This window comes from Nannobrachium achirus (genome assembly GCF_963921795.1).
Source record: "Nannobrachium achirus genome assembly, chromosome: 7".
In the NCBI taxonomy this organism is placed as follows: domain Eukaryota; kingdom Metazoa; phylum Chordata; class Actinopteri; order Myctophiformes; family Myctophidae; genus Nannobrachium; species Nannobrachium achirus.
In genome coordinates, this window is record NC_137816.1 from 68,439,986 (window position 1) to 68,512,074 (window position 72,089).

General features: G+C 41.9%; 1 protein-coding gene across 7 annotated transcripts; it reads left to right on the forward strand.

Moving 5' to 3' along the window:
* The first annotated feature begins 8,941 nt into the window (after positions 1-8,941).
* On the forward strand, positions 8,942-53,863 carry cttn (cortactin). 7 transcript variants are annotated; one of them, XR_013962215.1, is made up of 16 exons: positions 8,942-9,028; positions 16,016-16,104; positions 18,428-18,501; positions 19,689-19,818; positions 22,652-22,762; positions 23,822-23,876; positions 24,803-24,913; positions 28,150-28,260; positions 29,516-29,626; positions 37,010-37,065; positions 40,213-40,282; positions 42,654-42,994; positions 44,157-44,265; positions 45,576-45,647; positions 46,587-52,469; positions 52,620-53,863. XR_013962215.1 is itself a non-coding variant. In XM_080730724.1 (15 exons), the coding sequence occupies exons 2-15, from the start codon at positions 16,021-16,023 to the stop codon at positions 46,721-46,723; spliced, it is 1,572 nt and encodes a 523-aa protein (XP_080586850.1). In that variant the 5' UTR covers positions 8,942-9,028; positions 16,016-16,020; the 3' UTR covers positions 46,724-53,863. The 7 variants fall into 7 exon arrangements, 1 of the variants encoding a protein (XP_080586850.1); XR_013962216.1 differs by having other exon boundaries at positions 46,587-51,969; positions 52,170-53,863; XR_013962217.1 differs by having other exon boundaries at positions 46,587-51,819; positions 51,870-53,863.
* The last annotated feature ends 18,226 nt before the right edge of the window (positions 53,864-72,089 follow it).

Genomic DNA, 72,089 nt, shown 5'->3' on the forward strand with positions numbered 1-72,089 from the left:
CAAAGTTTTTAGGCCATTTATCCCCCCACCCTACTTCAGAGGCTATGACTACGTATGATAACAGCATTCTAAGGTTGGCAAGAAATATTACCTGTAATAGTAGCCATGTTCTGCATAGAGAATATAGAAATATTACTGTACCTGTAAATAGAGAATATAGAAATATTACCTGTAATAGTAGCCATGTGTTGCATAGAGAATATAGAAATATTACCTCTAATAGTAGCCATGTGTTGCATAGAGAATATAGGCAATTTAAGGCAAATACAATAAGGTCAGACTAAAAAGGTCCTTTGTACATCAGTCGACTTTGAGGCTTAATCAGGAGTTTAGGTAGGCAGCCTACCTAAACTAGGCAAAGAGCAATGTCCACCACCTAGCCTACCGTAGGCTAGGTGGTGGACATTGCTCTCGTCTATATTATCCTTATGTATATAAACCTGTCTTGTTTTTGTTCCCTTGTGTCAAATGTGTGTATATATGTTTCGCATACATGGCTGCTGTGTCGCAAGACAAATTTCAGTGTGAACTGACAATAAAGTACTACAGTATATCAATATATCATATCAATGTACAGTATGTGTGAATGTACAGTTTAGGCATTTAGCAGACGCTTTTTATCCAAAGCGACTTACAATAAGTAGGTAATACATCACTATAATAAACAAGATAATATTTCAGTACATTAACAACAATATAACAAATGCATAGGAATATCAATCTAGAAAAATAACATAGGTAGACCACGCACTTAATCAGCAAAACAAAACTTCTAAAACCCTAAAACCTAAAAATGCTATCTAGCTTGATGTATGTCATTGAGGGAAGGGGGAGTGTTGCAGTAGTGCTATGGGTTTAGGTGGAGTCTGAAGAGGTGAGTCTTCAGTCCGCGGCGAAAGCTAGGGAGTGAGTCTGTAGTTCTAAGTGGCAAGTGCGACAGGGAGTTTATTCCACAGTTTGGGGGCCAGGAGGGCAAATTGTCTAGGACGAGTGGATTTTTGTCCTGGGGTTTTTAGCGATGGTTCTGTCAGCATCCCTGTGTTGGCTGATCTGAGTGAATGGGTGGGGATGTAGGGTTTGATCAGGTTTTGGAGGTATGGAGGAGCCATACCTTTGGCTGCTTTGAAGGTCAGCATCAGTGTTGTTTTGTATTCAGTGCGGGCCGCAACCGGGAGCCAGTGGAGGCTGCGGAGAAGGGGGGAGACGTGAGAATTTTGGCTGGTTGTGCCACGGCATTTTGGATCAGTTGGAGAGGATTAAGTGCACATTCCGGGGGAGCCAGTGAGGAGAGTTACAATAGTCAAGTTTTGATATGACAGATGTCTGGATGAGGAGCTGGGCTGACTCCTGGGTGAGGAAAGGTCTGATTTTACGGATGCTATAGAGTGTGAACCTACAGGACCGGGTGACTGATGCAATGTGTGCCTTGAATGATAGCTGGCTGTCCAGGACCACACCAAGGTTTCTAGCAGTTGGAACCAAAGTCACCAATGCATTGTCTATGGAAATAGTGAGATCTTGCATGGGGCAAGACTTAGCTGGGAAGAAGAGTAGCTCCGTCTTGTCCGGGTTCAGCTTGAGGTGGTGGGCTGACATCCACTGTGAGATGTCGGCCAGACATGCAGCGATGCGTTCTTCCACCTGGGTGGCAGAAGGGGGGAAGGACAAAAACAGTTGAGTGTCATAATGTAAAGTGCCTTGGATAAAGACGCTATATAAATGCACCATGAAAAACCTTTAATTCTCCTTTATTTAACCCATTAAGACCTGCAACGCATCTGTGTCTCGTTAGACTTGAGCCACTTAAACCATTATTTAATGTTTTAGCATTACAAAAAAGGTACAAAATGCCTCAGATCACGAAGACAGCATCCGATTGCCGTGAAACTTTGTACACATATTCCCACTATAGGCCAAGGCTGCAATGCCACCTTTTTAATCATGTCACAATGGCGTTAAACAAGACAAGACAAATTCACAGCTAGAACTCTTGAACTGTAGTGTAGGTCATACAATCAACATTTTTGAAGTTCAGTCACGCCAGAGAGACTCTGACTCAGAGTAGACCCGCTGCTCCTACACATGGAAAGGAGTCAGCTTAGGTGGTTCAGGCATGTATGGATGCCCTCTTCTAGGAAGGTCCTCGATGCACGTCCCACTGGGAGGATGGCATGGGCATGGGCGTCATTTGGGTATGGCAGGGGTATGCAGCTGCCATACCCTGGGTTCAGGGGGAAAATAAAAGTTACTTTTAAATATACATCCATGAATGTCTCTTTGTCTATCTGTGCTGGTTATTATGCAGTAAAATAACTACAAATGCAAAATCTAACAATGGTCACTTTACTTTTTCATCCTCCACACTTGTATTCTCCCCATTTTGACAGCATGGTATATTCCCAGGTTCCGCAGGTCAGCTGCACAGGTGCAATGCATTATTGTTAATTGTGGCACGTTTACTAACATGCCAAGTTTAGCTGCACTTGAACAACCGTTCCAGGCTGCCATATCCAGCCCAAGAAACTGTAGAAACGGGGGGAAACAAATAAAATGTACTTCTTAAAATAAATGTATCATGCATGTTGCTAAGGTATGGTGTCTTGCACACGCGCCATACCTTAGCTGTTTCTGAACTGACGCCACTGCATGGCAGACCAAAGACCACACTGGCCTGGGAACACCTGGGGCTCCCCGAGGGGGAAGTGTATAACGTTGCTCAGGATAAGGAACACCTGGGGCTCCCCGAGGGGGTAGTGTATAACGTTGCTCAGGATAAGGAACACCTGGGGCTCCCCGAGGGGGTAGTGTATAACGTTGCTCAGGATAAGGAACACCTGGGGCTCCCCGAGGGGGAAGTGTATAACGTTGCTCAGGATAAGGAACACCTGGGGCTCCCCGAGGGGGAAGTGTATAACGTTGCTCAGGATAAGGAACACCTGGGGCTCCCCGAGGGGGAAGTGTATAACGTTGCTCAGGATAAGGAACACCTGGGGCTCCCCGAGGGGGAAGTGTATAACGTTGCTCAGGATAAGGAACACCTGGGGCTCCCCGAGGGGGAAGTGTATAACGTTGCTCAGGATAAGGAACACCTGGGGCTCCCCGAGGGGGAAGTGTATAACGTTGCTCAGGATAAGGAACTCTCAAAATCTCAGTTGGAACTGTTACCCCCGCAACCTGATTCCAGATAAGCGGTTGAAGATGGATGGATGGAGTCCCAAATGTATTTCAGCCTCCTAGTGCTGCCATAACAGTCCCATAAGACAGTCAGGGCAGAGATTCTGTCCTGACCATCGGCCTAGCACAGAGAAAGATTGACAGCTCACCTTAAAAATAAAATAAAACACTTTTACCAGTGACCCGAATAAATTAATACATTTAACAACTAGCCTATAGCAATAATTACTGTCACAATATAGAGCTATTTCTTTTTTATGTTTATTCCGATACTATGTAGTATGCTGACAAATGTGTCTATGGACATTTTGACCAGATGCTGTCCTATTTCATATCAGTATAAAGATAATTAGAAGTAGATATCGCGTTCAGGGTTCCAAATGTGTGTTTATTTAATAATTTGATTGCTATCATATTTGATTATTTATTATAGGATTTTGGGTCGGCTAGTGGGAGTGCCAGGTAGTGTTACCTATCATAACGTGTTCCCCGTCAGAATGTGTCCTATCATAATGTGTTACCTATCATAAAGCGTTACCTATCATAATGTGTTCCCCGTCAGAATGTGTCCTATGTGTTACCTGTCACTGGCTGTCAGAATGTGTTCCCTGTCATAATGTGTTACCTAATGTGTTGTTCCCTGTCAGAATGTGTTACCTGTCAGAATGTGTTCCCTGTCATAATGTGTTACCTAATGTGTTGTTCCCTATCAGAATGTGTTCCCTGTCAGAATGTGTTATTGATCATAAAGTGTTCCCTATCAGAATGTGTTGTTCCCTGTCATAATGGTCATTAATGTGTTCCCTGTCAGAATGTGTTCCCTATCAGAATGTGTTCCCTATCAGAATGTGTTCCCTGTCATAATGTGTTCCCTGTCATAATGTGTTCCCTATCAGAATGTGTTCCCTATCAGAATGTGTTCCCTATCAGAATGTGTTCCCTGTCAGAATGTGTTCCCTATCAGAATGTGTTCCCTGTCAGAATGTGTTCCCTATCAGAATGTGTTCCCTATCAGAATGTGTTCCCTATCAGAATGTGTTCCCTATCAGAATGTGTTCCCTATCATAATGTGTTCCCTATCAGAATGTGTTCCCTGTCAGAATGTGTTCCCTATCAGAATGTGTTCCCTGTCATAATGTGTTACCTAATGTGTTGTTCCCTGTCAGAATGTGTTATTGATCATAAAGTGTTCCCTATCAGAATGTGTTGTTCCCTGTCATAATGTGTTCCCTGTCAGAATGTGTTCCCTATCAGAATGTGTTCCCTGTCAGAATGTGTTCCCTATCAGAATGTGTTCCCTGTCAGAATGTGTTCCCTATCAGAATGTGTTCCCTGTCATAATGTGTTCCCTATCAGAATGTGTTCCCTATCAGAATGTGTTCCCTGTCATAATGTGTTCCCTGTCATAATGTGTTCCCTATCATAATGTGTTCCCTGTCATAATGTGTTCCCTATCATAATGTGTTCCCTATCATAATGTGTTCCCTGTCATAATGTGTTCCCTATCATAATGTGTTCCCTATCATAATGTGTTCCCTGTCATAATGTGTTCCCTGTCATAATGTGTTCCCTGTCATAATGTGTTCCCTGTCATAATGTGTTCCCTGTCATAATGTGTTCCCTATCAGAATGTGTTCCCTATCAGAATGTGTTCCCTGTCATAATGTGTTCCCTATCATAATGTGTTCCCTGTCATAATGTGTTCCCTATCATAATGTGTTCCCTGTCATAATGTGTTCCCTATCATAATGTGTTCCCTATCATAATGTGTTCCCTGTCATAATGTGTTCCCTATCATAATGTGTTCCCTATCATAATGTGTTCCCTGTCATAATGTGTTCCCTGTCATAATGTGTTCCCTGTCATAATGTGTTCCCTGTCATAATGTGTTCCCTATCAGAATGTGTTCCCTGTCATAATGTGTTCCCTATCATAATGTGTTCCCTGTCATAATGTGTTCCCTATCATAATGTGTTCCCTGTCATAATGTGTTCCCTATCATAATGTGTTCCCTATCATAATGTGTTCCCTGTCATAATGTGTTCCCTATCATAATGTGTTCCCTATCATAATGTGTTCCCTGTCATAATGTGTTCCCTGTCATAATGTGTTCCCTGTCATAATGTGTTCCCTGTCATAATGTGTTCCCTGTCATAATGTGTTCCCTATCAGAATGTGTTCCCTATCAGAATGTGTTCCCTATCAGAATGTGTTCCCTGTCATAATGTGTTCCCTGTCATAATGTGTTCCCTATCAGAATGTGTTCCCTGTCATAATGTGTTCCCTATCAGAATGTGTTCCCTATCAGAATGTGTTCCCTATCAGAATGTGTTCCCTGTCATAATGTGTTCCCTGTCATAATGTGTTCCCTATCAGAATGTGTTCCCTGTCATAATGTGTTCCCTATCATAATGTGTTCCCTGTCATAATGTGTTCCCTATCAGAATGTGTTCCCTGTCAGAATGTGTTCCCTATCAGAATGTGTTCCCTGTCATAATGTGTTCCCTATCAGAATGTGTTCCCTGTCATAATGTGTTCCCTATCATAATGTGTTCCCTGTCATAATGTGTTCCCTATCATAATGTGTTCCCTGTCATAATGTGTTCCCTGTCATAATGTGTTCCCTATCATAATGTGTTCCCTATCATAATGTGTTCCCTGTCATAATGTGTTCCCTATCATAATGTGTTCCCTGTCATAATGTGTTCCCTGTCATAATGTGTTCCCTATCATAATGTGTTCCCTGTCATAATGTGTTCCCTGTCATAATGTGTTCCCTATCATAATGTGTTCCCTATCATAATGTGTTCCCTGTCAGAATGTGTTCCCTGTCATAATGTGTTCCCTGTCAGAATGTGTTCCCTGTCATAATGTGTTCCCTGTCATAATGTGTTCCCTATCAGAATGTGTTCCCTATCAGAATGTGTTCCCTATCATAATGTGTTCCCTGTCATAATGTGTTCCCTATCAGAATGTGTTCCCTATCAGAATGTGTTCCCTATCATAATGTGTTCCCTGTCATAATGTGTTCCCTATCATAATGTGTTCCCTGTCATAATGTGTTCCCTATCAGAATGTGTTCCCTGTCATAATGTGTTCCCTGTCATAATGTGTTCCCTGTCATAATGTGTTCCCTGTCATAATGTGTTCCCTATCAGAATGTGTTCCCTATCAGAATGTGTTCCCTGTCATAATGTGTTCCCTGTCATAATGTGTTCCCTGTCATAATGTGTTCCCTGTCATAATGTGTTCCCTATCAGAATGTGTTCCCTATCAGAATGTGTTCCCTATCATAATGTGTTCCCTATCAGAATGTGTTCCCTGTCATAATGTGTTCCCTATCAGAATGTGTTCCCTATCATAATGTGTTCCCTATCAGAATGTGTTCCCTATCATAATGTGTTCCCTATCAGAATGTGTTCCCTGTCATAATGTGTTCCCTGTCATAATGTGTTCCCTGTCATAATGTGTTCCCTGTCATAATGTGTTCCCTGTCAGAATGTGTTCCCTGTCATAATGTGTTCCCTATCAGAATGTGTTCCCTGTCATAATGTGTTCCCTATCAGAATGTGTTCCCTGTCATAATGTGTTCCCTGTCATAATGTGTTCCCTATCAGAATGTGTTCCCTGTCATAATGTGTTCCCTATCAGAATGTGTTCCCTATCAGAATGTGTTCCCTGTCATAATGTGTTCCCTGTCAGAATGTGTTCCCTATCAGAATGTGTTCCCTATCAGAATGTGTTCCCTGTCATAATGTGTTCCCTGTCATAATGTGTTCCCTGTCATAATGTGTTCCCTGTCATAATGTGTTCCCTGTCATAATGTGTTCCCTGTCATAATGTGTTCCCTGTCATAATGTGTTCCCTGTCATAATGTGTTCCCTGTCATAATGTGTTCCCTGTCATAATGTGTTCCCTGTCATAATGTGTTCCCTATCAGAATGTGTTCCCTGTCATAATGTGTTCCCTATCAGAATGTGTTCCCTATCAGAATGTGTTCCCTGTCATAATGTGTTCCCTGTCATAATGTGTTCCCTGTCAGAATGTGTTCCCTATCAGAATGTGTTCCCTGTCATAATGTGTTCCCTATCATAATGTGTTCCCTGTCAGAATGTGTTCCCTGTCATAATGTGTTCCCTGTCATAATGTGTTCCCTGTCAGAATGTGTTCCCTGTCAGAATGTGTTCCCTGTCAGAATGTGTTACCTGTCAGAATGTGTTACCTGTCAGAATGTGTTCCCTGTCATAATGTGTTCCCTGTCATAATGTGTTCCCTGTCAGAATGGGTTAACTATCAGAATGTGTTACCTATCAGAATGTGTTCCCTATCATAAAGTGTTACCTATCATACAGCATTACCTATCAGAATGTGTTCCCTATCATAAAGTGTTACCTATCATAAAGTGTTACCTATCATACAGCATTACCTATCATAAAGTGTTACCTATCATACAGCATTACCTATCAGAATGTGTTCCCTATCATAAAGTGTTACCTATCATAAAGTGTTACCTATCATACAGCATTACCTATCATAAAGTGTTACCTATCATACAGCATTACCTATCAGAATGTGTTCCCTATCATACAGCTATCAGAATGTGTGCTATCATAATGTGTTACCTATCATAATGTGTTCCCTGCCAGACTCATAGGTCATAATGTTCACAACAAGGAAGTCAGCCATGGTTTTAAACCATGCAGATTTAACACAGCTACTGTTTTGCATATTTATCAATTAATGTTTAAATATTGCTAAAATGGCAGTTTTATCAATTTCTAACAATTTGCTTCATATTCATGGGTTGCATTTGTAGTTCTACACCAGCCATTTTGAGGACCAACACAGGTGTTTTGATTAACGTAGAACATTGGTTCTATACCAATCAGACAAATTGAACACCTGTGTTGGTCCTAAATATGGCCGATTTAGGACTACAAATGCAACCCATGAATATGAAGCAAAAAAAAGAAGCAAAAAAAAAAAAGAAGGTAAACAATATAAATGTAATATTCTTTTTTTGACAGGGACATAATTTGTCAGACTTGTTGGCCCATATTATGCATAATATTGGAGCATGACACACACACACACACACACACACACACACACACACACACACACACACACACACACACACACACACACACACACACACACTCCCTGTCAGACCTGTTATACCATATATAATGCATAATAATAAAACAGGAGGATGGGGGAACACTTTACGACAGGGAAACCCAACCTGTCAGACCCGTTGACCAGCGTAACCCTAACCTCGCCCACCAGGCTTTCTGAGAAAAAGCCTGGTGTTCGTTCACAACAGGCCGTTTGGTTTCCGCCTAATGCGCGGAAACCTCTAGAAGAAGCGGCGTCGCTTTGATTTGGTTCCCTCCGTTTGTTTCCCCAATCTCTATTAAAATGCTCGAGTAGCCGAGTGTAGTCTTTCCAGTCGCTACGAGTTGGACTAAAATATGCATATACCAAACGATTTTTTTCAAAAGCAAAACAACTCCGCATCAAGGAGTTTATTAGGTAGGCCCTAAAAGTGTGTCCTTGAGCGCAGGGGAATATTTTGGGTTAAAACTGAATCCGGTTTGATCTTTCCGGCTAATTTGTAGTCCTTTTTACTACAACATGACGTTTTGTGGTTTCCGCTCCAGACCGGTTACAAACACGAAAAGTGAAGTGATCCCAGACTAGCGTAACCCAATGGGAAGGGGAGCACATTATGACGGGGTAACATCTGTGGCCACAACACACCGGAAGCAACGTTCCTGTAGGAAGCAGCATCTCTTTTTGCTCTGGACATTATTTTAACCTCAACCTTCTGGACTCTGTCTTTCTGTCAACGGTAAGAATATAAGAATAAATCATTATTATACTGTTATTAATTCATAACTATTAGAAATGAAACATAGCAACCCGCAGTGAGTCTGTATGTTATTCCAAACAGGGAGAGAAAGAATGGGGAAAAAAGGCTGCTAGCTTTAATGTGACGGTCTTATATCACTACCGTCATGGATGAGATTCAATCTGGTGTGGAGCACTTTAGACGTAAATCTACAAAAACGTTCACATTTCAAGAATAAAGTGCTTATTGAAGGCTCACAGATGTAATAATATGTTACGTTCAAGCAGAATTACCTGTATCTTCTTTTAGTGTTTAATAGAAGCATTTTAATCTGATCAGTCGTAATTTTCTTTGAATGTTTGAATGTATCAGAGTGCAGTACACCTCCCCAACCGATGGGGGTCGCGTAGTTGAAAGTCTATTGAGAATGGCCGCTGATCGGATTAAAATGCTTTTTATTTAACAACACGGAAGATAGGGGTAATTCTGCTTAAGCGTACAACATTGTGACATCCTTGAGCCTTCAGTAAGAACTTTATTTTTAAAAATGTGAACGTTTGTTTAGCCGTACGTTGTGAATTGTATAAACTGCCGCACAGCAGGTTGAGGTGGATCCACGACGGGACCGTCTTGTTTCAGGGCTAGGGAAAAAAGCTGCTAGCTTCCAGAGCTAGCTAAACCAGGAGCAGGAAATACCAGGAAAAACTCCTTATAAAGGATTTATTTTAATGTTTCCTCCTGCGCTATTTAATAAAGAACATTAAACATGTGAAGACCTCCTAATATGTGTATAATAATATGTATAATACATCTATAATGATGCTAAAACACATGGAATTATCTGAGGGTTTTCCACTGCAGAATTCAGACAGGTTTTTACTGTTTAATTCCTGCCATACTTCAAACAAGCATAGTTTAATCATCATGATAATGATTTATTAGTTATTAATCAGTCAGTGTTTGTTCTAGCTTTAACTGAGGACATTTTATTTTATTTTATTTAACCAACACGGAAATGAAGTGATGTTCTGGGATTCTGGGCGTGGATGCAATCTGCACTTATGTTAATATGGGCTGTAAAGTAACTAAGTACATTTACTCAAGTACTGTACTTAAGAACGATTTTGAGGTGTTACTTGAGTATTTCCAATACTTTTACTTCTACTCCACTGCATCTCGGATGCAAATATTGTACTTTTACTCCACTACATTTATTTGAAAACTTTTAGTTACTTTGCAGATATAACTTATAATATTATAAAACATACATGAACCACTTTAGCCCTATCCACCACTGGCTGTGACAGACAGACAGACAGACAGACAGACAGACAGACAGACAGACAGACAGACAGACAGACAGACAGACACCTTATATGTTTAATTCTATACAAACATCTTGGACAAAAGAAAACTAATTGTTGATGATTACAACAGTGTTTATCAATTATTCAAGGACCGCCTAATCTGAGTGTTCCATTTCACAATTCAAAGGAGCTTCATTGGCATGAGAAAACATACGTTTACATTGCCAAAGCAAGTGTCATAACATAATAAAAACAGTTGAAAATGGGGAACATATACAGTTGGAGGGGGTACAGCAGTATTGTGTAAACAGAGCTATGTGGCATTGTGTCATTTTATACATACACATACATTTATACACATACAGGGTATAAAGCTTTTGGAACAAATAGCAGCATTTATTTTCTCTGATTTAAACAGTATTCAGAAACAAATGCATTTAAAGGTATCAGCTCTGTTTATACTGTATGTGCAGTAGGTCTAGATGTTTCATACTGTATGTACAGTAGGTCTAGATGTTTCATACTGTATGTACAGTAGGTCTAGATGTTTCATACTGTATGTGCAGTAGGTCTAGATGTTTCATACTGTATGTGCAGCAGGTCTAGATGTTTCATACTGTATGTGCAGTAGGTCTAGATGTTTCATACTGTATGTGCAGTAGGTCTAGATGTTTCATACTGTATGTGCAGTAGGTCTAGATGTTTCATACTGTATGTGCAGTAGGTCTAGATGTTTCATACTGTATGTGCAGTAGGTCTAGATGTTTCATACTGTATGTGCAGTAGGTCTAGATGTTTCATACTGTATGTGCAGTAGGTCTAGATGTTTCATACTGTATGTGCAGCAGGTCTAGATGTTTCATACTGTATGTGCAGTAGGTCTAGATGTTTCATACTGTATGTGCAGTAGGTCTAGATGTTTCATACTGTATGTGCAGTAGGTCTAGATGTTTCATACTGTATGTGCAGTAGGTCTAGATGTTTCATACTGTATGTGCAGTAGGTCTAGATGTTTCATACTGTATGTACAGTAGGTCTAGATGTTTCATACTGTATGTGCAGCAGGTCTAGATGTTTCATACTGTATGTGCAGTAGGTCTAGATGTTTCATACTGTATGTGCAGTAGGTCTAGATGTTTCATACTGTATGTGCAGCAGGTCTAGATGTTTCATACTGTATGTGCAGTAGGTCTAGATGTTTCATACTGTATGTGCAGCAGGTCTAGATGTTTCATACTGTATGTGCAGTAGGTCTAGATGTTTCATACTGTATGTGCAGTAGGTCTAGATGTTTCATACTGTATGTGCAGTAGGTCTAGATGTTTCATACTGTATGTGCAGTAGGTCTAGATGTTTCATACTGTATGTGCAGTAGGTCTAGATGTTTCATACTGTATGTACAGTAGGTCTAGATGTTTCATACTGTATGTACAGTAGGTCTAGATGTTTCATACTGTATGTGCAGTAGGTCTAGATGTTTCATACTGTATGTGCAGTAGGTCTAGATGTTTCATACTGTATGTGCAGTAGGTCTAGATGTTTCATACTGTATGTGCAGTAGGTCTAGATGTTTCATACTGTATGTGCAGTAGGTCTAGATGTTTCATACTGTATGTGCAGTAGGTCTAGATGTTTCATACTGTATGTGCAGCAGGTCTAGATGTTTCATACTGTATGTGCAGCAGGTCTAGATGTTTCATACTGTATGTGCAGCAGGTCTAGATGTTTCATACTGTATGTGCAGTAGGTCTAGATGTTTCATACTGTATGTGCAGTAGGTCTAGATGTTTCATACTGTATGTGCAGCAGGTCTAGATGTTTCATACTGTATGTGCAGCAGGTCTAGATGTTTCATACTGTATGTGCAGTAGGTCTAGATGTTTCATACTGTATGTGCAGCAGGTCTAGATGTTTCATACTGTATGTGCAGTAGGTCTAGATGTTTCATACTGTATGTGCAGTAGGTCTAGATGTTTCATACTGTATGTGCAGCAGGTCTAGATGTTTCATACTGTATGTGCAGCAGGTCTAGATGTTTCATACTGTATGTGCAGCAGGTCTAGATGTTTCATACTGTATGTGCAGCAGGTCTAGATGTTTCATACTGTATGTGCAGTAGGTCTAGATGTTTCATACTGTATGTGCAGTAGGTCTAGATGTTTCATACTGTATGTGCAGTAGGTCTAGATGTTTCATACTGTATGTGCAGTAGGTCTAGATGTTTCATACTGTATGTGCAGTAGGTCTAGATGTTTCATACTGTATGTACAGTAGGTCTAGATGTTTCATACTGTATGTACAGTAGGTCTAGATGTTTCATACTGTATGTGCAGTAGGTCTAGATGTTTCATACTGTATGTGCAGTAGGTCTAGATGTTTCATACTGTATGTACAGTAGGTCTAGATGTTTCATACTGTATGTGCAGTAGGTCTAGATGTTTCATACTGTATGTGCAGTAGGTCTAGATGTTTCATACTGTATGTACAGTAGGTCTAGATGTTTCATACTGTATGTGCAGTAGGTCTAGATGTTTCATACTGTATGTGCAGCAGGTCTAGATGTTTCATACTGTATGTGCAGCAGGTCTAGATGTTTCATACTGTATGTGCAGCAGGTCTAGATGTTTCATACTGTATGTGCAGCAGGTCTAGATGTTTCATACTGTATGTGCAGCAGGTCTAGATGTTTCATACTGTATGTGCAGCAGGTCTAGATGTTTCATACTGTATGTGCAGCAGGTCTAGATGTTTCATACTGTATGTGCAGCAGGTCTAGATGTTTCATACTGTATGTGCAGTAGCTCTAGATGTTTCATACTGTATGTGCAGTAGCTCTAGATGTTTCATACTGTATGTGCAGTAGCTCTAGATGTTTCATACTGTATGTGCAGTAGCTCTAGATGTTTCATACTGTATGTACAGTAGGTCTAGATGTTTCATACTGTATGTGCAGTAGCTCTAGATGTTTCATACTGTATGTGCAGCAGGTCTAGATGTTTCATACTGTATGTGCAGTAGGTCTAGATGTTTCATACTGTATGTGCAGTAGGTCTAGATGTTTCATACTGTATGTGCAGTAGGTCTAGATGTTTCATACTGTATGTGCAGTAGGTCTAGATGTTTCATACTGTATGTGCAGTAGGTCTAGATGTTTCATACTGTATGTGCAGTAGCTCTAGATGTCAATCCATGGTTTATAGTCCTTAGGGTGGTTGTGTTCCATTTGTACACTCTCAGAGTTACAGAGTTGTGAGGGTCCCAGTGTGGGATCCAGATGGCCCAGGGACCCCAGAGGGTCCATTTGGTTCCATCATGTGAAACCAAGGGACCCCGGTTAGTCTCAGAAGCTGTGGAATACACTGTATTTATAAGGATCAGATGGGTGTGGCTGGGATGTGACTGACACTCTGCTCCTGTCCTGTCCTGTCCTGGGACTCTCTCTTTCCCAGGTGTTTGGCCCTGGTGGAAGTGGTTTAGAGGTTAGGTTTAGGCTTAGTGTTTGAGAGGTTAAAGGAGTTCACCCCTAAAATGATTTTTTTTCTTACTATCGATTACTAACCCCACAGAGACGTATTTTTGTGTCGCATTCCTAAGACAAAAATGTGATAACAATAAATTTACCCCCATTCATTCCGGATGGGGACCCGTTTCGAAACGGGTCACCATCCAGAATCAATGGGGGTAAATTTACTCGAATCAAATTTTTGTCTTAGGAATGTGACAAAAACCAAAACATATTATTGAACTCTACTCTCCATGGCATGAGTAATCAATAGAAAAAAAGTCATTTTGGGGGTGAACTACTCCTTTAAGGCTACAGTAGGTACAGTGTTTGTGAGGTTAAGGTTAGGATTAAGCATAGTGTTCGTGAGGGGGTCCACCTTATGTACCCCAGGTTCTATGTTCCCCACTTCCCCCTCAAAAGGGTTCTATGTTCCCCAGGTTCTATGTTCCCCACTTCCCCCTCAAAAGGGTTCTATGTTCCCCAGGTTCTATGTTCCCCACTTCCCCCTCAAAAGGGTTCTATGTTCCCCAGGTTCTATGTTCCCCACCCACCCTCTCCCAAAAAAAGGTTCTGTGTTCCCCGCCCACCCAAAAAAAGGTATAGCCTACATATGTTCCCAACTCATATGCAGGAAATGGTGGGACAGCTGGGCACTCGTGGTCAATCTTAATTTAGGTGCCCACTCGTCTAAATGCACACATGTCCCTAGTGCCCAGATGTCCCTAGTACCCAGATGTCCAGGTGCACACATGTCCCTAGTACCCAGATGTCCCTAGTGCCCAGATGTCCAGGTGCCCACTCGTCCAGATGCCCAGACATAACAAAAATATGGTGCCCAGATGTCCCTAATGCCCCCCTGTCCCACTAGCATTCATATTTTCTCCTCATGATGTTCTGCTGTGTGTATTTAGAGTTGTTATTAATAATTTGAAATGAATGTTTCCTGCATTTTTGGATGAGCAGGGAACATAGAACCTTTTTTGTGGGGGTAAGTGGGGAACATTGAACCTGGGGAACATAGGTACGGTCCCAGGTTTAAGGCTAGGTTCAGTGTTTGTGAGTAAGGGTTAAGGTTAGGTTTAGTGTTATGTTCAGTGTGTGTGAGGTGAACTGTACAGTTTGAAGTCCAGGATCAAATGAATGAATGAAGCCACGTCTGTGACTCTACTGTTGTTGTAATGTGTTTTAATGGAGACCAGATGTCTCTCATCCGTCCTCTCTCTCTCTCTCTCTCTCTCTCTCTCTCTCTCTCTCTCTCTCTCTCTCTCTCTCTCTCTCTCTCTCTGTCTCTCTCTCTCAGTGCTGAGTCAGGGCTGAGGGATCAGATCGGTACAGTCGTGTTGTTTCTTGTTCCACAGCAGAGCTGAAGCTCATGGAAACGCTCCAAAATAAAGAGCTTCCACTTACTGTACAGTGCAGTGCAGTGTACACATCAGAGCACTGCAGTCTGCTGATAGTATATTTACCAGGAGGTCAGCCTTAGATGTTCCCTCAGAAAAGGTTAGGAGTTTAAACCTGTGGTTCCAAAACGTTTTAGACTGTGGCGCAAAAGAGAAACCAGACAATCGCCCAAGACCCAAACTAGTGAAAATGGCAGATCTACAAGCAGAATTAGTCATAATCGTTAACATGTTGAAAAATGTTCATAACATTTTCGAAACTAGTGGAAATAGCAGATCTACAAGCTCACAACGCGCTGCATTGCATTCCAACGTGTTGTGAGCTTGTAGATCAGCTATTTCCACACCTCCACCTTTTCAGCTAAGTCATCAAATATGTTGGTAATTTCTTTGTATATTATTGAGGTTATGTGTCATATCTGCCATGTGCAACTTCAAAGCCTAAAAGCCAAACAGAAATGTAATTGTCAACGACAAAAACAATTAAATTAAATCGTTAATCACAATTATTTGAGTGACATAACATGTTACAACATGTCATAATAGTCCTAGGTGTTCCTGAGCATTCCTCACACATCGATGGCTTCGCTACTATTTATGTGTGTGTGTGTGTGTGTGTGTGTGTGTGTGTGTGTGTGTGTGTGTGTGTGTGTGTGTGTGTGTGTGTGTGTGTGTGTGTGTGTGTGTGTGTGTGTGTGTGTGTGTGTGTGTGTGTGTGTGTGTGTGTGTGTGTGTGTGTGTGCGCGTGCGTGCGTGCGTGCGTGCTTGTTCTCAGGTACCATGTGGAAGGCAGCAGCAGGACAGTCTGTCTCGGTGGCGGTGGACGATGGAGGAGACGACTGGGAGACGGACCCTGACTTTGAGGTACGTGTCTGATGTCTGTCCATCATGATGTCTGTCCATCATGTCTGTCCATCATGATGTCTGTCCATCATGATGTCTGTGATCACACCTCAGACATCATGAGCCATATTTCCGCCCGTGCCTTAACCCTTATCCCTAAACTACTTTGCCTTTTCTTACTATTAAAAATGTTTTTCAAAGTGGTTTTCAAAGTTTAGGGATAACGTATGGATGAACATAGAGCCTCATGTCTCCTTCCTCCATCACAACGTGTCTCTTGTTCACCACTGATGATCTTGTGTCTTTGTTGTTTTTAATATGTTATGATTTCAGCTGCCAGGGTGCTTTTACTACTGTGTGTCTGTTGTTACTATCTTACCATCTTACTTACTATCAAAACCTCCACCGACATCAATTCTCACATGGCCCTCTTCTAGCGCCACCATGAGGCCGATTCTTGCAAAACACATTTTTTGGACATTGCTCCTACAATTGTTGCCCTAAAATCACGCAAATCGGTACACAGTATGTCTACACTCATCTCATCAACATGGATCTGTCCCATATAGCGCCACCGTCAGGCAGAATTTTTCTAACACATTTTTGGACACTGCTCCTACACATTTTGGCCTAAAATCACGCTGCGACCTGACGGTCGCTTATCTCCCGATTAGGGAGTCTTACTGGTGTTCTAGTCTGAAGACTCACCTCAGCCTGTACTCCTTACCCTGGCACTGTACCTAGCCTTGATGACTTAACAAAGGCTAAAATGACATTTAGAGAGCATGTTATGTAGACAGGTGACAGGTTCATTAGTTACTGTAAGTCGCTCTGCATTAAGAGTGTTTGCTAAATGCCTACATTGTGAATTGCTGCGACCTGACACAGTTACTATCAATACCTCCACCGGCTGTCAGTCAGTCTGTCACATGTCACATCATACTTTTCCCCTTCTCACATCTCCACCACCGTTGCCCCTATCCATGCCAAACTTTGCACACACACTCCTTGACTGCCAATCCACAACCTCCACCCCTCATTTCTCACATGGCCCTCTTCTAGCGCCACCATGAGGCAGATTCTTGCAAAAAAAAAAAAAAAAAAAAAATGAACACTGCCCCTACAGATTTTGCACACATTATCTCTAAAGTCATATCATCAACATGGATCTGTCCCATTTCCCATATTCCCTCCCGATTGGCTACGATTGCCTTCTAAAGTGTGTGTATGCGAGGTGACGGTCGCTTATCTCCCGATTAGGGAGTCTTACTGGTAAATGGTTTTGTCCTGTGATGTCCACGGAACTTGTGAAATCTCCTGCGTCTTGGCCAGAGTTTACCTGCAAAAGAGAGACTGTGTCTTTGATTGATTGATTGTTTTATTAGACAAAAATGGAGAACAGTACAAGTATAGTCAATACAATAACAAATGTAGTACAGTACAAGTACAGTTAAACACCCTGCCTAAAAGGAACATCCCAAATAAGTATTTTTTACATAAAAAGTAGGAATTGAATTCCAAAAAGGTAGCACATCCAAAAATGAAAATCAGGAGGACAAAGTACTCACATGTCCACTTATTTATTGGCACACACCAAAACGGAACGCTAGAAGTATGTTTTTTACGTCAGAAGTCCTACTCAAGTCAATGTGTTTTTACTGGTGAATGTCTTGGTGAACAAGGCTATACGTGGTGTGGTATATCCTGGTCTATAGAGGGTATGCGCATGTATAAAGTGAGTGGCAAAGTGAGTTTAACGTTGTTTAATTCAATCAGATAGGACTTTTCTGTTTGGATGTATGGGCTGTCATGGCCAGACAATAGTTTTTTGACATTCAGGAGGTGTTCCCACATAACTTCCGGGTATGATGATAATGTCACTCGCATTTGATTGATTGATTGATTGATTGATTGATTGATTGAAGAATTTATTAGAAGTTTGCAATAGAAAAAAGTACAGTTTCATGACGGTACAAATCACTGGTACAAGGTCAACAAAAAGGAGATCCTAGAAAGCCAAGGCTTATTTCCACAGGAACCACACTTTAAGTAACTCATATAACATTGAAAGACAGACAGATAGAACATAATGCTTTTTCTGCCTTTGTATTTGATGTTATGCTTTTTCTGCTTTTGAAATTGATATTATCCTAGTCTAGATAAAGTACTAACATCAAATACAAAGGCAGAAATGTATTTTCAAGTCACGGGTAGCAGCCGCCTGAAGGTGACTTTTCATACCGATTTTGAAGGAGGCTAAGGATTTGCTCTCCTTTAAGGCTTGTGGAGATTCCCTCTATCGTTGTCCATTTTTCATGGTTCTTGTATCTCCTGGTTCCTGCAGAATGATATAACAGAGAAGGAGCAGCGATGGGGGGCTAAGACGGTGGCCGGCTCCGGACATCAGGAGCACATCAAGTGAGTAAACCAGGGCTAGGCAACCTTAGGCACGGTGCCAACATTGGCACAGGAGAGGGTGATCACTGGCACACTGGCAGAAGAGAGAGAGAGAGGATTCTAAAATCAAATATTGTTTTAAAACGTGGTCAATTAAATGAAGTCACCTAATTTGCAGCAAATTACATCTTGCATATAATTCTACATTCATTAAGATTCTGAACTTTGACATGGGGAGGGAGTCGGGGAGATGGGTGGGTTATTGCTAATTGAGTCTAATGATCATTATAACAATGTCCTCCTGACAATCAAAATATGTCTGAATATTTGATGGGGTGTCATTAAATGTATGTTGACAATGACGCGACAAACTGACTATCTAGAAAATAAAAACATGACGCTTCATTTCAACAAGGTTGCTGACCCCTGGAGTAAACTGTTCTGGAACTCTGAATCATCCTTATAGTGAAACCACAGGTGTAAAGAAATGGGTGAAATTAGTTTGTGTGGAAAAAAAACCTAAATGTTTTTTTTTTTGGATGGCATAGCCTCTTTAACCCATTCAGAACGGGTACACATTATTGTGTATCATTATTTTATGCTTTAACTATTGAAAAATAGCAGATATACAAGCTCACAGCACGGCACCGAGTGCCGCGCTGCAAGCTTGTAGATCTGCTATTTTTGAAAAATCTTGAAAATTAGAATTTTGACCTGATTCTATAAGTGTCTTTTGAATCCTTCTAAGGTTTTTTGGAAAACCCTATGTTTCCATGTCAGCAATCTGGTCAGCCATCGTCAAAGAAAAGGTCCTTTTCACTTAACTGGAGCTCAGTTAGTCTGTTCTTGAGAGACTACTATGTCAGTGGTTCTCAAACCTTTTCATGTGAAGGACCCCCAAAATCATATTTATTTGGCCACGGACCCACATCTCAAAATATACAGTTCCAGGGACCCCCCAGAAGCAAAATTTGAGTTACAAACGTTCGCTTTGAAAAATACATATATTCAAAGATTTGCACACATTTTCAAGCTTGCAGCGCGGCACTCGGTGCCGTGCTGTGAGCTTGTATATCTGCTATTTTTCACCGGTTAAAGCGTTCAATAATTCTAGGCCCTAAATGGGTGTCCATCCTCTCTGCTCCTGTCCACTGTGTCCTCCTGTGTCCTCTGTCTCACTGTGTCCACTGTGTCTCTCTGTCCCCCAGCATCCACCAGCTGCGTGAGAATGTGTCCACGGAGCACACGTCCCAGAAGCAGGCAGAGATGGACACCCAGCCCAAGGCCTCGCACGGATACGGGGGCAAGTTTGGAGTTCAGCAGGACCGCATGGACAAGGTGGGACCTCAGCCTAACATTAACACTACACCACAATACTTATTATAGAACCAGGGGTGTTGTTGGCTGGATTATTCATGAAGCTTTCCCGGAAGAGAAAGATCCCATGATTGGCCGTTAGTTGCGCTGTTTTCCCCCCGCGAGGTACCAAAAAGATTTATTCTCCACTGGACCCCAATCATTTTCCTCTTTGATTTCTAACCTTAATAAACATCGTCATAAATACTTTATGGTTCCTGTCGCTAGTGAAAAACTGCCTTTCAATCACCATGATATGCGTTTTGTGCAATTATGGTCCCATTTATGTTCAAATTGATGGTAAAGTTGCGGGGGGCGTGGCCAACTAAACTGATACCAGCCGGCTGTGTTCTTCTTCGTGTGCTGTATTTCGGGAGGCTCGTGCCAACGTTTTGAGGAGAATAAACTTACTCTGATAGATAAACAATGAGAAGATCATACGCGAGCACACAACAATTATAGGTGCTCACGGGGAATTCCTGGGGACCACCGACTCCTGGTGCTCCAGAACGGATGCAAAAGTGGTGGCGCCCCCAGTGGAGGACCCCCTGCCACTGCAACGCACATAAAATGCCGTAACTCGGGCTAGGAGCGTCCGGGAGAGCCGGGGCCGGTACCTATTCGTCCGCCAAGGCAACGCGGAGACCCCACCCCTCATTTCTCACATGGCCCTATTCTAGCGCCACCTTCAGGCCGATTTTTAAAACACATTTTTGGACACTGCTCCTACAGTTTTTGCCCTAAAATCACGAATATCACTACACAGCATGTCTACACTCATGTCATCAACATGGATCAGGAAGATTTGGGAAAAACTAATTTTTGCCCTATTTGTGGAGATAAGCCACCTACGGTCGCTTATCTCCCGATTAGGGAGTCTTACTGGTTAATATAAAATATTATAGAATGTAATGCCCAAAATCTCTCTGTAAAGCGCCTTAAAGGCGCTGTATAAATGCACTATTTACCATTTACATTCTGCTAGACAAGTCCATAGAGAGACAATTTTCAATTCAAAGGAGCTTTATTGGCATGAGAAAACATACATTTACATTGCCAAAGCAAGTGTCAAAACATAATAAAAACAGTTGAAAAGGGGGAACATATATACAGTTGAGGGGGTTCCGCATTGTGTAAACAGAGCTATGTCACATTGTTGATGTTTCTGCTGCTGACGTGATGTTTGTCTGTTATGTGTCTCTGTGTGAAGCATGAGTCATTCTAACATCCATCCATCTCTCTCTCTCTCTCTCTCTCTCCCTCTCTTTCTCTCTCTCAGCTGTCATTCATTGCAGCATGAATGTGTTGACCAAGCATTGTTTTATCTCCCATTGTATTGACCTGTCTGTCTGTCTGTCTGTCTGTCTGTGTGATGAGTCAAAGTCAGCATCTGCTAGTTTATGAAACGCTGCATAAGATGTTGATTTACTTTGTGCAGGCACATGCGTGAGAGTGTGTGTGTGTCCTCCCTATCCCCATCAGTGTGGGGGTCTTGCTCTAGGTATTGGGGTCTTTGGTCCATTACACTCTACACCCTCTCTAAAGGTGTCCAGCTCAGTGATTCAGTCCTGGACTCGTGTCAATCCTGTTTAGTCCTGAGAATGTCTGACCTCTCATGGCACTACGCAGGGCAGGGGAGTCCTTTTCCCTGAGTCATCCTATTATGACCACATACCTCCACCTTCTCCCTGAGTCATCCTATTATGACCACATACCTCCACCTTCTCCCTCAGTCATCCTATTATGACCACATACCTCCACCTTCTCCCTGAGTCATCCTATTATGACCACATACCTCCACCTTCTCCCTGAGTCATCCTATTATGACCACATACCTCCACCTTTTCCCTCAGTCATCCTATTATGACCACATACCTCCACCTTCTCCCTGAGTCATCCTATTATGACCACATACCTCCACCTTCTCCCTGAGTCATCCTATTATGACCACATACCTCCACCTTCTCCCTCAGTCATCCTATTATGACCACATACCTCCACCTTCTCCCTGAGTCATCCTATTATGACCACATACCTCCACCTTCTCCCTGAGTCATCCTATTATGACCACATACCTCCACCTTTTCCCTCAGTCATCCTATTATGACCACATACCTCCACCTTTTCCCTCAGTCATCCTATTATGACCACATACCTCCACCTTCTCCCTGAGTCATCCTATTATGACCACATACCTCCACCTTCTCCCTGAGTCATCCTATTATGACCACATACCTCCACCTTCTCCCTGAGTCATCCTATTATGACCACATACCTCCACCTTCTCCCTCAGTCATCCTATTATGACCACATACCTCCACCTTCTCCCTGAGTCATCCTATTATGACCACATACCTCCACCTTCTCCCTGAGTCATCCTATTATGACCACATACCTCCACCTTTTCCCTCAGTCATCCTATTATGACCACATACCTCCACCTTCTCCCTCAGTCATCCTATTATGACCACATACCTCCACCTTTTCCCTCAGTCATCCTATTATGACCACATACCTCCACCTTTTCCCTCAGTCATCCTATTATGACCAAATACAGTACCTCCATCTTCTAAGGGCCCTATTTTCATCCATGCTGAAGCCTAAACCCGTAAACGTCTTTGCCTGTTGTTTTTCTTTTCTTTTTTTTACTATTTTGAAAAAAAAAACATTGGCATCAAAAACATCAAAACTCTGGCCCTAAGTGTCCAGCCCTCCCTCTCTCTCTCTCCTGTGCCAGTCTGTATACTGAATGTTCCTCTCTCTCCCATGCCCACTGTGCCAGTCTGTATAATGTCTCTCTGTGTCTCCATACCAGTCTGCAGTGGGTCATGACTACCAGATGAAGCTGTCTAAACATTGCTCCCAGACTGACACCTCCAAGGGCTTCGGGGGGAAGTTTGGAGTTCAGGCCGACCGCGTGGACCAGGTACGATCTGTCTGTTAGACTGATGAGTTAACCCATTTAGGGCATAGAATTATTGAATGCTTTAACCGGTGAAAAATAGCAGATATACAAGCTCACAGCGCGGCACCGAGTGCCCCGCTGCGAGCTTGTAGATCTGCTATTTTTGAAAAAGTCGTGAAAATGTGTGCATATCTTTGAATATATGTATTTTTCAAAGTGAACGTTTGTAACTCAAATTTTGCTTCTGGGGGGTCCCTGGAACTAAATATTTTGAGATGGGGTTCCGTGGCCAAATACATATCATTTTGGGGGTCCTTCAAATGAAAAGGTTTGAGAACCACTGACATAGTAGTCTCTCAAGAACAGACTAACTGAGCTCCAGTTAAGTGAAAAGGACCTTTTCTTTGACGATGGCTGGCCAGATTGCTGACATAGAAACATAGGTTTTTCAAAAAACCTTGGCTTAGAAGGATTCAAAAGACACTTATAGAATCGGGTCAAAATTCTAATGTTCAATTTTTTTTCAAAAATAGATCTACAAGCTCACAGCGCGGCACTCGGTGCCGCGCTGTGAGCTTGTATATCTGCTATTTTTCAATAGTTAAAGCATAACATAATGATACACAATATAGTGTACCAGTTCTGAATGGGTTAAAGGATCTCAAATTGTACCAGTGAACTGTCATGACACTGTACCTTTTCCTATGCAAACTAATAGTCTTCAGTCAATCAAAACACCTTTTCACTTGAATGAACCCCATAACTCTGAGTCCATTTGGTTTCATTTGGAATGTAACCGTACAGACCTGTAAGGTTCCATGTCTACACTGTTGACTGTTTGAATGAATACAATGACAATAGTGGTGGTTATATTTTCTTAAATGTGTAAACTTGACTCTTATTAGGACACTTACAGGTACATTTTCCTTTTTGGTTGTAAAATCTTTTACACATCTGTAGAGTCATATAAGAATCAGGATAGCCTGCTGTAACTGTCCATCTGTGGATGTGATGTTCATATTGTTCTGTCTCTCTATGTGAATGTGATGTTCATATTGATCTCTCTCTGTGTGATTCCAGTCTGCTGTTGGCTTCGAGTACGCTGGGAAGACAGAGAAACACGCCTCACAGAAAGGTGACGTCACATCCATGAATTATTATTCCTGCTCCATATGACCAGTTATTAGCCTGTATTACTAGTTAATAACCTATATGACCAGTTATTAGCCTGTATTACTAGTTAATAACCTATATGACCAGTTATTAGCCTGTATTACTAGTTAATAACCTATATGACCAGTTATTAGCCTGTATTACTAGTTAATAACCTATATGACTAGTTATTAGCCTGTATTACTAGTTAATAACCTATATGACCAGTTATTAGCCTGTATTACTAGTTAATAACCTATATGACTAGTTATTAGCCTGTATTACTAGTAGTTATTAGCCTCTATATGACCAGTTATTTGCCTCCATGTCACTAAGCATTAGCTCAATGGTTTTCTTTATCAGGGGTGCTTTTATATACCACTTATATCTGCTATTTTTTTAACACTCCGGATGCTGACGACGCGTGCACACGTTACACTCTTTGATGTCTCTGTGCCGTCGACGCGTCTGATAGGGTTTTATATTAAACCGTAGCTTGATGACTGGGGCAGCCGCGGCTGAAGAGAAACACTCCAATTCCCACAATGCAACGGGAGATAACATGATCAGGACGTCTGGTTTCCTTATTGCAGGCCAGTGTTATGAGATTCACAAAAGTGCATTTATCTCGTAATCTAACTCAAAAGCACTGATGACCAGCGAATGTCATGTTTCTGTTCTGAATGAAAGAAAATACACAAACTCACAAAGTGTGCCTGTAAGGATTTGATGAGTGGTTGACTTGTAGATCTGTGATCACTGTTTGGTCTGCCTCTGTCTGTGGCCTGGTGCCTTCCAGCCTATCACAGCCTGGATGATTAATTACACCGAAAGTAGCCGATCTACAAGCTCAGGGTGCTCAAAGTCAAAATGAGTCTTTTAGTAACGGTGGTTTATGTTGCTGTGCAGACTACTCCACAGGGTTCGGGGGTCGCTACGGGGTGCAGGCCGACCGCGTGGACCAGAGTGCCATGGGCTTCGACTACCAGGGCAAGACGGAGAAACACGACTCACAGAAAGGTTTGTAGTCTTCTTCCTCTCCTCCTCTCCTCTCCTCTCCTCTCCTCTCCTCTCCTCTCCTCTCCTCTCCTCTCCTCTCCTCTCCTCTCCACCCCACCTCCCTGTCAACCAGGACAGAACACACGCTTGCCACACTTTTCTACACTGCTCCCCGTAGCCCCCCCCCCCCCCCCCCCCCCCCCCCCCCCTTTAGTCCATGGGCCATACGAGATGTCGCTCTCGGAAAGGTGGCAAAAGGTTATCATGCATTTTATAAAAGCTCTATATCTGTAGATTATATTTTGGTATGATAACCCTTTCTGAGACACAGCTAAATTGGTGTTATCAGCTGCTAGAGTTGGTGTCTCATTAACTTTACTATACTGGGAAAATAATCTGCTTCTGGGTCAAACCATTTTTTTTTTCATGATTCTGAATCCATTGCAAGCATGTGTTTTGCCCGAAAAACATTCCTTGGGCTAAAAACGGACCCCACAAAACTATGGGGAGCAGTGTAGAAAGAAGTGAATAGGTGTGTGTGTGTGTGGCGCTCACACACACACACACACACACACACACACACACACACACACACACACACACACACACACACACACTAAAGAATGTCCTGGGAGCGTCTGAGCTTGCAGCTCCTTGCAGGTCCAGACTCATCAGGTCTGCATTAGTTTACAGTCTCAGCCGTTTGGCTGCTTTCACAACCAGGCTGCAACAAACAGACATAATGCTTCTTCATCAGCGATACTCAGGGCTTTGTTTGAACTGGATCTCTCATCAGCTGCTTTGCATTGATGTGGTGTGATTATTGTCTGTGTAAATCCTATAGGCTGTTGTCAGTGTGGGATGAATAGCTTTGTATATGTTTTGGATTAGTGCCTACCATATAGTAAGGGTATTTTATAAGATATTTGACCAATCTGCGAACTAAATCGTTACCAAGAAATGTCTTCACCAATGTGTTTCTAAAGGTGTGTAATAATATGTACTAAAAGGTTGAAATTCAACTCCCGGGGGAAACCTCATAAAAAAAACTGATTTGTGTTTGTGTCCCATTAATTTACTATACAGGAAAAAAATACAAAAAAAAAAATGCTTTAAGTATCATGTGAGGGGTCAAACTAGGGCTTTTTCATGATACTGAATCCATTGCAAGCATTTGTTTTGCATGAAAAACATTCCTTGGGCTAAAAACGGACCCACAAAACGATGGTTTATTGATGAATCATCACTTGTCACCGTTTTGTAGGGGCCATTTGTAGCCCATGGAATGTTTTTCGTGCAAAACAAATGTTTGCAATGGATTCAGCATCATGAAAAACCCATAGTTTGACCCCTCACATGCTACTTAAAGCATGTTTATTTTTTATATTCTTTTCCTGTATAGTAAATGAATGTGACACAAACACGAACCATTTTTTGTATGAGGTTTCCCCCAGGAGTTGAATTTCAACCTTTTAGTACATATTATTACACACCTTTAGAAACACATTGGTGAAGACATTTATTGGTTTTACTTCGCAGATTTTCTTATGTTCCCCTTACTAAACATACCCTACAGCAGGGATACTCAAACCTCTATGCCAGTGGGCCACATTACAAAAATGTCAAGGGGCCGCGGGCCAGTTGACAAATGATATTACTTGAAAACGTCTCTCTTTTATTTGCTTTATTTCCACATAACATAAGACAAGTGAATAATGTGCATTATTTTATGGCTTGGAAATCCATTTATATTCTGTCAATGATACAATTTGTATTTTGTACTACCGTAATCAAAGTAATTTGATACATTTTCTCTCTTTAATAATTCTGTGCAATTAGCATATTCCACACAAACACTAAAACATACTAATGTACATGTGTCTGCTATGTGTCTGTGTTGTCGTCGATCTGTCTGCCTGGCTGCAATCGAGGTAAATTTGCTTTCAAGATGTTTTGTCCATTACAGTATCTCTGGAATGGAAGGTCCAATCTGCTCAGTTTATAGCTTGTTGGAATGCGTGACCTAGAGAACATTAAGTTGGTGGGCCAGTCAAAATTGTGCCGGCCCACGGGCCGGAGTTGAGTATCACTGGCCTACAGTACGGGCAGCGGTGGATCAGGGGTAGAGTGGCCGGTAGAGTGGTCAGATGGAGAACCGTGAGGTTCCTGGCCTTGCATAGTTTCCTCCTCCATCACATTCACCCAATCTATGTAAAGCTCCTTGGAATAAAGTGATATATACTATAAATCCGTTTACCATTTACTACAAGACTTGGACATAGATTTCAAATAGACTTTCATCAAGACTAAAACGTCTACTGCTATGACTCACTACTGAACACAGTTTGTCCCAGAAGAATCCTTTTTAGAGGTCAACTCCTATCAGGGGAAATTAGAAGAAGAAAAAAACACTTTGAGCAGAAACAGAAGCAGCTTATTGGCCACAGCTGCCGTCTAGAGCAGACCACGTACACATGGATGCAATGTGTACATCAGCACGTGTGTGTGATCATTGGATGTTGTCTCAATAACAAGCAGGTGGTCAGACTGGTCACACGTCAAGACCACCTGCCTTACCTTACCCATCAAAAATGGCTAAAGTGTCTAAACAAAGAAAAGCAGATGCAGAATGCCGGGTTTTCAACCATTTTTTTTACTGCCAAGTATTTATTTGCTGAAGTCCGGAGGTAAAGCCATGTGTCTAGTTTGCGGGGTGCACCGGCTCTCCACAACATTTTCTGTTGTTCATGTGGCCCCATGGGAAAAGAAATTGCTCACCCCTGGTCTAGAGAAAGTGTCTGTGACAGTGAAATGGTTTACACATAGTGCTGCTGTGTAAGGCTGACATGTGCTTGATGTGAAAGTGTTTTAGTTCAGTCCTCTCTGCAACATTCTGTTGTTTTCTCCTTGTGCTGACTCGCTGAGACCAGGCCGGTGCACACACACACACACACATCAAAGGGGGCTTGAGCCCCTGCCCTTAGGGGCGGCAGTGGCTCAGGGGTAGAGATTCCGTCATTAGAACACAAAGGGTTCCCAGTTCGATCCCGAGTTAGTGTGGAAGAGTCCTTGAGCAAGACACTGAACCCCTAACTGCTCCTGATGAGCAGGTTGGTGCCAAGCATGGTTTCCTCTGCTATCGGTGTGTGAATGTAATGAATGTGTGTGTGAATGGGTGAATGTTATGCACTAGTCTATGTAAAGCATTGCGTTGGAATAAAGCACTATTATTCATGTATATTCATTGTCATCATCAGATTACACCAAGGGTTTCGGTGGGAAGTTCGGGGTGGAGACGGACAAAGTGGACAAGAGCGCCATGGGCTTCGAGTACCAGGGCAAGACGGACAAGCACGAGTCTCAGAAAGGTTGGTATCACATGACACACGCACTGGGCATGGAGCCATAAAAAAGAGAATACCCTTGCAATAATGATTGCTTGATTTTACTTCATTGTGAAATCAAATTATCCTTTGTCATTTACACCATATCTCTGCACCAAAACCTGCCCATTTACAAGCCTGTTGTGAGCACACACAGGGGCGTCACAACGGGTAGGAAAGTGGGACTGAGTTACCGGGGCCCAAGGTGTAGGGGCCCTAATAACTTTATCTATTGAAAAATAGCAGATATACAAGCTCACAGCGCGGCACCGAGTGCCGCGCTGCGAGCTTGTAGATCTGCTATTTTTGAAAAGTTGTGAAAATGTGTGAAAATCTTTGAATATTATGTATTTTTTAAGCAAACATTTCTAACTCAAATTCTGCTTCTGGGGGTCCCTGGAACTAAATATTTTGAGATCGGGGTCCGTGGCCAAATACATATCATCTTGGGGGTCCTTGACATAGGTTTCTTGCACACATTTTCACGTTTTTTCAAAAATAGCAGATATACAAGCTTGCAGCGCGGCACTCGGTGCATATCTGCTATTTTTCAATAGTTAACATTCTTGGGGGGCCCGCAGTGAATCCCTTTACCCAGGGCCCAGAATTTGGTGTGACGCACACACACACACATAGCTGAGATGCTGTGCCTGTAGCTTCTTGTTCAGAACACCACACATGCTTTCTTCTCTGATTGGCTAAGCTGTACCTTGTAGATCACATCTATAACACACACATGTGTTAAAGATGCAGTATTAGATTCATAATTTTCCGTATGTAAAGTTTAATCTGATGGCCTTCCTGCCCTGCCATTTGACCTTGTGTGCCCTCAAAGATCTATCGTACCAAAGGTCAAGTGACCCTAAATGACCCAAGGCAGACAGACACTCTTATCAGGATAGAATGAACACAGAGGTCTGGGTTTGTCTGTTTGGCTCCGGTTGATCATCAGATAATGTGAAATGATGTGGCAGCCAGCCATGACCCATGACGCTTTTAAAATAAAAGATAATGCCTCTCCATTTATGAGTGTTATATTCCTGTGTGTGTGTGTGTGTGTGTGTGTGTGTGTGTGTGTGTGTGTGTGTGTGTGTGTGTGTGTGTGTGTGTGTGTGTGTGTGTGTGTGTGTGTGTGTGTGTGTGTGTGTGTGTGTGTGTGTGTGTGTGTGTGTGTGTGTGTGTGTGTGTGTGTGTGTGTGTGTGTGTGTGTGTGTGTGTGTGTGTGTGTGTGTGTGTACAGACTACGTGAAGGGTTTCGGGGGTAAGTTTGGCGTGCAGACGGACAGACAGGATAAGTCTGCTCTGGGATGGGACCACCAGGAGAAACTACAGCTGCACGAGTCCCAGAAAGGTACGACGTCAACACACATCCATGTAACACAACATGCACATATCACAAAGACCTAACTGTACACGGAAAACTAGCTTTGGTCCAGAGAGTCAGCTGCACTGACACTCTGACAGACCCTTTGATAAAGGACTAGACCGGGATTTCTCAGCCCCTACCAGCGCTCAACTTGAGTCAAAATAAACTAAAGTACTTCACAAATCACAGTTTAGGCATAGTTTACAGTTTAGGCATTTAGCAGACGCTTTTAATCCAAAGCGACTTGCAATAAGCAGATAAAAACATCACAGTAATAAACAAGATAATATGTCAGTACATCAACAGCAATATAACAAATGCAAATTGATATCTATCTAGAAAAAACACAATATAATCAAAAAACCTAAAAAACAATGCTAACTAGCTTCATGTATGGTCATTGATTTTTCAGTAGTGCTAAGGGTTTAGGTGGAGTCACCAAACCAAAGGTAGTTTTGCGTTGTTGAAAGTCTATTCTCCGCGGTGGGGAACCTCTCAGCACCAAACCCACCCATTTCTTTCATGAAATAAAACGCATCCAACTCGACCGACCGACGCTTATTTCCGGGTTGTGAACCGTTGTGTCTGCGGTGGCCGCTGGGTGGCTCGAGGTGGGTGCGTTTTATTTCATGACAACAATAATGTATTTTACAGAGTGGGTGGGGTGCTGAGGGGTTCACCACCGTGGAGAATAGACTTTCAACAACGCAAAACGACCTTTGGTTTGGTGAGTAGTGAAGTAGTTTAGTTTATTTTGACTCAAGTTGAGCGCTCGTAGGGGCTGAGAAATCGCGGTCTAGTCGTTTAGCGACAGGTCTCTCTGGACCAGAGCTAACGGAAAACCATCCTATTGACGGGGCGGTGAAGCAGATTGTTTAGTGCAGTGGTCTTCAACAGGGGGTCCGGGAACCCTAGCGGGTCCTCAGAGTTACTACAGGAGGGGGGGGCACCAAATCCTTGTGTGATAGGATAGTTATTTTGAACAACTTGAACCCTCGCATCCCTATTCTGAGGAGAACTTTAGCCAAAAATAGCAGATCTACAAGCTCTCAACGCCTCGCAGTGCGAGGCGTTGAGAGCTTGTAGATCGGTCCCTGAATTCATGACACCAGGGCTCCTCACGTTGTGAGCAGCTCATGAGCTGCACAAATGTCAATTAGTAGTTTGGCAACCTGAGAAGAGGCGTGAATGGAAGTAGACTGGAAACAAATCACGGATTTTAAATATTTAATCCATACATGCATAATACATAATGGCCTCTATTATGTTCTGTTGAAGTGCTATGCAGCCTAACCATGCAGCTGTTGGGTCACCCCTGATATTGCTTTTAATTACTTATTTTTAATTGCTTGTAACTGGGTCATCAGTGGCCTAACATGTAGGCCAAGTCAGAATGGAAGAGAAATGAATTCACGCATAAAAATAAACTGTTAGCATGTTTCATAGCACATAGACGAAGTAGGCCTTTATAAAATGTATCTTTCATTAGACTACAGACCCACATTTAATGATTTATTTTATACCTCTGGGACCATAATCTACACTGAAAGATTCTTAGTGGACAAATGGAACCAAATGGACCCTTAAAGGTCAGTTTAGTTGTCCACTCCCAGAGTTACAGACCCGTAAGGGTCCATTTGGTTCCATTTGTCCACTCTCAGAGTTACAGACCTGTAAGGGTCTTAGCCGATCTACAAGCTCACAACGCGTTGTGAGCTGTACAAGCCATATAATATTCCCGACATTGTCATACTAAAGTGACTTCTTTCCGCGACACAAATAAGGAGAAAATAAACTTTATTATCGCCCTCTCTTTGTCCCAGCAACCTGGGATCTATAACCAGTAAACAGAACGTTTGGATCTATAACCAGTAAACAGAACGTTTGGATCTAGAACCAGTAAACAGAACGTTTGGATCTATAACCAGTAAACAGAACGTTTGGATCTAGAACCAGTAAACAGAACGTTTGGATCTAGAACCAGTAAACAGAACGTTTGGATCTAGAACCAGTAAACAGAACGTTTGGATCTAGAACCAGTAAACAGAACGTTTGGATCTAGAACCAGTAAACAGAACGTTTGGATCTAGAACCAGTAAACAAAACGTTTGGATCTAGAACCAGTAAACAGAACGTTTGGATCTAGAACCAGTAAACAGAACGTTTGGATCTAGAACCAGTAAACAGAACGTTTGGATCTAGAACGTGCGCAAGATTTGTTGTCAAGACGCCGGTGCCCACTTAAGGGCCATTTATAGTTACGTATGGTTGATTTTGTGTACGTTTTGGGTGAGGAACTACGTACGGTAACTCTGTTGCCATGCATAGTAGACATGCACGTTATTTATGTGCCGACCCGCTCTCCGCTCCAATTCTGCTCCCGTTTGCGTCCGCGCGCCACATGAAGGTGGTTCTCACACGTGTAAAAACCGAAGCATTTAGCCAAAATATGTAGAACCACAGATCTTTGACCCGCCGTGATGTTTGGTACAGTATAAATACGTGGTAACAGTCTGGACTGGATCTGCTGTCTGTCGGCAACATTATCGCCGTAAATGGGTACAAGTTTAACCACATGGATGCGGACCCGGAGAAGGCTAATTATAACAAAACACACGTACACACCCGCTCATATATTGAACATAATTCCCAAGTAATAAATGAGCCGCATCATCATCTCTTCTTGTGTGTGCCTCGCTGTCTGTGCTCAGCTGATGACTGTTGATGCGTGATGAGTGAGGAGTCGAGGCGTCCTCTTCAAGTGGTTGTGTAACGACCTTTTTTCCGTTTCTTGATCAAATATATTTATTATTGGGACACACAGTTTGTGAACCGCTGTTAGAGCAGAGTTAAAGTAATTTTAATCACTACTGCGCCTATGTTTTATAACGGTGGCCATGGGTACTTCTTGCTACAGATATACATCTTGTACGTTCAGTCCGTCCAGTTGGGTGCTGTCCGTAAGCGTCCGTATACGGATCTAAATCATCCGGAGTACGGAGGCTTGGGAGACAGACCGGATCAACCGGACGGAATTTGTCTCACCCTCCGTTGCTTATGTATTCCTGTGGTTCTTATGTACTACTATGCATGGTACTTTAGGAGGCTGTTTGTAGGATTTGTGGACCATCTTGCACTGTAGTGGATCCAACCAGGCTGCCCTATCTGGTGTATTAAATGTCTTTGGTTTCACTTCCTCCTATGGCTCTGATGTGGTCACAGTGTGGCTGGTAGTTGGAGGTTGATAACTTCCTCATTGTGGTGGAGGAACACATTACTGTAGCACATGGCTTTACTGCTGCTAACAATGAATGCAGCCTTCTCATGTACAGACACTTCAAATGGAACTTATACTGTGTTAAAAAAAAATATCTTTCATTTCTAGCTTACCAGCACTGGTAACTAAGCCTTGCAAACTTGTAGATCTGCTGTTTTCACAGAATGTGTGTTGTCCCATAACAGGGACTCACAGTTCAAGTGGTAATGTTGTGGCAGCTAACAAACATGTAGTGTTGTTTGTAGAACCCCCCCCCCCCCCCCCCCCCCTCATGTCAATAAAGACATGCCATCTCTGGTTTACTTTAGTGATGGGCAATCCCGTTCATTTCAGTGAACGGATCATTTCGTTCACGGTAATGATCCGTTCAAATGATCCATTCAAATAATTTGTTCAAATGATTCGTTCATAGCGCGATCGTCCCGTGAAAAACACAATCGCGGGAGGGGGCTATTAGTGGGAGGGGCGGGGGTGTGAACGAAAGTGTGAACGACCCGTTTCAGGGATTTGAACGAATCGTTCACGAGTCATGCTAATGATTCGATTCTTATGAACGAATCACTCATGAACGACACATCACTAGTTTACTTCCCATATCTGAAGAAGGCGGAGGCTTTTATTTCATGAGGCAGGAATCAGGTTGCAGTGTTATTATTCATTCCAGTGAGAGAGTGAAGGTGAACACAGCTTCTGATCCATTCTGTAGCTCTAGGCTCACTGAACAGAATACTGGACCTCATCCTCACAAAGACACACAATACTCCCAAGATGGTCAGACAAATCAATAGAACACGTACTTCATTATCGACCCCAGCAACACACTCTTGCGGGATCCTGCACCAGTAAACTTTGGACGCTTGCGAGATCAAACGGCGTCCACTTTACTGTAGGAGACCATCTGTAGGGTTTGAAGACCATTTCACCTCTAGTGGCTCCTATTGGGATGTTGTATCTTCATACATTTGTCTCAGATAAAAATAAGAAATGGACTTTCTATGTGTAGAATGTTGTTCAGGTTTCTATGTCTTGTTTCTCTGTGTCTTGAGTCCTAGCAGGAATACCAGCTGTGTGTCTGTCTGTATCTGTGTCTCTGTTATACAGTGTATGTGTGTCCGTCTCTATGTATATCCATGTGTATCTATGTATCTCTGTGTGTCTCGGTGTGTCTCTATGGCTCTGTGTCTCTCTGTATGTCTCTATGTGTGTCTCTATGTTTCAGACTATAAGCGTGGGTTTGGACCTCAGTACGGGTCAGATGGTGACAAACAGGACCGCTGTGCTCTGGGCTATGAACACATGGAGAACCTGTCTCAGCATGGCTCTCAGAAAGGCACTGAACCCCCCCTTAAACCCCCCTAAACCTCCCTAAACCTAGCCCCCCGCCCCCTCCCCAAACACATGGAGAAGCTCACAGAAAGTTAATTCAGTTGTATATCGCAATACGTATCGAACCGCAATATATCGTGATACAATTTTATCGTGACCCAAGTGTTCTGATACGTATGGCATCGTCAAGTTCTTGCCAATACCCATCCCTAATTAACTGAAACGTTCTACAATTACAATATCATGTGATAAATTGCATGGTGTCAGAATGGCATAGAATGTCATACTTGGTCGATACCAATATACCAGCATTTTAGGCTGTATGGACAGCTGATCCCCATACTGGCATGGAAGAAACTCTACCTGCTATGTTTCACACTCGCACGCACACCCACCTGTTATGTTGCTAACATTTAAATTTTATAATCAGGGTTCCCACGGTCATGAAATTCCTGGAAATATTTTGAAATTAGAAAAATATTTTTCCAGTACTGGAAACGTTTTGGAATTGATCAAGGGTCCTGGAAGGTCCTGGGAAAAATAGCTATGCATTGTCTTTGGTTATTGATTTTGTTAATACCTCTGAAATGACAAATTAAACTTTGGCCAAATCGTCAAATATTAGAGGCAGAAATTGTGAAAATAGCAGATCTACATGCAAGGCGTTGTGAGCATGTAGATCTGCTATTTTCACAATAAAACCGTGTTATACAAAATTCCTCAACTCTTAGTGCTCATCAGGGTGGGGGATGGGGGGGGTCCCCAGTTCAAATATGATTTCGGGGGTCACGGCCTGAAAAGGTTGAGAACCACTGGCATACACTACCTGTCTTTGGGCATTGCGCATAGGAGTAAGCGACTCGTTATTGAGATTAATTATTGTTATATAGTCCTGGAAATCGGGTTAAATATTCTGGAAAGAATTTGGAAAAGTTTTGAAAATAAATTGGTAAACATGTATGGGAACCCTGTATAATAAACACACACATGGCTGACCCACCCTCCCTCCCAACCACAGACCTGGCCTGCAGAGCTGTTGTGATCCCAATGATCGCTGAATGCCAACATTCTCCTCTCCTCAGCCCTCCTGCTGTTTTCTATTGTCTTGTCTTGTCTTGTCTTGTCATGTCTTGTCTTGTCCTTATGTTGTCCTGTGTTTTTGTGCTTGTTGCGTCACCTCTGCTCCAACCACAGAATCACTGTCTGAAGGGCTGTCACAATTATTACATAATCGTCTAATCGTGATAATTTGACATTATCGCAATTATTTTGTCATAATCGTCATAATCGTGAATGTTGAAAAATTTTCCGAAATAGTGGAAATAGCAGATCTACAAGCTCACAACGCGTCGCATCGCGACGCGTTGTGAGCTTGTAGATCTGCTATTTCCACTATCAAAGTTATTTTTTGATAGTAGTAGTTTTTGATAGTAGACAGTAAGTTGTCAAATATGTCAGTAATTTCTTTGTATATTTAGGTTATGTGTCATATCTACCATGTACAACTTCAAAGCCTAAAAGGCAAACAGAAATGTAATTATCAACGACAAAAACACAATTAAATCGTTAATCGCCAATTATTTGAGTGACAATTAATGGTCATGTAAAATGTCATATTGTGACAGCCCTACCTGCAGAGCTGAAACAGGCTCTGATCCCAGAAGGTTCACCACCCTGTCTCAGATCTGATCCCAGAAGGTTCACCACCCTGTCTCAGATCTGATCCCAGAAGGTTCACCACCCTGTCTCAGATCTGATCCCAGAAGGTTCACCACCCTGTCTCAGATCCATTCAGCTCTGGAATCACTGCCGTCCAGTTGAAACCTTCTGTCCAATTTAGTTCTCCTTTCTTTAATTATTATTATTTAAAAGAGTGCAAATAGGCGATCAAGGTGCGACACGTTGTGAGCTTGTGCATCTGCTATTTTCACAGCTTTTGCGTGACCCTCTTGTATGATGAAAATGTACACCCTTCGTTAATTTATGACATAACAAGTTGAAACATAGAGATACGGTATGAGGTTTCTGCACGCCATCGATGAAATACCAGAGCATGGTTTTGATCCACAGAACAGACTTTCTGTTTGATCTGTTTGGATCATAAAGGAGTTAAGATAGCCGTGGACTGAGCTACAACACCATGACCTTTTATTCATTCAGAACGGGTACACAGTATTGTGTATCATTATTTTATGCTTTAACTATTGAAAAATAGCAGATATACAAGCTCGCAGCGAGCTTGTAGATCTGCTATTTTTGAAATCTTTTGAGTCTTTTGAATCCTTCTAAGGTTTTTTGAAAAACCCATGTTTCTATGTCAGCAATCTGGCCAGCCATCGTCAAAGAAAAGGTCCTTTTCTCTTAAATGGAGCTCAGTTAGTCTCTTCTTGGGGGACTACTATGTCAGGGTTCTCAAACCTTTTCATGTGAAGGACCCCCAAAATGATATTTATTTGGTCACGGACCCCCATCTCAAAATATTTAGTTCCAGGGACCCCCCAGAAGCAAAATTTGAGTTACAAGCGTTCGCTTTCAAAATACATATATTCAAAGATTTGCACACATTTTCACAACTTTTTCACAAATAGCAGATCTACAAGCTCGCAGTGCGGCACTCGGTGCCACGCTGTGAGCTTGTATATCTGCTATTTTTCACTGGTTAAAGCATTCAATAATTCTAGGCCTAAATGGGTTAAATCACCTGATCTATTTATTTATATTCACACATTATTAATATTATGTATTTTTGTATTTATATTTCCCAGATTATTCACACGGATTTGGAGGGAAGTTTGGGGTCCAGAAGGACAGGATGGATAAGGTAAGGGGTGTGTGTGTATGGGCGTGCGCACACAAACTGACGTGTACATGCATGTGTGTAGTGTATAGTAGGGCATTCACCAAATATTCGAATATTCGAATATCAAGGTCACTATTCAGCTTTGTTCACCGAAGTCGCATATTCGCTTATTTTATTTTTTTATTTTTATTGTTTTCTCTTTAAAAAAAAATATATAGTTTAGTTTATAAAGCCTGGCTAGATAGGAAGTCATAAGAATGAGTTGTCAGTGCCCCTGGTGGATGAATTTGTTAATGCTCTATACCAGGGGTTCTCAAACCTTTTTAGGCCGTGACCCCCTAAATAAACATATTTGAACTGGCGACCCCCACCCTGACAAGCACTTGGAATTGTAGGTATTACATTTAATGTGACTCGGTTCCACAGATAAATATTGTGAATATAGCAGATCTACATGCTCACAACGCCTCGCAATGCGAGGCGTTGTGAGCATGTAGATCGAGCATGTAGATTGTAGAATAGTAGATCGACTATTCGAATACTTTGAGGTTGAATAATTCGAATACTAAAACTCACTATTCGTGAATGCCCTAGTGTATACAATGTCCAGCTGGGTCCAAACGGTAGCCAGCTGTATGTGCACACATCTGTGTGCACGTGAAGATGGGCGGGGTAAAGTAAAATGTTCGATCACACACGTTCTGTCTCTATACTTGAGCAGCTTTCTCCAGATGAAAACACCATGTTTACTTGGATAAAGCAATTAATTAATCTCTTTCTCTGTCAATTCAATTCAAAGGAGTTTTATTGACATGAGAAAACACAGGTTGACATTGCCAAAGCAAGTGTCAGAAATATAATAAAAACTGTTGAAAATGGGGAATATAATATAAACAGTTGGAGGGGGTACAGCATTGTGTAAACAGAGCTGTGTCACATGTTATTTATACAGGGTGTAAAGATTTGTGAAACAAATAGCAGCAATCCTTTGCAGCACTTTGGAACAAATAGCAGCACTTATTTTTTTCTCTAAACTATTGAAGTAGTATAGTCTACAGCAGGGTCAGCAACCTTTTTGAAATGAAGTGCCATGTTTTTATTGTCTAGATCAGGGGTCTTCAACAGGGGGTCCGGGACCCCTAGGGGGTCCTCAGAGTTACTACAGGGGGTCCTCCAAATCTTTGTGTGATAGAAGCTTTTTTCCCTCCTTTTTTATATTAACCGCCGTATATTCGGAGAACTTTAGCCAAAAATAGCAGATCTACAAGCTCACAGCGCCTCGCGCTGCGAGGCGTTGTGAGCTTGTAGATCTGCTATTTTTGGCAAAAAGCTTTGATGTAGAGGAGAAAAGGAGCAAAAATGGCCTCTGCAATCCTCTGGTGAGCCCAAAGAATCACATGAGGCACACACGCGATTACTAGATGGAGTGAAAGGTCAAGTTTATTAAGTATTGACGGTTCAAGTGGTTAAATATCTGAAAACACAAATTGACATGAATCCAAAATACACTGATGACTGTGCAGTCAAACGATGAAACTATATGGAATCTATGAACAGGTAGTGGGGGTCCCTGCTTCATCTCTCTCTCAACTAAGGGGTCCTTGGCCTGAAAACGTTGAAGACCCCTGGTCTAGATAGTCTGTGTGCCATGTCAACATAAATTCTAATGACACCCCACAAACATTCTGACTTATTTTAATTGGCAGGATAACCAGCAACCCACCTATCTCCCCGACCCCCTCCCCTGTCAGAGTTCAGAGTTTTAATGAATGTACCAGACTTATATGCAGGATGTAATTTGCTGTAAATTAGTTGACTTAATTTAATTGACCAATTGTTTAAAGGACAACTTTAGTTTTTTTACAACGAGGGTTCATATTTTAGATTGTGATTAGAGAAAAGAAAAGATGAGTGTTAAAATGTTTTCATTTTCTGCTTTCTATTGTTTTAGTGATTTTAGTATTTTGATGTCAGTGGGTGGAGGCATGCGTACAAGTGGCTAAATATGTATTTTTAGACGCACTAAGCCGGCAATGTCTTTGTTACTATTTACCCCAGCCTCCATAAGTCACATCTGCCCATGGAAGATTGCAGTGCATCTTGGGAATGGGCTTATTGTGTCTAAAAATACATATTTAGACACTTGCATGCATGCAAATCAAAATCATTAAAATCACTAAACGATAGAAAGAAGTAAATGAAAACATTTTAACGCTCATCTTTTATTTTCTCTAAAATATGAACCCACACTGCTGCCAGTGTGTCAGTGATCACCCTCCTCCCCTGTGCCAATGTTGGCACCCTGCCTAAGGTTGCATAGCCCTGATCTACAGGAACAAAAGCCTCAGATTTAAAATGCATATAAATAGGGCTGTCACGATTATGACATTTTACATGACGAATAATTGTCACTCAAATAATTGCGATTAACAATTTAATTGTGTTTTTGTTTTTGTCTTTGACAATTACATTTCTGTTTGACTTTTAGGCTTTGAATTTGCACATGGTAGATATGACACATAACCTAAATATACAAAGAAATTACTGACATATTTGACAACTTTATACTTAAAAAAGAACATTGATAGTGGAAATAGCCGATCTACAAGCTCACAACGTGTCGCGAGGCGTTGTGAGCTAGGTGATCTGGTATTTCCACTATTTTTTACTTAAAAAAAAAATGCATGAACATGAACAATTTTCAACATGGAAACGATATGACGATTATGAAAAATAATCGCGATTATGTCAAATAATTGCGATTAGACGATTATGTAATAATTGTGACAGCCATACATATAAAGACAGCAGCTCTGTTTATGTGCAGTAGGTCTAGAGGTCACTCAACGGGTTGCAGTCCTCTGTCAACGCCCTTGGTTCTGTGTCTGCCTGGGTGCTTCTCAGTGGAGGTCCCTGCTTGTGCACTTCTACACTAAAGCTTGCATCCTCATGCGCTACTAATAAACACATGTTTTTTGGAGCTTGTAGAAACAGGGCTTAAAACTGGTCCAAAGCAATCTTTTTGTTAAACACACTTTAAACTACAGTTGTTTATCTTTTTTGCATAAAGCCTCATCTGTATTTTTATGTCAGTTACTGTACCTACACTGTTTTGTCAGTTCTAGTTTTTATGTTTGATTCCTGAGTTTGTCCTGAACTGTGTTTCAGAGCGCTGGGACCTTTGAGGAGGTGGACAAGCCCAGCTCAGCCTACCAGAAGACCAAGGCTGTGGAAGCAGGTGAGAGCAAGAGTCCTTCCAGATGAACCCAGAGGGTTCCCACGGACATGAAATTCCTGGAAATATTTTGAAATTAGAAAAATATTTTTCCAGTACTGGAAAGGTTTTGGAATTGATCAAGGGTCCTGGAAGGTCCTGGAAAAAATAGCTATGCATTGTCTTTGGTTATTGATTGTGTTAACTCATTTGCTGCTATGGCCGAAAATCCCGAAAAAATCCTGTTGTACCGCCCTGCCATGCCCGTAGAACCCGGAAATTTTGACCCCAAAAAATGTAGTAGGCATGATAGCAAGTTTAACCCCCATAGCAACCCCATCTTTCAAACATGGCAGCCATCTTTGTTTACATTTTAGGAAAACATAATGGCTGCTATCTCATGAATGCCTGAACGGATTTCCATTCGGATTTTTTTGTTTGAAAGCTGTGAGCAATGTGGACACACGTGGTGCATTATCTAGGCATGGGTGTGCATGATCCGTGCACTATGAATTACATGGAAGTCTATGGAGACAGGGGGAGAGTACGAAGGTATTGTTAAATGGCAGCAAATGAGTTAATACCTCTGAAATGACAAATTAAACATGGGCCAAATTGTCAAATATATAGAGGCAGAAATTGTGAAAATAGCAGATCTACATGTAGATCTGCTATTTTCACAATAGAAACGTGTTATACAAAATTCCTCAACTCTTAGTGCTCGTCAGGATGCCGGGGTCCCCAGTTAAGACATGATTATTTCAGGGGTCACGGCCTGAAAAGGTTGAGAACCACTGGCATACACTACCTGTCTTTGGGCATTGAGCATAGGAGTAAGCGACTTGTTATTGAGCTGAATTATTGTTATATAGTCCTGGAAATCGGGTTAAATATTCTGGAAAAGTTTTGGAAAAGTTATATCAGGGGTTCCCAAACTTTTTTGTCTCAGGGCACCCCATACATATCTTTTTAAATCCGAGGCACCCCTACATTATAATTTCCACTCCCAGCACCTTATATTTATAGCATATTGTCGTTGTCGGGTGGAAACCTTGAATGTCCAAAACCGTTCGTTTTGTATTTATCATCTATAAAATGTACTAAACTAGTGAAAACGGCAGATCTACAAGCACACAACGCCTCACGATGCGAGGCGTTGTGTGCTTGTAGACACTAGTAGTCGGCTGTTTTCACTAGTTTTGTGCGACAGAGGTTTCTGCCCGACAGTGACGATATTTTAGTGATTATGTTGCGAGGAAAACGTTGAGATAACAGCCATTCTGGTTAGAACTGACTGAAAATAACTTTGTACTTCAAGTTTAAAATGATATGAAAATATTTCTTCAAGTGTCCAAATATTATCAAATGATCTCGTGGCACCCCTGGACTGCCGTCGCGGCACCCCAGGGTGCCCCGTCACCCACTTTGAAAACTCCTGGCCCCCCCAGAAGCAAATATTTGACTTACAAATGTTCAGTTAAATATATATATATATATATATATATATATATATATATATATATATATATATATATGTGTATATATATATATATATATGTATATATATATATATATATATATATATATATATATATATATGTATATATATATATATATGTATGTGTATATTCAAAGATTTGCACAAACAAAATCATGAAAAAAAGCAGATCTACAAGTTCGCAGTGCTATGTTTTAATGGCTAAAGCATAAGATAATGGGGGTTAAAAAGTGACACAGATTCCAGGTTGCCCCAGGGGGGTCCAGGGGGAAAATCCGCCTAAAATGTATGCCCAAATTGGAACAGTTGTGGACACAAAACTACAATGATTGTGGTTACTCTTGACTCACCAAATGTCAGCTAACCCCTGAAAATTCACAAATGCAGTGTAAAACATCACATTTCTCTTACCACATTGTCCTGCTGTGATCATTTACCAAGGAAAAGATGATTGAAAAAGACTTCCGCCTATGAAAAATGTGCCTTCTGAATAGTGAATGAGCCTCAAGACCTCATTGAAAACATATATAGTGAATAGAGAAATTGTTCACCAAGGTGTCATCAATTGATAGGCAAAATTGTATGGCTATATTCCAAACTATGTAAACTCTACAGATGTTTTAGTGAGAGTAGTGCTGTAATATTAGTAATGTTAAAGTATAGGGTGAAAAATGATAAAAACAATAAGTAGTGATAATACTGTACTGTATGAGTAATGTATGGATGAGAAGTACAGTGGCAGCTGATTACTATGCTGTAGGCCCACTGTAACAATAATCAACAATGACATTGTAGTTTGATTTGGTCTCTATTGATTTATTGACAGCTGTTCAGAGGTCAACACCTTTCAATGGGGTTCAAGAGGTTAATGTGTTAATGTCTGTGTCCCCACACCAGAGGGCAGCAGCACGGGCAGCATCAAGGCGCGCTTTGAGAACATGGGCAAGCAGAAGGAGGAGGAGGACAGGAAGAGAGCGGAGGAGGAGCGAGCCCGACGGAACGCCAAGGAGCGTCAGGAGCAGGAGGAGGCCCGTCTGGCCAAAGGGAGGCAGGAGGAAGAGGAGGCCCGTCTGGCCAAAGGGAGGCAGGAGGAGGAAGAAGAGGAGGCGCGCCGCAAGCTGGAGGCCACGCCCCCCAAAGCCCCCTCCCCTGCCCCCCCCGCCGCCGCCCCAAGCCCCACCCCCAGCCCCACCCCACCTGTCAGTCAGCCAGCTGAAGCTCCTCCCACCATAAAGCAGGTGAGAAATGGCAAGACTCCGCTTTACCTCCCATATCTGTGTGAAGAAGGTTGACACCTTTTTGGGCTAGAAAATGTCCGGGCAAAATCATTACACAACATCACAGGAAAATAATGTTATGGTTAGGGCTTTTCTTTGTGTAATGGCATTAGTTTTACTGGCCCAAACGGGCAAGTGGAAGCTGCCTTCTGCTGGCCTGGAGGGTCTAAATAGTATTTCCGTTTATAATGTAACTCACACAGTCTACTCCTCACATTCTACTATACTTGGAGGGACATTTGGTTCTTGACAAATGTTCTGCCCAACCCGGCTACAGGCGTGTTTACTCTGGTTAACGGTGCTCTGCCACGGCTGAGTTAGAGCTGTCAGTTTCCCTCTAAATTATAATATTTAGAGGGAATATCCTTTTTTTTAATAAGATTTTCGAAAATAGTTGAATATGTTATATAATATATAATTATATTAAATAATGTATAGTTGTACAATAATAAACACATAATATGTGCGCATAATCAGCTATAACAGGCTGGGAGCTAAGCTAAGCTACAAGCCCTCACCACATTGCATCATTGACGGGCTGTGGGCTTGTAGATCGGCGGAGGCGTGGCTAGCAGCTTTAGCTAGCTGTCTGTCACGGCACGCTGCGTGTCTGTCCAGTGTACCAGAACCAGACTGCAACCTAACTAAACATCATAACATAACTACGGCCATACTCTACCCTGATTGGTCGAGGACTGGCTGGCCACCTCTGAAAACAGAATCTAGCTATGCCCGTAACGCGGGCCATGGTGGAAGTCCTTATATGGTCAGCACACATTCTAGTGAGGAGAATGAATGGAAAATGTACCAATTATATTTTTATTTGAATAAAATACAATCACTGAATATACCTTTAAGGGGGGAAACGGCAGGAGAAATAGCTAACCAGCTAATACTATGAAGAAATAGCTTCAGGTTTGTATGCAGCAGAGGGAGACGCAGTCTTCTCTGGACTGCATGCAGTGTGGTGTCGGGTGTCTCACACACACACACACACACACACACACACACACACACACACACACACACACACACACACACACACACACACACACACACACACACCCCTCAGCAGCAGTGGTTTAATGTGAGGTGAAATGTCTCCCCCTGGTGTCCATATCAGGAGGCTGCAGTCTACGAGGCTGTGGAGGAGAACGGGGAGAAGGAGGCGGAGCCTGTGGTCAAGGAGGAGGAGCTCTACCAGAACCCTGATGAGAGCGTAGCGGCAACAGGTGAGACCCTATGGACCCTATAGAACCCTATATAGACCCTTATAGAACCCTATATATAGAACACTTTAGAACCTATAGGACCCTGTTTCTAACCCTAACCCTCTACCACGACCGCATATTTCCCGGTGAACCTAAGCACAACGGTGTGGGCCGATGGGCAAGGAGGGTCGCGAGCTTATGAGAAACAACCATAAGAGTTTAAGACCTTAAAACCTGGCGAAAACAGTTGCGTGCATTAGCGCAAGATAACGATAAAGGAAATCATTAAAGGGAAAACGTTGAATTAACTTCTGAAAAGCCTACTAGGCCTTAAAACCTGGCGAAAACAGGTGTGTGCATTAGCGCAAGATTAGATGAGGATAAAGGAAATCATTAAATGGAAAACATTAAATTAACTTCTGAAAAGGCTTCTTGGCCTACACTAGCCTACTAGTAAAACTAGTGGAACCACGATCTTGCCACACGACGCGTGAATAATTGTGGTTGTAAACAATAACACAGACTAATATAAATCCTTAGTCTAATAATGGGAAGAAGGGGTTATCATCATCATGGCCCCAAATAACTTTTAAATATATTGCAATTGTCGACGAGTCTCTTACGAAATCGGCAAGAGTGCCTCTCATTTCATAAAGCTATATAACCTCTCCATCATCAGCAATAGTCAGTGGTGTGTGTTCCCCACACTCCCACACCCCCACCGTTGCGCTCAGGTTCACCGGGAAATACGCCCCTCTACCAGAACCCTGATGAGAGCCATCGTAAGACCATATCGTCGTGGTCGGGTGGAAACCTCGTATCTCCAAGTTTCAAACGTGTACGTTCTTTCGCAAAGCAAAGCCCTGCTTCATCATACAAGGCCGTCGCACAAAAGTAGTGAAAACAGCCAATCTACAAGCACACAACGCCTCGTGGTGCGAGGCGTTGTGTGCTTGTAGATCGGCTGTTTTCACTAGTTTAAATCCTTTTTAAAATGATGAATGCAAAACGAACGGTTTTGGACATACAAGGTTTTCACCCGACAACGACGATATAATGGACCCTATAGACCCCATATAGACCCCATATAGGACCCTATAGAACCCTGGTGAGAGCGTAGCGGCAGTGGGTGAGACCACATGAACCCTATCCAACTGTTTTACACAGGAATTCACTGCAGAATAATGTGTGGGACACATCTGGGTATTCTGAAAACGAAGGCCCAGCCCTTCTCCCCTTCCTTTATTAGATCTCAAAGCAGAGACCACTGTGAGTGAACTGTGTGTGTGTGTGGATCATATAGACGTGTCATGACGTCTTTCTCTTTGCAGACACTCAGCAGTACGACTATGGAGAAGAGGACCTGGGATGTACAGCTGTGGCTCTGTATGACTACCAAGCAGGTGAGTGTGTTTATTGTCTCCACCAGCCGAAGGCATGGTAGGAGTATGTTTTCCCCTCCGTCCGTCCGTGCGTGCGTCTGTGTGTCCGTCCTTCTGTGCGTTCGTCCTCGCAGTTTGTTACCACCTAATCTCAGTCGCCGTTGGCCTGGTCGCTGCCAAAATGAGCACTCTGACCCACATTTTTCAAATGGGCCTGTTCTAGCGCCACCATGAGGCCGATGTTTGCAAAACACATTTCTGTACACTACTCTTACAGATTTTGTCCAAAAATCCTACAAATCGGTAGCCAGTATCTCGACAGCCATGTGATCGACATGGATTTGTCCGATTTTGCATATTCCATCCTGATTGGCTAAGATTGGCTTCCAAAGTTTGTAGGATTGAGCCGTTTTGAACAAAATGCCTCAAATCCCAAACGCAGAGTGCAATTATCATGAAATCGCGCACACACGTTCCCACTAGTTTGAGGAAGAAATGCCACTTCAATTTTTTTAAATCAGCCTCATGATGGCGCTATAACAGGCCGATTTGTGGTTTTACCTATAACTCCACCGATCAGTTTCAAACTTTGCAAGTGCACTCCCTAGAGGCCAAGGAAAAACCCTTTCCCTGCATTTTTAACATCAGCCTTTTCTAGCGCCACTTTTTTTTTTTTTTTTTTATTATCTTAATTCTTATTTACTACATTTTCAATCATCTCCCCCCAGGGCCAGTGGGTGGGTATGTATATGTTAGCGTCTTGCAAACAGTCTGGCAACGCCAGACCAGGTCATTGCTGACATCCTATAGTTTCCATGTACAGATTATAGATCTTTTGATTTTGCCTGATGAAAACATTTTTTTTTACAACGTAAAATGACAAAGAGGAAAAAGCAAACTCATCTCAGCCCTACAACTCGTCTCCCGTTCTTCTCCCTTGTTCTTTTGTCATGTGTCCAGCCGGCGACGACGAGATCTCGTTCGACCCCGACGACATCATCACCAACATCGAGCAGATCGACGAGGGCTGGTGGAGAGGGATGTGTCGCGGAGCCTACGGCCTGTTCCCAGCCAATTACGTGGAGCTTCGGGAGTAGACCCCTCCCCCCTACGGCCTGTTCCCAGCCAATCATGTGGAGCTCTGAGAGTAGACTCCTCCCCTCACCGCCACGACTGGGGGGGTGCAGAAAAATGAGAAATTATCCACAAGGACCCCTCCTCTCTCTCTCTCTCTCTCTCTCTCTCGCACCTCTCTCGCCCTTCAGTTTTCATCTTGGTGCTCTGACACTGTGCTTAGACAAAGCCTCTTTAAAAGAATCCTTCTCTTCCCCCCCCTCCCCCACTCTTCTTTTAGATGCTGTGTACATTTATATATAAATATAGATTTACTGTATATACCGGTGGTCCTCAATGTGCTGTCCGTGGACCCCCAGAGAGTCCTTGAGGAGCGGGTGTTCCAGGAGGACCCCCAGCTTGAATGATTCCCCTAGCTGGGTAACCAAATGGACCCTTATACAGCTCTGCAACTCTGAGAGTGTACAAATGGAACCAAATGAACCCTCTCCTCTCAACACCAGTGTGCCATAGGCTCCTTTAAAAAGACTACACACGCCTTCTAAACCCGTAGTTCTTTTAAGACCTTTTCAAAGATAGCAGATGTACAAGCTGGAGCTGTGAGCTTGTACATCTGCTCTTTTTGAACAGCCAATGCCATTGATCCGTGTCAACGCATGACACGGATGATGCTTTCCCGCTATGAATCTTGGGAGTTTTGTCTGAAAAGGATTCAAGAGTCCAGACAAGGGTTCAGGGTTGAAGACATTCTCTCCCGTTTGGATCATTCTGGGTTCCATTTGTACTCTCTCTTAGTTTATGGGGGTCCTTGTTGAAAACGCTGATTACAAACATATCAAGTTATTATAGTGTTTTATTAAAGGCACAAGGCCGTAATACTCAAACAGCTAAAAGAAATCCCAGTAAAATAACACACAGTTATGTACAGGTTTTGCATTATCAGTTCAGAATGGTCAGGCTTTTGAAGATCACACATGAGAAGGTGAAAGAGAAGAGTCCCCATGCTCTGCTTTCCACTGGTTCCACGTCTGACTGAGAACCACGATATGGTATTGACAACACAACAACATGTTGTTTTAGAGATTTAAGACCTTAACGTCTTCCTCACACTACAGAGAAAGAGATTATTAAGACCTTAAAGGATCGTTCAACCCCAAAATGATTTAGATTCTTGTATTTTATTTTTTTATTTTTTTTCTACAATTACTCATCCCATGGAGACTTGAATTTGTTGATATTGTGTAGTTTTTGTCCTAAATCAATGCTTAGATGATGATGATAAAAACCCCTGTGTATCCGGTAGGAGACACAAAGGAGAGTCTGTGTGAATGAGTAAGGAAATTCTACTTCTACTAAGGAAATTAGTCATTTTTGGGGGGTGAACTGTTTATGTTTTAGCAGCTCAACCATTGTCTTTAAAGATTAAAAAAATAAAATAGAACCATTGTCTTTAAAGATTAAACAAGAAAGGACAAAAAAAAAACATTGCATTATAGAAACTTCAGTCGCTGGTTGGGGTGAAATATATCCACATTGGAATATTGAGTAATTTTACTAAATGTAAAATGTCAGTTTAATCTCTGTATTGTGTGAATGGTAGACCGTCTCAGAGGTGTGTTTTTAGGTGTGTAGGTCCAGCAGTAGTAGTCAGACTCTCACACTAAGGGGGTCATTACATGAGGTCGATTTTTTTGTAGACGATAGTTTTTACTATTGATTCGGCCATTTTGACACACGGAGACGCGGTTTCATGACCCTAACCGATACTTTTCCGAATTCGGCTCTGAAAGTGCATTTCTGCGGTTTCGCATCAGTTTCGCAACGGTGTAATATCGGAATTCGGCCGTGAGGGAGAGTGCGATGATGTCATAGCACCCCCTCCTCTGCTCCCCTTCCCCTGCTGCATATAAGTGTCAGTCTGTCAGACTAACCGAAAATGTATTATTATTATTTGTGTTGTTGTAGGCCTAATTAAAACCCAGAAAATAGCCCAGTGATCTATTAGCACAAACCTCATTTGAAAAATGTCAGGAGTAGTCTATATGAAAGCCTTTTAAAAATGTCTAATTACGCACAAGTCGTCGCACCTGGGCTGGTACCCTAGCTGGCCTGTCGGAGTTGCAACAGCTCTCCTCTCCGCAAAGTTAAATTAAACCATTAGGCTATGGTATTCCATTCTAAGCAAAGCTATGATTAATGACTATTTTGCGTCCCCCTTTTTCAACTTCTCACCAAAAAATACTGGATTAATTCTTCATGCACCGCGCCACATCACAGACGCAGCGGACTTCAGGTAATGAGTGAGTTATTGTAATATGCTGAGTTACGCATGTTGCTTCCAAACTAGGCAATTTACTTAAAGCCATAACGGAAGGCTATGATTGTGACTTCCAGTGAAATAACAGACTGCCAGTGGCGTATGGCGTCAGTTCATTAATTTATTCCGTTAGTTTATTTTGCGACGGCGACGGCACATCATCCTCCATTGCGCCGCATCCCAGTGCAGTGCGTCAGTTCAGTAAGAGCTAAGGTATGGCAACATGACTGTTGTCTGGTCTTGCACGTGCAAGGCACGCATGCAAGACAGTCATGTTGCCAATACTTAGCAACAGGCATGATGAATTTATTTTAAGAAGTACATTTTATTATTTTCCCTTGTAATCAAGGTATGGTAGACTACCATACCCATATGTGCCTCTGTAGGCTAGCCTACTCCGTTAGTTGCCTCGCATGGTGCGTTATACTTCTGTGTTGCAGCTAGAAGACAGAACTCACTTAATATAGCCCATCCCCGTAGATAATGTCCAGAAATATGCTCCATAGGCTATAAATGTTCCGACCTTCATCTTCCAGGTGACTTTTGTTGGTGTTTCACTTCACCTCGCTAAAAACCTCCTTTTGCGGGACTCATTGAATATGCGAACAGATGATAATAATATGGATTTGGGAGCATAGCCTAATTACAAAGCATGTCTCATTAAAAACAATATAGGCCTATATTTTATAGTTGAAGGGTAAATACACAGTATAGGCCTATGTAGGCTGGGAACATGACACATTTTGCTTGAATTCATGCGTTGTCAACTTGTAGTATAAACACAGAAAAACGAACCAACAACAAGGTGTAAACGCGACGTTTTTTGGGTAATAAATCCAAAACGAGACCGGCAGCGTTTCCAATCGTCCTGGTATAAAGACCCCCTAACACCTCATTTACACTTGGCTGCGTCCAACATGGCAGACGAACGTACGTCGTACAAGCTTGTAGATCTGCTACTTTTACTGTGTGACGCTGCCATGCGATGGAGCGTAAATTGGGCTTAATTAAAGCTTCATCACAAGCTGTTGGCGTACTGTACTGTACTGTACTGTACTGTACTGTACTGTACTGTACTGTACTGTACAATACAATACATACTACAAGAATGTATGAACTGTGTAAATTGGGTGGCTTCCGATCCGTTGTCCGTTACTTAACAGACTCTTTAACAGTCAACAACTTCTTTAACAAATCCATTCCAAGGCACCAGGAGGCTTTTATGTGTGGCGTATCCTGGTGGTCTAAAAAACAACATTCTGACACTTTATGAGGTTTATTCTAGAATCTAGAGGTTATAATAACTTTATTTCTACACAAAACAAGCATCAACAGCTGTTCACTGTCCTGTCCAGGATACTGACCTGAAGGACCAAACCAAGCCAATAACGTTGCTCTCTCTCTCTCTCTCTCTCTCTCTCTCTCTCTCTCTCCTCACTTTGTCTGCTTTAAGTTTGCTTTATTGCACATTAAGACCAGTGTTTGAATCTCCCTCCTCCTTTTATTTGATTCATTGATTTGTGTAGCTTTTGTTAGAACCGTTTTTTACAGTTGTATTTCACATGAAATGATTCCTGGTTGTTACTTCCTGAACACTAAGGTTGGGTGTAGGGTAGGGTGGTGGTGGGGTCTGATTGCTAGTGCAGAATGAATTAAAGGAGCATTTCACCCACTTTCAACCTCATCATCATATCATTGGTCCTCTTTAATGCTCAATATAGTACAGCACCATTTCTGTCTCCTCGCCGTGTGTCAGACAGTTTGACAGTTGTGAACAGTTCAGAAACCCGCCTGCCAGTGACATCATCATCATTGGGTAGGCAGGTTTGCTCATTTCAAACCAGAGTTCAATGCCAGGTTTCTGGACTGTCCACGGCCCTCTGAGACACAGAGTGAGTAGACAGGTTTCTGGACTGTCCACGGCCCTCCTCTGAGAGACAGAGAGAGTAGACAGGTTTCTGGACTGTCCACGGCCCTCCTCTGAGAGACAGAGAGAGTAGACAGGTTTCTGAACTGTCCACAGCCCTCCTCTGAGACACAGAGAGAGTAGACAGGTTTCTGAACTGTCCACAGCCCTCCTCTGAGACACAGAGAGAGTAGACAGGTTTCTGAACTGTCCACAGTCCTCCTCTGAGACACTGAGAGAGTAGACAGGTTTCTGAACTGTCCACAGTCCTCCTCTGAGACACTGAGAGAGTAGACAGGTTTCTGAACTGTCCACAGCCCTCCTCTGAGACACAGAGAGAGTAGACAGGTTTCTGAACTGTCCACGGCCCTCCTCTGAGACACAGAGAGAGTAGACAGGTTTCTGAACTGTCCACAGCCCTCCTCTGAGACACAGAGAGAGTAGACAGGTTTCTGAACTGTCCACAGCCCTCCTATGAGACACAGAGTGAGTAGACAGGTTTCTGGACTGTCCACAGCCCTCCTCTGAGACACAGAGAGAGTAGACAGGTTTCTGAACTGTCCACGGCCCTCCTCTGAGACACAGAGAGAGTAGACAGGTTTCTGAACTGTCCACAGCCCTCCTCTGAGACACAGAGAGAGTAGACAGGTTTCTGAACTGTCCACAGCCCTCCTCTGAGACACAGAGAGAGTAGACAGGTTTCTGAACTGTCCACAGCCCTCCTCTGAGACACAGAGAGAGTAGACAGGTTTCTGAACTGTCCACGGCCCTCCTCTGAGACACAGAGTGAGTAGACAGGTTTCTGAACTGTCCACAGCCCTCCTCTGAGACACAGTGAGTAGACAGGTTTCTGAACTGTCCACGGCCCTCCTCTGAGACACAGAGTGAGTAGACAGGTTTCTGAACTGTCCACATCCCTCCTCTGAGACACAGAGAGAGTAGACAGGTTTCTGAACTGTCCACAGCCCTCCTCTGAGACACAGAGTGAGTAGACAGGTTTCTGAACTGTCCACGGCCCTCCTCTGAGACACAGAGTGAGTAGACAGGTTTCTGAACTGTCCACATCCCTCCTCTGAGACACAGAGAGAGTAGACAGGTTTCTGAACTGTCCACGGCCCTCCTATGAGACACAGAGTGAGTAGACAGGTTTCTGAACTGTCCACGGCCCTCCTATGAGACACAGAGTGAGTAGACAGGTTTCTGAACTGTCCACAGCCCTCCTCTGAGACACAGAGAGAGTAGACAGGTTTCTGAACTGTCCACGGCCCTCCTATGAGACACAGAGTGAGTAGACAGGTTTCTGAACTGTCCACAGCCCTCCTCTGAGACACAGAGAGAGTAGACAGGTTTCTGAACTGTCCACAGTCCTCCTCTGAGACACTGAGAGAGTAGACAGGTTTCTGAACTGTCCACAGTCCTCCTCTGAGACACAGAGAGAGTAGACAGGTTTCTGAACTGTCCACGGCCCTCCTATGAGACACAGAGTGAGTAGACAGGTTTCTGAACTGTCCACGGCCCTCCTCTGAGACACAGAGTGAGTAGACAGGTTTCTGAACTGTCCACATCCCTCCTCTGAGACACAGAGAGAGTAGACAGGTTTCTGAACTGTCCACAGCCCTCCTCTGAGACACAGAGAGAGTAGACAGGTTTCTGAACTGTCCACAGCCCTCCTATGAGACACAGAGTGAGTAGACAGGTTTCTGAACTGTCCACGGCCCTCCTCTGAGACACAGAGAGAGTAGACAGGTTTCTGAACTGTCCACATCCCTCCTCTGAGACACAGAGAGAGTAGACAGGTTTCTGAACTGTCCACAGCCCTCCTCTGAGACACAGAGAGAGTAGACAGGTTTCTGAACTGTCCACAGCCCTCCTCTGAGACACAGAGAGAGTAGACAGGTTTCTGAACTGTCCACGGCCCTCCATTCTAGAAATGCTACCATCCTCTAATGATCACTGGTGAAGATGGGTTGGAAATGGGTGAAGTGGTCAATTAAAAAAACTTTACTTAACATTACAATGAGTAGCTATTAACATCAACCTCTCTCTGCTGCTATCTGGTGGTGAGCAACACTAAACACAGAGGAGAATCACTGTTTTCCTCCATCACTCGTGATTAAACTTCTGGATGCCATGCGTCACATAACGCTGTACAAAGATGATTTATTATCAGTAATAATAATTATATAAGGATAGACTTTGTTTTGTTCCCTGACTCCCTGTAATGTACATGTGTGTCTGTCTTTGAGCAGGAGACCTCGACCGTGTCTGTCTGTCTGTGTGTGTGTGTGTGTGTGTGGGACGTATGCTAGACCTGGTGTAGGACAGTGGTTCTCAAAGTGGGGTCCGGGGTCCTTCAGGGGGTCCCCGGCAAAATGTGTTGAACTGTAACCCCTGCAATACGTTGGCTGTTTGAAAATAGCATTTTAACAACACCAACGTGGGTGGGAGGGGGAGGGGGGGTATCTTTTCAGATGGGGGTCCGCGGGCCAAATGCATATGACTCTGACATGACATGAGAACCATTGTTCTAGAGCACTGTTGCTCAAACAGTGGGTTCGAGACCCACGTTTGGGCCACGGACCCATTTTTTATGGGTCATCAATTTGAAACGATTATTAGGGGGGTGGTGGTGAATTAATTCTCAAACTGCTAATTACTTTAAACGAGCGTTGAGTGTGTGACAATCTGTCTCATGGGTGGTGTATCTTCCTAACGCAGCAGCGCTATGCTCTAATCTGCTGGAGAAGGGATCCATCTAAATGTACCTGGGCTTAATTAATAGGGATTTTATAATTAATAAAAGTGACCTTTTTCCAGATGTTATTTTGTATCCGTTTGCTTCAGTTACATCATGGTCATTACCTGCTTGTTTGTTTATTTGGATTTTCTTTTTCTTGTTTTTTAAGTAAATAAGTTTCAATAAACAATGTATGGATGGTAGACTGGATCATTGTTTTGTTTAATGTCTGTTCATTGAAGACTTTATTGTCAGTTTGCATAGGAACAGGTACAGTTTCATGGCAGTACAGTTCACTGGTACAAGGTCAACTGAAAGGAAATGATACGCCCCAGAGAGCACGTGGCTTATTTCAATAGAGATCAGATACTTTTTATTGAGATTGAGATTTAACTCAAATAACATTGAATGACAAACAAACAACGACATTTATTAGACCCAGGCCCGGCTGGTGCCCACAATGGCTGAGGCTGCCCCCCTTTTAAGTGAAGGATGCCCATATATATCCTTTTATTTATGTCCAATAAAGTGCGGCAGCTGCAGCGGCGCCCCCTGTAGCCTGTCTATATATAGACTGTGCCCACTGCACAGGCGACTGACAGCCAGGCAAACCAACCATCGCTACTAGCATTAGCAAAACAATCGGAAGATTTGTTTTATTATTATATTTGATATTATCTTGATAAGTTCCTCCCACGCTGAGAAAGGCTTACACCGAAAAGCTATGCAAAAAGTAATGGCACACAATTCAATTTCAATTCAAAGGTGATTTATTGGCTTATTGACATGAGAAAACATATTTTTACATTGCCAAGCAAGAGTCAGAATATAATAAAAACAGTTAAAGAAAACGGGTAATGTATAGCAGCATTAGGCCTATGGGATTAATTTAGACCTATACAAACAGAACCGAGTGGTGGAGGAAACAGCAATGTAAATAATGATCTTGTTATGATGCTATAGCCATGAACCATAAATGCTTTTATTTTGTAGACGTTTTAAAACTTCTTCTAAATAAAAGCGCTCGACAAGAGTTATTTATGATTTATGGCTATTATGATGATGCCACTCTTTAGAAAACGGGGTGGAGTGGAAACCAGCGCGCACAGCTGTTTAGAACTAAATTTATATTTGATTTCAACAAGAGAAGAAGAGAACACTAAAATGCGTTACTGAGAGAACTGAGAACTATGCTTGGTTTGACAGCGAGTGTCGCCGTGTCGAGCGTCGCGAAGGTCGCATGACGCATGAGCCGACTCAGCACTGTCCGAGTTATGTCACGATATGGACAATAGTAAATCTTCATCCTCCCCGACTTTCGGCACCTCTCGTGCGCCAGATAGACGCCCAGAGCGAACGGCCGGGAGGTAGCGCTGCGTTGGTGGATGTTTTCTCTGACGCACGGGCTGTCAGATCAAACATATGCCCAAAACACTCCTCGATTTTGCTTTGATTTCATCATGAAATTAAGCTACAGAAAAGAAAAAAAGAAAAAAAAGTTTTTAATTAATGAAAAAAAGGAAATGTTTGAAATAATAGTTCAAAACAAAAAGGAAACCAAAAATAAGGGATCCATAAAAATGTTTCCGTGACCCACAAATGGGTCCCGACCCACTGTTTGGGAACCAGTGGTCAAGAACATCTATTATTCTTGTTCTAATCTGATCAATCTGATTATTTTCGTTGCTTAAGGTGTTAATGTTAGGAATTTATTAGGATATATATGGGTGGGTGACGTGATGTAGCGTTTTCGCTGTCCTCGGTGTCAAACATGTATAAATAAAAAATATATTTGTCAAAAACCTTCTGAATATTGTGCAGGACATTAAGCTTTATGTGAACTTACTCAAGATTAAAACATTTCATTCCTCATTTCTTCAGAATCTTCAACCAAACATGGTAAATGTCATCTGGTGTGACTGTCCCGACCTTGTTTCTCAAAGTGGGAACTTGAATAAAACTAAGAAAAAGAATTGCTAAAATTCATTTAAAAATGAATTTAGGCAAAAAAAAATGTCTATTTGTGAGCCTATATCTTTTCAAAGTCCAAGCATAATGTTTTCAGTCATTTCTGATCAAAAAGATTTTGTCCCCCAAACCAAAATCATCTGGTGTGACACTAGTTTGGAAAAATTAAACAGGCAATAATTTGGACACCTACTGGGCTAGAGAGGTCCTTCTTCTGTAAGGCTATTCAGCACTCCCAGCACAACTGCAAGACAGGTGTCTGAGGTGAGTTATGATTTTAACATTTTCATGAAATGCCATCTTGTTGAAACTTTGACAAGTGTGGCACTTCTGGATGTCATCTGGTGTGACACCTTTTTCATTAATAAAGCAAAAGTTATTTGAAACTTTGGTCATAATTACATGTAAATCTAGGTTGTTTTGTTATAGCTAGCATGTTGTTAGCATGCTAATGTGTACCTGGTAGCCTCAAGGTAGTCCTAAATGCAGAAAACGTCATCTGGTGTGACACTTCGTCATCTGGTGTGACATATCTGCTTGTCACGCCAGATGACTTGATTGTCACACCAGATGATATATACTGTATTTTCCTACAGACATAACAATAAATAACAAGTCCCATGTTTCTTTTGTCCAATTACAACATTTTAACATGTTTAAAACAACGTTTTAAACATTTTTACATAATTTAATTTAGCTTCATTCGGTGATACAGCAAATTCATCAGACAGAGCAGAAACCCCTTCACAGAAACCTAAACCTTATATTGTGGTAACACTTTATAATAACTATCCGTTATAAGCAGTTAATATAAGACACTTGACAACAGAAAATGGGTGGTACAGAAAATGTGATTTTATTATTTCCAAAATACACAAACATGGAGAACTCACTGATGTGTTCAACCAGAGGCTCAGTGCGATTGCAAGTCATCAGCTCAACTGGCTTCATCAGGTGAAGCAGTTCAGACACATCAAGGAGAGCATCCAACCCAATGAAATGGTCTTGCATATAGACTTTTCTGAGAACTATGCATGTAAACTAAACACAGAGATTCAGGCGTTTCATTTTGGTGGCAATAGGCAGCAGGCAACAGTGCATACCGGAGTTGCCTACTCAGTCAGTGGCTCCCAGTGCTATGCCACCATTTCACAGTCCTTACGCCATGATGAGCGTGCTGTGTGGGCACACATCAAGCCAGTTATTGATGATTTCCGAGGAAAACAAGACAATGCAATTGACACCCTGCATGTCCTCAGTGATGGGCCAGCAACCCAGTACCGGAATCGCACAAACTGCTTCCTCATGAGCAGCATTCCTTATACATGGGGATTCAAGAGGGTCACCTGGAACTTTTCAGAGCGTTCCCATGGAAAGGGCGCACCTGATGGTGTGGGAGGGGTGCTGAAGCGTAAGGCAGACATGTATGTCCTCGGAGGCAGTGACCTACAAACACCGAGGGATCTGTGTGAGTATTTACAGAAGTCCTCTGAAAAAGTCACTGTCATGTGGATCGAAGAAGAGAAGATATCCAACATGGATGAAATGGTCCCTCCATCAGTGCGTCCAGTGACTGGCATCAGCACTACGCACCAGGTTCTTTCTATCTTCCCGGGAAAGATAGTTTACAGAGACCTGAGTTGTTTCTGCCAGTTTCCTCAGATCTGCACCTGTCACAACCCACGGAAATTACAGTTCGACCAAGTCTCCAGGGCTGAGGTGCCAGGTGACAAGACAAGTGATGAGTAAGTATAACTAAATCATTCTCTTTGCCAATTTTATGATACCTGTAATTGTACCTGTTTAATGACAATAAAGTAATTTATGTCATCCATTCATTCCTTTTCTTCCTTAACTAAGTGGTGGCCCATCTGCGGAACTGCCCCCTTCCCAGGTCAGCTGCAGGCCCAAAACAGCTTCCGGAGCTCAGTGAGTATAACATACTTGGCAAACTTGAGGACTTGCTAGTAATTACATTTTACTACTAAAAACAATCTACCTGACAAATAAATTACATTTAAATGTCTCCTCCTGAAGGTCTTCTACTCAGGTGCTGGACACAAGTGCATCTATTGGAGAGGCCCAAGCTGAGGATTCAGACACCTCCTCAGATGAATACACACAAGGACAGTTTGTCATAATCAAATATGAGGGAAAGCCATATGTGGGGCAGATTGTTACCATTAATAAGGAGGGGCTAGAGATAAACTGCATGAATCAACTTGGAAAAATGAAAAATGGTTTTGTCTGGCCAAAGGGGCGAGACTGCATTTTCTACAAAGAGCAGGAAGTTGCCTGTGGCATAGCAGAACCGCAACAGGGCAAACGGTTTGCTACCCTCACCAAATGTGACTGGCTGATGTACAATACAGTCTAAATGTCTATACCCTCACCAAATGTGACTGGCTGATGTACAATGCAGTCTAAATGTCTATTCTAATCTAATCTAATACTTTTGTACTTTCACTCACTGGACTGGACAATGAGGTAAGGTAGGACCCGAGACAAACATAGCGAAAATAGCTGATCTACAAGCTCTCAACGCATTGTGCTGCGAGAGCTTGTAGATCAGCTATTTTCGGAGTTGCACAACCCAGCACTCTTTAGCTAGTGGAGATGTGGTGTAACGACATGATTCGTAAATAAATTTGTTCAACTCAAAATGCTGTGTTCAAGTTCAGGAGACTTCGGAAAAAAGTAATACACCTGAATGCTGAGTTGTTTCCAATAATTGGTGTTAATAAAATGTTGCCTTGGCTCCCAGTGTGGCTATGCACCTTATTGTCTCTTTAAGATCCTTCTGCCGTGGGCCGGCAGAAGACTTAGGTGTGCGTAGCATTCCTGTGCACATCCTCATCATCCATCTACTACTACAATTCTTTGTTATCCTATGTTAAGGCCCAACAATACTATCCTGTTCAGAAATATTAAGGCCATGTTATTTAATGTTAAAGCAATTTTACTGTTGATGTTTTTCCTGGGTAATTGTTTAATCAATCAGTAAAGTTCAGTACTCACTAATAGGTAGGTTAAAACACAGTTTGCTTTGACACATGAAGATATGGTCATCTGGTGTGACACTAAGTCATCTGGTGTGACATTCCAAATAGTGAGAAATCATACCTTTATTAATGATGAAACCGAAAAAATGTGTATGGTTTACATAGAAAATAGTATCAGGAAGAGTCACAAATATTTGTGTAATTTTAAAGAAAGTTTTTGTCAGAATAAAATTAAAATATGTTGAAAGATCGACAACATGGGCCTCACACAGAGTGTTGATTATGAAAAAAATATACAGATTCAATTAATTTTCACAAAACTATAGTGGATCACAGGTTAGTTATGATAAAGGACTTTGATAAAGTGAGTAACTTAAGAAAGGTGTACTCCATTTTCATTTTATGAACAATTATTGTCATGTCACACCAGATGACGGTTTTAGGCACAAGTACAACAAACTGCTCAATAAAGTCTGATTCCAATAAAATATCTAAAAACAAAATGTGTTTCCATAAAGTTGAGAGTGAGTAGAACAAAAGTAAATAATTTTTATGCCTGCTATTTAAAGTTTTTTTAAAAACATGTTTTTTGGGGCGTCACGTCACTGACCCATATACACACACACACACACACACACACACACACACACACACACACACACACACACACACATATATATATATATATATATATATATATATATATATATATATATATATATATATATATAAGCCTTTTTTTTTTTTTTTTTTTTTTTTTTGGAAGTTTGAACCACTTTTTTTATAATAGCCTAAAGAAAGGCAACAACGTTTAGGGTTTAGCTTGGCGAAAAGGAGTAGGCCTAAATTAAAATAATAATAAAGAGAATAAAATAATAAATAGGCCTACAATTAAATATAGTAACCAAAACTAATAATCCCAATAATTCGAACACACAAAGTAAGTTTAGATATCTAGAAAATAAAAAAGAGAAAAAGGGAGTGAGAGAGAGAGAGAAGAAAAAAAGAATGGCCTACATTAAATAATAACATTAATTTAAACAAACAAAACAAAATAAAGTCAAGGAGGCTTCTGAATAAACTAAATTAATTAACGAGTTCTTGAGGGCCTGCGTGTGAATGAGAGGGATGGCACGCGTGCTGTGCTGCTTGAAAACTAGTGGAACGGCCGTCATTCTCACGGTTCTCAGACTTTACATGTCAAGGACCCCCAAAATGACATGTAGGCCTATTTGACCGCGGACCCCCCCATCATCACACAATATTTAGTCCCAGCCAGGGACCCCCCCACAGCACTGCATTCCCAGATTTTAAGCAGAGATTTGAGTGAAAATTCTCGATGTGCGTCTTTCTTGCCTCAAGCTAGATGCAGAATAGATCCGCTTCTCCCTCATTAAAGGAATCATAATTAGACACATGTCTTCAACTTAGATAATGTTAAAAACCAAGATAATAGATAATATAAAACATTATAATCACATTATAATTATATTAGTATCCTAATTATTCAAATAAGAACCAGTAAATATTGCTGGATTATTAAATACACTATATGTCTATGTCTCTAAACATAGATTAGCACATGTTGTATTGTAAACAGTGTTGTAATATTACTGTTATTGTCAAACGTTTTTTTTTTCTTCAGTTTTTTTCAGTATTGTTAAATCCAAAATTCTTGATGTTTTGACATAAGATTTTTCTGTTTATTTAAATGGAGTAGCCTCGGCCTAGGTGACTGAGTTCATAATATTGCTTATACTATAAGCTTCAGCTTTATTCGAACCATGTTAAAGTGCTCACTGATGCTGACTGTACTGCATGTGAAAGATAATATGTTGATTGAAAAATTAAAACAAATTAAAACAGTCAAAACAAATAAAAGAATGTAGTAGCCCCTGCCTAACAGTACAGTCAAACCTAAAATGAACACCCCTCAAAAAAGACCTTAACTTGTCTTGTTATTCCTTGGTATGTAACTAATCGACAAATAAAATATAAATAATAATAATAATAATAAAATAATAATAGTAATACATGTAAATCCTAAATATCATCCAAGAATAAAACATTAGGCCTACATATATATGTCCAGAGACAGAGTAGAGGGAAAAGGTGGGGGTGGGGTAAAGGTAAAGTGGGGGGTGATCACTTCTTGCCTGTCAATGGGGAAGTGATCACTAGCCCCCCCCCCCCCCCCCCCCCCCTCCTGTCCTCCTGTCACGTCTTGTCTCTCTCTCCTCTCAAAGCAGGAAGTGTTTGTTTAAATCTAGCAGAAACAGAAACTCCCCAGTGTTGACAACAACTGTTTTAGTTTAGTAGGAAGAACCATGAGCTTTTAAACATACATGGGATTTACTTTGACCTCAGCTGCTGAACAACACAACAACACCAGACTGCAGACAAGGACTCTTTAACTTGATGAATTCACCAGGTAAGAGAAACAAACAAACAAACACACATGATTATAAAGTGCATGTCTGTCCAGTGGTGTAGGCTAATGGTGGTCGTTGACTTGGACCCCGTGCCACTGCGTGCGTGTGGCCAGAATGCATTCATGCACATGCACGGCACGGATTGATTGATTCATTGATTGGGATTGATTGATAGAAGTTTGCATAGAAAAAGGTTGCCGCATAACCACAGGTTGACCACTGAAGTACATGGCTACTTATTTGCATAATATGACATGTTTACAGTGTAAGTGTTGTGTATATCTCTGCTCTGCCTGCACGTTACCGTGATGCATGAAAACTGTTTTCACCTGCACATATTTTGTTCGGATTGTATTGTATTGTGTACACTTCTGCTTTGGCAATGTAAACGTATGTTTTCTCATGCCAATAAAGCCCTTTGAATTGAAAATTGAATTGCGTGTGAGCTCGAGCTACAGGGAGAATAGCCTAATGTGTGAATACACTAATACAGAGCAGTAAGATGTGTGAACGAATGCCAGAAAAGTCAACCCCTTTCAAAGTCATCCCTTTTTTAAATTGGAGATGTCATCCCAGGGCACGGAATAGTCACCCTAGGGTTGGGAGAAGTCATCCCAGGACCAGAGAAAACCCACCCAGGGGAAAATTGGAAATCTCATCCCCCATTATATGAAATCCCGACCGGTTATAATATTTCTCTTTCAACAGAGAACGCCTAAACTTCTCTCTCCCCCTGTGTCTCCAGGACTGACAACTTTTTGCCTATTTTGTTTTTATTATTTTTGACTAGCTCTTTCCATTTTTACCCCAACCTTTTCATTACTTTTTTGCATATACTTACCAAAATTGTGGACAATCGTTTTTTCTTCTATTATTAGAGCTCAGATAGCTACTTTGGGCAATATTTTTTCCCCCTATGCGGTTATGTTATAGTAACTGTGCTGTGAGCTGTTGTTTTACACTGTCTCTTTCCTCAAATAAAGTGTTCTATTCCTACATTTGACCTCTTGTGTTGTGTTATTATGGGTTTTGCGTTCATGTGGTTACATTTTTGATACTATCAGAATTGTTTGTACTGAAATACACAGTAGTCACTACAGCTGCTCAAATCAACATAATCTTGCCATCAATCACTATATTCATAGTTCATAATTCCACATTTTGAACTAAAGTTCATGGCTCCCCAAAATGAACAAACTTTGTTATATTTTTAACCATATTTTTGAATACTTTTGATTATTCCATACATATCAATCTGGGGGTCCTTGACATGAAAAGGTTTGAGGACAGAGAGGGGACAGAGAGGGGGAGAGAGACACAGGAGTTTAGGCGTTCTCTGTTGAAAGAGAAAATATTATAACGGGTCGGGATTTCATATAATGGGGGATGAGATTTCCAATTTTCTTGATTGAGGTCGGGGATTCCCTATACTGGGGGTGACACTTCCATTTTTTTAGGTCGTGATTTCCTAGACTGGGGGTCGACACTTCCAGAGTGACTTTTCTGCGACTAAGGTCGACTTGAAAAGAGGTCGTCTTATCTGGCTACCGTGTGGAATGTTGTGATAAAAGAAGGATAGAGAATGGAATTCAACCCTGATGACTACAGAACATAGACCAGTGGATCACAAACGTTTTAGGTCCAGAACCAAAAAAGAATATATATATATATAATAGAATACTTTAAAAACTAAATGGGGAACATTATACAGTTGGAGCTGGTTGCTGTTACAGCTTTGTGTAAACTAGCTGAGGGAGCTGCGTAGCAGTGGAGTGAGGGGTTCCGAAAGGAGCTATGTGTAAACAGAGCTATATGTCACATTGTGTCGTTATGTATAGGGACTGTCGGTTATGACATCACCGCAATATTCGGGGCTTAACTCCGCCCACTTTGGCGGCCATTGCCATTGCTAGGTCTTGGATGCAGTCTGTACTAGTTCTACTTGTTGAGCAAGCAACGATACTTTTACTTAAATTGCTCTAGGCTTTGATTGCATTTCAATTAAACTATATTTGATCAACATAATGATCACACATATTTTACTGTTTATAGGGAATGTTATATTATTATTATTAACCGATCTTTATTTCCAAAGCAATGGATGAATGTGATGGCTGTTCTGATCTGCTTGTGCTCTTTCTGCGCTCATGCATGGACATATTTTAGCGTGATATCTTTTTATTGGGAGACAATAATGAGCACCAGCAAATGAAAGCAGACTTTCCAGTGAATATGGACACGTTTAAATTTTAATTTTTTGATGAAAATTGACCAAGTAATGGCCGAGTCAAATTGCAAGTGGTCTTGGCAGTGGCCCAATAACTGGCTGTAGGCACGCTATGTGGTATAAAGTAATTAAGTATATTTACTTAAGTACTGTACTTAAGTGGGCCTACACTTTTGTACTTTGCCAATATTTTTACTTCTTCTCCACTACATCTCTGATCCAAATATTGTAGGCCTGCTTTTACTCCACTGCATTTATTTCAAAACTTTAGTTAGTAATGCTAAGCCTACTATACTTTTGATTATTATTACAAAACATCATCAACCACTTCAGCATATATATATATTTTGACCATTTGAAAATAGCCGATCTACAAGCTTACAATGTTAGATCCATGCTATTTTCAAAAGATGTTTTGATAACTTGAAAGGGACATTCTGCACAATGAGTAGGCCTACTTTTACTGTTGGTACTTTAAGTACATTTTGATACCATTACCAATACTTTTATACTTTTACTCATGTACATTTTGAATAGGCCTACTGGACTTCGACTTGTAATAGAGTACACTTGCATTGACCAATCCATCTTATCTACAACCAGTGAACTGTCAATGCTGTTCTCCGGTCATCGCTTCCTTTTATCCAAGAGTCTTACAAGAAAGATAGCAACGAACATGGCGGGCGGAAGTGGCCGATTTTTGCAAGGCCCCGCCCAGTCCTCACCCCCTATACAGGCAGGGTATGAAGCTTTTTGGGACAGATATCAGCGTGTATTTTTTTTCTCTATACAATTTCAAATAGCATGGGAAAAAAGGGTCAAATTTAAAACGTGTTTAAAAGTTAGCAGCTCTGTTTATTAGAGCATCGCAGTTTAAGCCCCGCCCACCCTCATTCCAGTGTCGGAAACGTTTTCCCCATGCATTTCATCCATAGACATTTCATAACGTATTTATTTAAACGTCTTTTAAGCCTCTGACAAAGCCACCCCGGCTTGTGAGGAATCATGACAATAAAGTAAACACTAAAGAATATCACTCCCTATGTTTATTATAGTGATGTATTATCTGCTTATTGTAAGTCGCTTTGGATTAAAAGTGTCTGCTAAATGCCTAAACTGTAAACTGTAACTGTAAACTATACTGTATATGTGCAGTATGTGACGTCTAGATGCCTCTCAATGGTTTATAGTCCTTAGGGTGGTTGTGTTCCAAGTCTCTAGCCTTCTGTTGTCGCAACAGTTCACAAATCTTGCTGCTGTGTTCGCACATTGTTGTATTTCTCCCTAGGCATGGGAGTTTTTCATCGTTGGTCATGTTTACAAACTCACTTCGGGGGTGTGTGATCTGTGGGAAGTATGTGTCTCTGATGTCTTGTGGGCGGGGAAATCTCGCTCTTTTGAACGACCGTCATTTCGGCAAAGGAGCGTTGGGAGGGTTAGCGACTCACCCCATGGAGGTTAGGGTTAGGATAAGGGTTAGAGTTGGGTGTCGAAAAGATGACATGTAGAACAGCGAAGCTATCGCATAGTGGGCAGGTGGTTAGAAAGTGTAGCTCTGTTTCCACCACATTGTGTGTGCAGTGGGTGCATAGCCTGTCTTCCATTGGGGTCTGTCTGTGGCAGCCTTTCTCTATTGCAAGGCTGTGAATAAATACTGTATACTGTGAAGTTTTTAACTATACCGACCTCTTGCACATAGAACACACTGTGAAGTTGTTACAAAAAGTTAAAGTTGTACCATGTAACTTTTTTTATAAAACAAATCTTAAAATTGTCCTAACTGTTAAATCGCTAAAGTTTTAGAACACCCACTCCGTTATTTTCAGCTTCTGAAGCCTTCTCTTTATATGTTTTCTTCTTAGCAGTGACAGGGGTGGGATTTCGCGCCAAAATGACGTAATCTGCATCATCTGTATACGTTGTGTATACGTTGCCCAATCACATCGCCGATCATGCACACATGGTACACTACCGGCCAATCACAGCTTATCTGCTCTGGTCTCCAGGAAGCGGCGCGCCTCCGCTTGGCTACAGTGTTTACCATGGTGAAGGATTTTAACCTCTTAATCCACAAATCCTGGCCAGAAAATTACGTTCTACCATGCGTTCTACCCCTCCACGGATTACTATCGGTCGCGGTGGTTTGCTGGCGCCGCTCCGGTGGTCCGCGGCGGTGGTCCGCGACGACTCCGGCCGAAAAGCGGCCGAAAAAAGCAATACCGCTACTGACCACTAGTTGAGCAACTTACACAGTATAGCTTTAAAGCACAGTAGCTACTACAGGGAAATAATGCCATTGGTGTATAACATATACCAAACTTTAGGCACATGTGTACATCTGAGGATGCTTTTTTCATTCTCTTTTTTATTAATTATTTATTGTATCTTTAGAAGTGTTTTTCTGTTGTTCTGCTTTATCTTATAGGCCTATTACCACTGCATTGTCTGTAAGGATAAGGATGCCGAACAAAAATAAGTTTTACACTTATGTACCTGTACAAAAGACGTTACAACAATAAAGTACAACCTTGAACCAGTGTTCGCTGATTCTGTACCTAGTCAAGGCTTTCCTAAGTTTTGGGTTGTTTACCGTGCTCAGATATTCTGCCAATGTATATTCTCTTTTTAGTGCTAGATAGCATTCCATTTTGATTTGGTTTTGGGTTGTCTCTTTCCAGTATGTTAGGTAGCTTTCTTTTTGTGTTCTTATAATCTGGTTTGGTCCAAAGTGTTTTCCGTCTGGTAGTTGTGCACAGAGTCCCTGTGCCAGCTGACTGAGAGGGCATCCCTGTAGGTTTTCACTATGGTTGAGGGCTATGTTATGAAGCGTGTCTGTCTGGGTTGCTTTCTTTTAGGTGGTTCTAAAATGTAAGTGCTCTCTTTTTTACTTTAATAATGAGTGGGCATCGTCCTAATTCTGCCCTGCAAGCATTGTTTGTTGTTTTCCGTTGGGTGCGGAGGATGGATTTGCATAGTTTTGCATGCAGTGTCTCGGTTTGGTGTTTGCCCCATTTTTCAAAATCTTGGTTGGCAAGGGGACCCCAGATCTCACAGCCATAGAGGGAGATGGGTTCTAATATCTTTAACCAGATCTTTATTGGGATGTCTAGCTTGACATTCCTTTTGATGGCATAGAAGGCCCTTCTCGCCTTTTCTCTCAGGTTGTTTGCAGCTTTGTTGAAGTTTCCTGTGCTACTGATGTTTAGGCCAAGGTATGTATAGTTTTTTGTGTGTTCTAGTGCTGTCGTATTTAAAAAGAATTGTTGGTTTATGGGGGTTTGTCTTTTTTGGAATATCATAATTTTTGTCTTGGCTATATTTACTGTCAGTGCCCACTTCTGTGAGAATCTGTGCAAGATGTCAAGGTGCTGCTGTAATCCTTCTTTGGTGGGAGACAGTAACACCAGCTCATCTGCAAATAGTAGACATTTGACATCTCTGTCTGCTAGAGGGATGCCTGGTGTTGTTGACTGTTCTAGTGTTTTTGCCAATTCGTTGATTTGTTGGACTCAGGCGGCATCCTTGTCTAACTCCTCTGCTTTGATGAAAGAAGTCTGTGTGTTGTTTCCCAATCCCACTGGTGGTGTTTGTGTACATTGATTTTTATGAAGTCGTAGGTTTTTTTTCCCGATGCCACTTTCTAGCAGTTTGTACAGTAGACCCTTGTGCCAAATTGAGTCAAATGCTTTTTTGAAGTTGACAAAACAGGAGAACATTTAGCTTTTGTTTTTGTTTATTTGGTTGTCGATTAGAGTGTTGAGGGTGAAAATGTGATTTGAGTAGGAAGGAAGCCAATCTGTGATTTGCTCAGGACATTCTTCTCTGTGAGGAAGTGTAAGATTCTCTGATTAATTATCATGCAGAGCAGTTTTACGACGTTGCTGTTTACACAAATACCTCTGTAGTTGTTAGGGTCTGATACTCACCAAAACAAAGACGGCTATAGGGAGTTGAAACTTGAAAGCCTGCTTTCCTTAAGTGAGAACACTTGAAGCCCCCCACCTCAGCTTTTTGTCTCAAAGCGACTGCAAATGATTGCTGCTATTCTGTTTACACAATACTGTACCCTATCCAACTGTAAATATGTCCCCCTTTTGAAACAGTTTTTATTGTATTTTGACAGTTGCTTTGGCGATGTAAATGTATGCTTTGTTGAATTGAGTGTGCAAGTGCATGCTCACACCTCGGATAGACGCACACACTATAATACAGCAGCACAGCATGTTGGCTTCATAGGGTTGCAGCTAGTTACTATTGCGACAGTAGGTCGCAGTTAACTATGAAAACCAGAACATCTTGTCAGTAACGCCTGTCAGAGCCAGGGTAACGCCTCGATGTCTATAGCTGACCTATGACATCACATTGTTGTGACATCACATTCCGTCCTTGTATGCCCACATATGGAGATCCCTGATGTCATCAATATTAAGCCCATAGCTTGGAATGCCCATACATGGACATATTGTGTGAGTCTCATGTGGTCTCATGACGATTCGGGAAGATATTTGTCCACATTTTGTCCAACTTAAACAACCAACAACAACTCGAATCGCACTACGGCGAGGTCGCTTTTTGCCCTTAGGGCGTCTTACTGGTTATTATGCAGATAGTATCCAGTATATTGTGGGTATTTACAATTGAAAGGTCAGGGGGAGGTAAGGATAGGTGTTGTTTTCTTTCTCCATTTATGAGTAGCATTCTCCTCGAAGTGGCTTTTCTGTGCTGTTTTAAAGGAAGATATGGATTTACACTCCTTTTTGGCCTTCGGTAGGGCGTTCCTCATTTTAACGGCTTTGGTGTTGTAATTGTGAACATCCTTGATGTTTTGGAAGTAGTTTGTCAGGTACATGGGTATCTTAGTGGTGTAGTGCATCTTGTAGACCAGGCCCATTGCAGGATGCTGTACTCTGTCAGCTACCGTGAGCCTCCCCACACTTAGAAAGTGATTAGCGGTGAGGTGAGCCCGAGATGGAACGTTAATCAGAAACCTAATAATTATAATTTGTTTTGGGCTGTTTGGAGCCTTGTTTTTAGGGCCTTTGCAGCAGCTTCGAATGCTATCAATGCACTGAACGTGAATTTGTCTTTTCAGACCATTGTGCAGTAGTCGAGATACTGAGCTACCAGTAGGTCGTTGTCACCATTCGATGCGTTGATGGCAGTAGGTTTTTGTTATCATTCAGACAAAAGTCAGGGAAATAAAGATTTACTATTCTGGCGCCCTGGTTTACAACTTCTAGCGGTGCTGAGTTGGCTCATGCAGGGGTAGACATTAAGGGAAATTTACTAGTGGCCCTCAGGGCCAGTGGATTTTGATGATCACTGGCCCTGACACGTGCGCACTCGCAGATCGCGAGCCCTCGTTCATCCTCGATACCACCGTCTTTTTTTTTTTTTTTTTTCATTAAGTGTTTATTAGATTATTATTAGCCGATATAACTGATGTCAGTATGATCTCATTGGATTTAAAAAAATAATAATGTTGTCCATTCTGAAAAATACATGTAACAGGATATCTGCAGGTCTAGGCAAGACAGATTTAAGACCAATTTATCATTAACAAAAAGGCACAATATCTCAGATAGATTTAGGGGAAATGTTGTACCCATGTTTAACAAGTCCCACTTTAAATCCTTTTCTATTGTTGGTAGTTGTTGGCTAATTTGGCAAAGATTTGTGTTGAAATGTACATTTTAGGCTATTAATAAACTAATTAATAAACTTAGGCATTAGAATTTCCAAATGTTTGTCAAGCTGACAGAAGGCAATGTGTGTACTGTCCCTTTAAAAGCCTATATAGTGTTGCCATGTCTGCTTATTACAAGCTACTTTGGGCTTGTTCTTTTTAAACCTGAAGTTGCTTTAAGATATTGGAGGTCCTTTACAAGAAAATGCTTGAGAACCACTACTCTTGACAATATTCGACAATAAAGTTTGACTGAACTGCCTCAGTTGCCTAATTTGGACTTATTATTTTCATAGACCTGGTTGCTTGTTTCTCTCTCAGAAAGAGAACATGGCAACGCTGGGTAGATACACCGTTGTTTTGTTTGGAAGTTAGCATTAACGCTAGCTGGCTGCACCACCATGGGCTGCACAGTGCACACATGTTGCTGTCACTATTAAATGCATTATCTAGCGCAATTTTCTGTCCAACAACCTGTGGATATGTTTTTGGCTGCCACATCAAATACAGCAGTGCAGTGAAACATTGGAAAAGCACTGTTGAGCAGGACTCACACGGTGTTGCATGTGTGATTCAATGTTTGGGCGTCCGCGGTTTTAACACCTACATTGCAGGCGTTAACAGGTTCAGACAATGGTGTATTATTGATATGCATATTGGCTCAGATCTCTTTGTTAAATCACCCGGCGTGCGGTGACACTAAACGTGTCTTTTCTATTCTCAAACTCCCTCTCCTCCGGTGACTCCTCCGGTGACTTTTTCTTTTCATTGTGTTTTTTTGCCTGGCGTTTGGTCGGGATTAGGGGGTTTTAGAAACATTTATTTAATCTAAAAGATCGGACATGAGTCATGACAGAAATGGTCGGTGAGACAGAGAAACGTGTGCTCTTCTCCTGAGAATCAACAGCACTGACTGACTGTGAACGTGAGCAAGCGTTCCGCTCATGTTGTGTGTGAACTGCAGCCGCTGTCCTGCTACTATGGGCACACAGTGCTTGCTGCGCGCATAAGGAAAATTGGCTGCGTCTTTGATCGGGATCACGTAACGCTATGTTTTAGCGATGATTACAGAAACGATTCCACAGAAATAATTACAAAACACAGTACCACATGGAATTCATGTGAAATTAGATATAAACGTTTTTACTTATTATTATTATTATTTCATTTTCAAGGCATTATGTTCACTGGCCCCAACGGGCAAGTGGTTGATGCATTCTGGTGGCCCTGACGGCTTTAAAAGTACAAACGGGCCAGCGGGCCATTTATAATGTCGAGTGCTGCCATGCCACCTTCGCAACGCTCAACACGGCGACTCGTGCAGTATCTCACGTGACTCAAGGTTGCCTGAGACGGCACGCCTCTGTCATGGTCAATAAATATACTTTATATGGCGCAGCTTCCAAGCACCATCGGTAGATCATTTATCTCCCAATCAATGGTGTGATTAACCCGTCTGGTAGCTCAGTTACTGCACCATTCGATCGTCTGAAAAGACGTGACAAATTCCCATTCAGTGGGTTGATAACATTGGAATGGGGTGCAGCGATTTGAGGCGTCGCGGTACCATACTGTACGAGTGTACGTGGACCCCTTAGTCAAAGTTGGGATCAATGATTCTATAGATCAATGATTGCACAGAGATCTATCTAGTGATGCGCGATATATCGACAGCCGATTAATTATCGGCTGACAATAGTTTTTCTTTTTTTATCGGCATCGGCGCGATGTTAAAATGGCCCCGATGTGAACGGCCGATGATTGATTGCTTCTCTGTCCAGCTGTGCAGTGCACTGCTCACTGCAAGAGGTGTGTGTGTGTGTGTGTGTGTGTGTGTGTGTGTGTGTGTGTGTGTGTGTGTGTGTGTGTGTGTGTGTGTGTGTGTGTGTGTGTGTGTGTGTGTGTGTGTGTGTGTGTGTGTGTGTGTGTGTGTGTGTGTGTGTGTGTGTTAGCAAGGTTTTGCTCAGTGTCAGCCATTATAGGAAGCCGCTCAATTTAGAGGAGGCGGTGTTTCCTTTATCCATGATTTGTGTCCACTGTGTCTGACAAGTAAGCCGGGGCTATAAGTTAACTCTACTGTATGTACAGTATCAATGCTCTGCCGTTTAGGCTCTTTGTAACTGGCTGTTCTTTCATATTGTCTGACTGCACTGTCATATGATCTTTGTATAAAGCATCTTTGTGGTCATAAATAAACATTTCAAATGTGTGTGTGTGTGTGTGTGTGTGTGTGTGTGTGTGTGTGTGTGTGTGTGTGTGTGTGTGTGTGTGTGTGTGTGTGTGTGTGTGTGTGTGTGTGTGTGTGTGTGTGTGTGTGTGTGTGTGTGTGTGTGTGTGTGTGTGTCTGTCTTCCTGGTCAACAGTGCTTTTACAATGTTTCCTTCCCTGTTGTAAATGACATGGCAGCCAAAAACACATATCCACAAGTTGTTGGACAGCAAATTGTGCTACACAATGCATTTAATCATGACAGCAGCATGTGTGCAGTAGATTATGACATTTTACATGACGGTTAATTGTCACTCAAATAATTGCGATTAACGATTTAATTGTGTTTTTGTCGTTGACAATTACATTTCTGTTTGGCTTTTAGGCTTTGAAGTTGCACGGTAGATATGACACATAACCTAAATATACAATGAAATTACTTACATATTTGACAACTTTACACTTAAAAAGAACATTGATGATGCGACGCGTTGTGAGCTGGTAGATCGTCTATTTCCACTATTTTTTACTTAAAAAAAATATATTTTTAACATGAAAACGATTATGACGATTAACCCTAACCCTAACGCTAACCCAAACCCTAACCCTAACCCAAACCCTAACCCTAACCCTAACCCTAACCCTAACCCAAACCCTAACCCTAACCTCAGTAGGAATAGCAGTGGGTAGGAATGGCACTTTTAGGAATAGAGAACTGACCCCATGACGATTATGTCAAATAATTGCGATTAGACGAGTATGTAATAATTGTGACAGTCAGCTAGCGTGCAGCCAGCTAGCGTTTCTGCTAACTTCTAAGTAAAGCAACAACTCTTGACGTCTTTCTGCCCATCGTTGCCAAGTTTTGTAAATGAGAGAGAAAGAAGCAACTAGGTCTGTGAAAAT

What these genes read in the sequence shown, in the direction of transcription:
- cttn (XM_080730724.1), top strand. Translation starts at nt 16,021, where the DNA reads ATGTGGAAGGCAGCAGCAGGACAGTCTGTCTCGGTGGCGGTGGACGAT. An exon ending in AGCAGGACCGCATGGACAAG is followed by an intron (nt 19,819 to 22,651) that starts GTGGGACCTCAG and finishes TCTCCATACCAG; the next exon opens with TCTGCAGTGGGTCATGACTA. An exon ending in GAAACACGCCTCACAGAAAG is followed by an intron (nt 23,877 to 24,802) that starts GTGACGTCACAT and finishes GTTGCTGTGCAG; the next exon opens with ACTACTCCACAGGGTTCGGG.